Consider the following 72,089-nt stretch of genomic DNA (forward strand, 5'->3'; position numbering starts at 1 on the left):
CCAATAGCATAGCTCAAATCTAGCCTGGTGATCGTCATGTAGATCAAGCTTCCTACTATGCGCCTATACATGGTAGGATCCTCCAAAATCTCTCCTAAATTTGCACTCGTCGACTTGCCATTCTGATCCAATGACACTGAGATAGGCTTACAACCTATCATACCATACTTGGACAACATGTCCAAGCCATACTGTCTCTGTAGTAATCCAATACCATGTGGTGAATCTAATCACCTCAATGCCCAAGAAAGAAATATCTGAGCTCCCCCAGATCCTTCATCTCAAACTTTTGTCCAAGCAAGATCTTTACATCAAAGATCTCTGCATCATGGTCCCCCGTTAATGATCAGGTCATCTACATAGATGACAACAAGCACAACCCCTCTATCACTGTGTCTCACATACAGCAAGAAATCTGGATTGGCTACATGAAATCCAATAGTGACAAGATATTCAAAAATCTTGTCAGACCATGCTCTTGGTGCTTGTTTTAAGCCATACAAGGCTTTCTTCAACAACCTGCAAACATGCTCGGGGTGACTCACATCCTCATAACCAGGTGGCTGCAACATATACACCTCTTCCTGCAAATCCTCATGCAAGAATGCATTCTTTACATCCATCTGATGTAAAGACCATTGCTTTGATGCAGCCACTGCTATCACAACTCTCAGTGTTGCCATCTTGGCAACTGGGCTGAAAGTTTCCTCATAATCAATGCTATGTGTCTGCGCATATCCTTTGGCTACCAATCTAGCCTTGTACTTGCTTATGCTTCCATCACTGTTATGTTTTACTTTATACACCCACTTGCATCCAATGTCTTTCTTGCCTTCAGGCAATTGCACTAAATCCCAAGTCTCATTTCCATATAGTGCATCCATCTCCTCATCCATAGCTTTCTCCCAACACACATTTCCAACAGCCTCATCAATGCATGTGGGCTCTACAACCTGTACAACTTTTGCCATGTATGCATAGTGATGTGCCATCATAGGTAAACCTCTACACAGGATTCTTCACTCTCCCAGATCTTTGCAACTTTGCATTCATGGCTTCCATAGCCTTCTTTACACCAAGTGTTCTCATAGTAGCTGGTATCCCAAGATCCATCAGGGTTAAACCGAACCTGCAAACCCTGCTCAATCATCTGGCTAACTGAAACCAGATTCTTTGTTATGTTCGGAACATGAAGTACATCTGCAAGTACTTCACTTTGCCATCCTGCATAAACAATGGCACATCTCTAACATGGGCAATTGGATGAGCAGTGTCATCCCCTGTTTCCACAAAACCTAGTCTTTCAAGGTTTTTCATCTCCTTGAACCACTCCCCATGACTTGTCATGTGGTTCGAAGCACCTGAATCAACGTACCATACATCATCTTTATAAGCTGCTTCAACATTTTCAGACATGGCATTAACAACGTGCTGCATAACAAACAACCTTTCATTATCCTCATTGTTTCTGCTCGAGGATGTATAGTTGTTTTGCTACAATTTCTCATTCTGCATGTCAGCCTGCTTCTTATAACAATCTGCCTCTGCACATGTCCAGGCTTACCACCACAATAAAAACATCCACGTGTATCATTATACTGCCTTTGACATTTTCCACGACCTCTTTGACTCCCCCTGCCTCTGAATTGGCCTCTTCCACCTGTGTGTTGTTGTTGTTGTGAATTCTGGGGCTGTTGTTGTTGCTACTGCTACTGGCCATAATTCTGATTACCTATTCGGCCACCTCCTTGGCCGCATCCACGGCCTCCTCTACCTCGTCCTCTTCCTGAACTTGTGTAGAAGGCCTGTTGCCCTAAATTGTTTTTGTTTTGTGAAGACTGTTAGTCTTCACCCAAGCTCTTCTCTTCTATAATCAACATAGACACCAAATCTGTGAAATTGGGAATGTTTTCCCGAGTCTGAATACACATCTTGAACGCCTTGTATTGTGGCCCGAGACCACGTAGACAGACTTCCACCTTATCATCATCATTTACTAAAATGCATTTACTAAAATGCCAATAGATGCAAGGGATTCCACAATACCCTTGATCTTCAATGCATAGTCATTCCATAGACATACTCTTTTTCTCCACAGTATGAAGTTCATTCTCAACTGTATCTTTCGTGCCTTGGTAGTCGTTTCATAGAGTTTTACCAAGGTGTCCCACACCTCCTTGGGAGACTTGGCATCCTGTATGTGCCCAATCATGGTGTCTTGTATACTGGATAGAGAGCCAATACATTACTTTTTTGGCTCCTTGGTTCCAATCCTTGAAGTCTTTCACATCTACAGTAGCAGACGGATTGATCTCCGGTATCTCCGGTGCCTCTTCATGCTGCTCACCTTCTTCATGCTGCTCACTTTCTATGTAGTAACCCTTTCCCATCTGGAAATTTGTCAACCTGAACCTCCAAGCATGGAAGTTGTTCTTATCAAGCTTCTCAGCAACAATCTGGTTTATGCCATCATTTGACATCTTGCTAGACACACAAATTTACCAGAAATAGCACTTTGGTTTGTCCTGCACAAACTGCTGTATTTTCTGCAGCGGTACTGTACTACACTCAAATGTCACAACCAGTGACCTCAATGTGCATACATACACCCAATGGAAACTATTGACCTCCTTGCAGCACATACAATGTCTACACAACCAATCTGTCTTCCTGCAGTTCTTAAAACAGAGTTCTGCATAGAAACGATGACTTACCCGCCGCAGTGCTCAAAATTGCCTGCTTTCTGAAAAACAAATGTCCTAATGCGCCCGAAACGCATTTTCGGCCCGACAAACTTTGTCCAATAGGATGTCTGATAGGACATTATAGTTGCCTTATAGCTTTACCCCCGTGAAGAAAGCTCCTCAATCAGAGATCGACAAGGGTGTAGGCGCGCCAACACAAATAGGGAAGAGTAGTTGAAGCTCTTACCCTCGTACCGCTTCCTGTGCTTCTCTTACTTGCAGCTCAGCCCTTAGCATGAACCAGGCTCTGATACCATGAAAAGATGCAGAGGGGAAGAGATCTTGAGCTCTTGCAAGCACACACACTCACAAAACCCTAAAAGAGAACACACAAGGTGAGAGGCTAAAAATCTTCTTCTTCTTCACACAACACTCAACACACCATATACAAAGATAAGAGTACACACAATATGAAAAGGTACTCAACCAAATACATACTAGGGTTCTCTATAGTGTGAATCCAACTAAATGAGCTAGCGCTATAACTATGCCAGTCTCTAGAATGCCTGTCATCTCACTGGCCGCATATCACCCATGATATCACCAACCATGCCAGTGGTGTAAGTGTTGGGCCTATCCCCCAGGTGGGTCATCAGTGTCCACCGCCTCACTAGATGAGCTTGATATCTCAAAAAGAATGTGCATGGTGGAATGGTCCTAGGGCCATTATTGCAAGAAAAATGTGCTTTACAATGGTCCTAGGTCCATTCTACCATGCACAATGTGGTTGAAAGATTGGCCATTCTTCCAAGCACATTGTGCAGGTAGAATGACTCTAGGGCCATTTTTTCAAGCACATTGTGTAGGAGAATAGTCATAGGAGCCATTCTAGAGCACATTATGCTTGCAATATGTGCCTTAGGGCCATTCTACTTACACAATGTGCTTGAAAGAATCTCCCTAGGGCCATTCTACTTACATAATGTGCTTGAAAGAATCTCCCTAGGGCCATTCTTTCAAGCACATTGTGCATGGTAGAATGGCCTTAGGGCCATTATAAAGCACATTGTACCTGCAAGAACGGTAATAGTGCCATTCTTCACTCCCTTTCTGTCAACTATTGTTGGTAAATTTTAGAATGGTCCTTGGGCCAATCTTTACACGTGCATGCATAAAATATTAAAATATTAAGACTTTCAAGAATAGTCCTAGGGCCATTCTGCACTGCCTTCTATCAAATATTGGTGGTAAATTCTAGAATGGTCCTTGGGTCAATTTCTACATATGCATGCCAATCCCTAGGGGTATTCTCTACTCCCTTATGTCAACTATTGGTGAATTTCATAATGTTACAAGGGTCAATTTGTACATGTGAATGCATAAAACATCAAGAATATGCATGGTAGAATGGCCCCATGGCCATTCTTGCAAGCACAATGTGTTTTGGAATGGCCCTTGGGCCATTCTACTTGCACAATATGCTTGAAAGAATGGCCATAAGGCCATTCTACCATCCATGATGTGATTTAGAATGGCCCTAGGGCCATTCTCTACCTTCTTGTGCCAATATCTTGTGAATTTTAAAATGGCCCTAGGGCCATTCTTACAAGAACAATGTGCTTTAGAATGGCCCTAGGGGCATTCTTACAAGCACAATGTGCTTTACAATGGCTCTAGGTCCATTCTACCATGCACAATGTGGTTGAAAGAATGACCCTAAGTAGTGCATGCATAAAATTGTGAAGCACATTATGTATGGTTTTTAAAGCACGTTATGGAAGGTTTTCATTTAGAAGTAAGAACGATTGTTTTTTATTGTTAAATCTTGCTCATTTCTTTTGTTTGTGTTATTCCCAAAATGCTCTCAAAGCCTTCCTTTTAGATGTAGAAGCCTCATGGTTACATTCTTCTATAGGTTCTTGAAAAATACCCATATTTGTGGTAACTGCACAGACCGTTGTATCTTGGTGTAGTTGTTGTGATGGAGATGTCTCCATTTCCATGTGCCAATATATATAACCATTTTAAAAAGAGTTAATATTTCCTCTAAGTATCCACAATAACTCCCCAATAATTATGTAATTAAAATTTGCATACCTTTGGGAAGTCATATATATATATATCTACACAGTTCGTATCCATGAGCACCGCTCAATATAAGAGAGGATTATAGCGAAGATCTTCACAAAAGTGATTGCTTGCATACATAGAGAGGCCTACACACATGCATATATGAGGAAAGTGAATCCTAAACACACAAAAAGAGGGAGAAAGGGGAGATTGGGAGGGCGGAAGGAAGTAGTTCCATGGGGCGGGCGGGAAGTCATTACTGCTTACCAGCGTTTGTTAGTTGGCAATTTAAAATGCTAATAATATACTTAAAATTTAAAGCGTTTTTGATAGAAGGCAAGAGAGCTCATTGCATTCTAGAGATTGTACATTGATGTATAGGTAGTATCATAGTTGAGCATGAGCGGGCTGAACTACTATGGCTCATTCATTGATGACTAATCGCACAAAACATGGGTCTATATTTCATGTGTGAAAAGTCCGAAGTCCTCGACAAATTCAAGCAGTTTCACTTGATGGTTGAGAAGGAAACCGATATGCACATTGTAAGGGGTATGCACAATAGTATGGCATAGATTATGAGGAAACATTTAGCTAGTAGTAGCAAAGATGGCTACAATTTCCAGTGTCATTGCATTAGCAATTGTGAATCATTAGAACATGCATCAGATGGATGTTAAGGATAAATTTCTTAATAGAGAGCTAACAAAAGAAGTCTACATGCAACAACCTCCTAGCTATGAGGACGAGAGATACCCTCAACGAGTGTGCAAATTGAAGAAGGCTATTTATGGTTTGAAGTAACACCACGAGCATGGAACAATAGGATCACAATGTATTTACAGCAGTTGGGCTTTAGGAGTAGTCCTACATATCCATTATTGTTTATGGTGCTACTCATTCTATATGTGGATGATGCCATACTCACCAGGGAGTAGCAAGCAATTGATTGCTTGAGCAAAAGCACAGTCACAGGGGGAGTTTGACATGAAAGAGCTGGGAGTATTGAGAAATTTCCTAAGCATTGAAGTTGTCTAGGATGGACATTATACATGGTTAATTCAATGAGAGTACACCCTTAATATCTTGGAAAAGTATGGTATGATTGTGTGCAAGCTGACGTCCACACCATAAGAGCAAAATGCCAAGTTGACAGCAGTTGATATTTGTGAACAAATCGAAGATGTGAATATGTACCGAAAAATGATTGGTAGTCTCATCTATCTAACCATTAATAGGTTGGGGACCTCAGTTATGCAATCAGACTAGTCGGTCAATTCATGCAATCACCTAGGAAATAGAATCTTAATGAATTACGAACATTATGTGGTATGTCAAGCACACAGTTAAATATGGTTTACATTATATGACTGATTCGGAGCCTACTCTTTATGCCTATACCAATGTGGATTGGGTAGGCAGTGCTAATGGCCATAGGTCTACATCAAGATATGTACTCAGTCTCAACAATTGCATGATTTCATGGTCTTTGAAGAAGAAACCTACCCATTAGGGGGAATTTGAGCATAAAAAGGGCCCTGTAAGAATCCCTAATTTTAAGGAATTAAGACTAATTTTGTTGTGGCGTAAGGAGACACAACTCATAAAGAAGCATACTTTCTTGCTAAAAGTAGGGGATCTCTCTAGGCTCCCCCTCTAGGCTCTAGTTTTCCTCTCTAGGATTTTTGTATCTCTTTCTCTTTCCACATCATCAATCTCGTCCATTAGTGGGGCTCGAAAATATGAAAAATCCATTTACTTTCAATTCTACCCTTTCAATCTTATTTACTGCACTTTAATGCCGTATTTGAAATTCCCACAAAATTCCACATCAACCTCAAAAACCGTTTTCATTCATTCTCCCAACTTTCCATGCCTGCAATATGATTCTCTCTCTTTCTCCCATTCCTGCAGTATCTGGCCATCTGTTTGAGTCTCTCCCAAGCTCTCCTTTTCCATGTGAAGATATTTTCTCTCTCTCTCTCTCTCTAGAGCTACCATCGTAGAGTTACTATTTCATCCATACATATTCATAGACCCCCAATTCTTGTTGGTAATGGCACTCAAAGAAGTAACGAACACCTCAGATAATTCATCATGAGTGAGGAAGGTAGACTTGCATGTTCGCATATTGAATGAATATGCACCTATCAAAAAAGAACGTCTTAATGCACAGGACAAGCAAGAAAGAAGACAACAGGGTCGGAGTAATGTGGATCTTTGGGTTGATGGATATTTATATCCTAATGATCCTTCTTCGAGCTGCTCTCCACCTTTCACAGATCTACCATCATTCATTCAATTTGTTGGAGAAGGTGAGAATGGGTTGCTTGGGTACTGTAAACGCTTAAGCATGAGTGATGCATGGAGGATTCAATTCCTCTACTCACAAATACATAGCTTACAAAGCGTTTCAAATAGCCTGCAACAAGCTCTTCAAAATGTGCAAAAAACAATATTTTGGAGCTACAAAAACAAGGCAAAGCAGTTGTTGGTGGTGCTCGCAAGCGAAGAATCCATGCAACACAATTTGTTTTCTTTTCATCTTTTATTGATGTTTCTTTCTTTTTTTAATAATATTGGTAATGTAAGTAATCATCATTTCTTTCTTATAGAACTTTCTTAAAGAAGCATGTGGGGATAATGGTCCTCTCAAGACATTGAGAGATATTTTACATAGTTGTGTCAGGAAATGTGATATTCTTTCCATAGTTCGAGACCCGCGCTACAAGAAGGTGCGTCAGATACTTGCAGATGAAATACTTCAAGACAGCTAATATTTTAGGCATTGAAGAGGTTTAGAATGCTTGCACTGAAGTGGGCATCAGCACGAAAGGATACCAGGCTCTCTATCATTTGCTAAAAGATACACTTCAAAAGCAAGGCATCACACGAAATATTTTCCCTGTTCCAAGAAGACTAAGATTAGTAAAGAGAACATGCAATGAAGATGTGCAACAATAGATAGGACAATACTACTGCATCACTAATGAGTTGACCATTGGGGCATGGGGGAAAAAGTGAGGCACCAATAATAGTAATATTATGTATCCTACAATGAGTTCAATAATATATTTGTTGATCTAAAGCGTCTTCAAAAAGCCATGATCTTATTCTATAGATTGCCTAAAAACTGTATGTATCTTTTTCATCATCTTTAACGTAGTTGAATAATCTATGAAGTGGCAAAACTTAACATGCAAGGTGAAACAGTTAGTTTTGTGTTGAAAATGGATGAGTGTCAGATTGTTAAAGGGAAGATTTTAGAGCGAATGAGTATCACACTCATGAATGAGGCTATGGCATATGCAAAAAGTTCATAGTCATCTTCTTTACGCGAAGACACATTCGAGGAAATTGAAAGTCCAGACTCTCAAACCAGTGACAGGGAGAGGAGGACTTGCAAGTCAAACTATCCATCATTTAGTGTCCAATCTGAGAGAGAGATATGGTGGCTTGGGTCATTTGAAGTACCAAAAGAGACACATGAGGTGCTCGCTTGGATATTTGATACGATACCCTTGATTTCCAATGTCATTAAAGCACAGATTCAGGGAGAAAAACTAGAAGTAGAGGGCAAGGGCACTTATACAATAGATTGGCATTTGGGGGGAGACCTGAAGAAAATAAAGTGTTTGCTTGGGTGTCCACAAGGTGCTAACACCCTAAATCCTTGTCCGTGATGCATGACAGTGGTGAGGGATAAAAAACAAAAGGTGGGCAGGAAGCGAATGCTTGAGAATCAAGACTATAAGAACGAGACAATGGACGATGATGCTATCAATTGGTTGGCGGTGTCTTGTCTGCAAATATGCTAGATGAGCCAAACATGCATTTGAAAGATCCAGATTGGAATCCTATAATTCCATTTAAGCTCAAAAATGTCCACTTTTGTACTTTACATGCATTCCTGCGTGTGTTTGACTGTCTGCTCAAGTGTCACATTGACTATGCATTCACCATGCAGGGCAAACAACAACAAGAAGAGGCTCTTCAAAAAAAGACAAATTTAGGAATTTTGGGAATTATTCAAGTCCCATTTCTTATAGGATTGGTTGGAAACTCGGTATTTTTGTGTAGTTTGAGCTAACATCTATTTGTTGGTACACTCTTTGTGCCATTAGATTATATCTTGACACAACTATTTGGCGTATTTGTTTGTAGTTGTATAGATACATACGTCAATGCAACAATATTGGAAGGACAAGGGAAACATGACACTAAACTTAATTGAGATTATACAACACCTTTCATATGAAGAAGATAATGTTAAATACTATCTCCACTTTGAGACATTGAAGTAAAAACATGGGGTTTATTTAATTTGCCAAAAGAATTCTAAATATCATTAAAAAAGGAACCTTAGAAATGAGAGATCTCTAAAGGGTGTGGTGTTAGAAACAACAAAACAAAAAGTAAATCTCAATAACAGTAACAATGTGCTAAGTTTACGATTGATCCACAGATAAAAACCAATCTTAGACACTATATCAAGATTATAAATCATGATATATATGCTCAAATTTGAGGGACATTGAAGTAAAAACATGGGATGATAATGCTAAAGAACACTTGTTACATTCAATAAGATTGTTACATTCAAGTTTACAATTCATCCGAAGACAAAAACCCTTCGTCAAGATAATAATTGAGTACAAATTGTATCTCAAACATAGCGTTTTCTCATGTATTGCTCCAATACATACAAAGTTTCTCTATCATAAGCTGCTTCATTTACTAAAGTGTTGCAAGTATACTCCCGTTTGTTCTTTGCATAAATCCAACCAAGTAACCATGCGCTGATTGTTGTCTACAAAAAACTTTGAAGATCCTCTATATTTTGATTCCACATCTTTGGAAAAATCAAGTAGGTTCCGGGCATATTCCACATTACATTGTAGAGGGTACCATAAAAAATTAGCGTGTTATTTCCATCCAGGTCATGAAAAATTCTCCATGCTACATCCAAGTTTTTGTGGTATACAAATCGATATCCAATTAGAAGATCCGTCTTTTGACATGCTGCCTGCCCTGCTACGACCTTAAACTTTTGATGGTGCGCCGAGGAAAGCACAACTCAAGAATGCGTCGAGTCCTTTGTAGTCTATTAGTACTCCAGATCCATACCTCAAACCATTGCATACAAAAGCACGGAAAGTGAATGCATCTTTGCGAATCAAATGCCAAACACTTGTATTCTCTTTCACAAGATGCATATGTTTGGCCCAGTCTGGACATACATCACCATGTTGCATCTCAATGGTCTTAAGTAAAACACCATTGAGATCCATACCTCAAACCATTGCATACAAAAGCAAGGAAAGTGAATGCATCTTTGCGAATCAAATGCCAAACACTTGTATTCTCTTCCACAAGATGCATATGTTTGGCCCAGTCTGGACATACATCACCATGTTGCATCTCAATGGTCTTAAGTAAAACACCATTGAGATGCATACCTCAAACCATTGCATACAAAAGCAAGGAAAGTGAATGCATCTTTGCGAATCAAATGCCAAACACTTGTATTCTCTTCCACAAGATGCATATGTTTGGCCCAGTCTGGACATACATCACCATGTTGCATCTCAATGGTCTTAAGTAAAACACCATTGAGTTCAAGTATCAATACTCTTCTTTGTTTCCTTATTGTATCTGGGGGTGGTGGAACTCTTTTGCTTCTAGGTGCATGAGTCACCAATGAAACTTTGTATCCAAACTTAGATTACTCAACTTCGAGTGATGTACCATAATGAATTAGGAACCATAACATAAGAGTCAAACTTGAGTTTGAGCCTCACTTACAAGGGCAACGTAACGATCGCTCAACTTGAGATTGTGCCTTGTGTTGGAAGACATCCCCAAGGTTGGACATAAGTGGAGGTACAGTTGAAACTTAAGTTTGAGCCTCACCGCTACACTAAGATATGGAGTAAGTGTAATTTCTTAATAGTAAGTGTGCGTCATCATTTGTATTAGGCTCAAACTTAATTTTGAGCCTCACTGCTACACTAGGATATGGAGTAATTTCTTAATAGTAAGTGTGCATCATCATTTGTACTAGACGTTGACATGAAATAAAGGATAAATAGAATAGAAATATTCACTTTAATAGAAAAATGTTAAAAGTGAATCCAAAAAAGCCAATGTATTAATCAAAAGACTAATAATTATTCCAACAAATCCACACTTTGAACAAAACCTATGCTAGTATTAGTTGTTGTTGATAAGCTCCTTTCAATGATCACCATTCGTTGTACATTCATAATAAGCACTATCAATGCACTTTTCTACCTTTCTTTGGTTGAGAGCTTGATGGGCTATGAGCATGGAAAGCCTTGTTGACATCTGTATCCCCAATCTTCTCAACGGCCATAGCAACCCCAACATTTGTAGCTTCCATGGCTTTTGCAGTATCCAATATATCATCACCATTCCCACCTTCATCAGATTCATTTTCATGCCTTCCAATATCTTCGAAATTGTCTTCTGCATCCTCATTGAATAGAGCATAATTCCCTTGGTCCTCTTCATTCCTTTGCCCTGCATCTTCAAAGTCTATAGCATCCCCAACTCCTTTATCATCATCTGTGTCATTTTTGTTGTCAATATCATCACCTTCCTCTTCGTCCTCTGTACTTGGTGGGCCGTCAATGTGAAGATTTTGAAGGTTTTCTTTTTTTGCATCATCTAGTGTTTGCTTTTTTGTGCCGCCACTTGCACCACACCACTCTTGCAAGAACGGGTGACCGTCTAAAAGAGCAGAGCACTTTGATTCTAATGCCATCGCTTCCAAATCATCTTTGCATAAAGCAATACATCATCTCTTCTTTAGCAAGCTCTCCTCTAGCACAACTCCACCACAATATATCTCTACAACATAGCTCTGTTCAGGACAAAACCCTATGAGATGAGACCGTCAATAAAGCCTTTCTCGTCGCGATGATTCTCTATTTTGGCCACTAGAGCCTGAGATGAATACATTTTTTGTGAGAACCTTATCAATGGCCTCAAACTTGTCAACCTTGCTGATGAAAAGAATAACAATTGCAATCTCAACTGTTCCAGATGTCCAGGCATCATCTTTTTGTGTGTGGATCACGCCAAATTCATAGTGCACCTTTGTTGACTGGCTAGAAATCCCTTCGATAAGCATTCCAATGGTGATGAAATCAACAAAACACACAAGAATATATTCATATTGTGAGTTTAGTGTATTCAAAGCAAGTGCCAACTTGGAGAAAAATTTTGATGAGAGCTGCTCCTTTGTACCATGTAGGTCCATGATTGCCAGTTGAAATGGTACATGCTCTTCACTACAGAAGGCTATAATCTTTGTCATATCAAAACCCACCCCCCTAATTGTCCAAGGAATAGACTCTTGTTGAGATACAATACCCATAGATGCTCTATATAGGTGATTCAGTAAAGTTACTACACTTTTTGGAAGTGATTGAACGATTGAGAGCATCCCTAACAAAGGACTGGCTGTAGCTCCTCAATTGATTATACTCATACTCCCCTAGCTTATATGTCTCACACACCTGTTTCCAAGTCATCTTTTCCCTTGTCAGATCAAAATAGAAGGCGGTTATTGCATCTTTGAGAACTCGATCTGTTTTTAGCTTCCAAGCCATCTCCTCCATATCCATTCTTTGATGGGTTTGCTTTCCCTTTTTAAGCAATATTCTCTTGTCAAGAAGTGTTGTTTGAATGTCCAAAACTTCACTCTTTTGAAGGCCTAAAATGCACCTAAACAACGTTGGGTCTAGTGTGACTGTTCCTGGTGCCTGCTGAATTTGCCCACTCTTCAAAGTTGGAAGTTTGGGATTTTGATCAAGACCTTTAGTTTGAGTTTCGCCCTTTGTATTTGGTAGCAAGCCTTTTGCATATAGCCTCATGATCTTAACCTAATTCTACCATACATCATCATCACATAGAAGCAAGTGTAAATCATTTTTGACAAAATTCTTATGTAGTGTGTGCTCCGTGGTCTCCACAAAGGCTTGCAAAGTTGCAAAGTAAGAAGTTAGCCCCCTCACTATAGATATCACAAAATATTAGGAGGAATTATGCATCTATGGGTTTTCAATCATTTGGAGCTTATGCTCAAACTTGAGTTTGAGCCTCACTTGCAGTGCTAAACTAGTATATAATGGTGATGCTCGATCTTAGGTTTGAGCGTCACCTCCGTATGCAAATCTAGCACTTGCAAGTGAGGCTCCAACTTAAGTTCGAGCCACAATTAGATATGCAAGTGCTACACCATCACAGAGAGGTGAGGCTTGAAGTTCAATTTCAAACCAAACTATTAAGTTTATGCAGTTTGAGAAGAAGCCTCACATGCATCTTTCTTATGCTACTGCTACACTTAAAACTATAGATCCGTAAAAGATATTATGAAAAGTAAAGAAGAAGTAATGTAGGTCTATGATTTACCAAGATATAGCAAAGAATCAAAAGAGTAACTTCCAAGACTCGTCCATCTTGGGTTGATTGACACCAGGCAACGGTTTACTAGGACGACCGTTTGCATGCCATTGTGCTCAAGCTTGTAGAAGTTGATCGAGGAATGGCTCCTTTTGCATTGACTTTGCAACAGATAAATTTACATCCTTGGAAATGTCACGAGAAATTTTGGGCGGGCATTTTACAATTATCTTTGATCTCCTGAACCTAAATTGCTGACGCAGTTGAGGGGTCACTTTAGCCATATTTAGAGCCTGCAAGCTTTTTGCAGCACTAATGGAGTGTTGACCCCAGAGATAATCCAATATTCAACTTTATGAATATCTTCTTTTGTGAGTTTATCAAGGGGTTGTTTTGTAGCACGATTACAGGGCATCAAAATTGCAAGTATCTCCTCTTGCTTTGGGTCCTCAATAAAGTCTTGGGTCAAAATACGAACCCAATCCTTATTTAACCTTCTATACACATAGTTTGAAGGAGCAGGATAACATTTCATCACATCAATGTTGAAGGCCTCATTTAGACCAAAGGGATAATATCCCTTCTTTATTTCTAATGAGATATGTGAGATCCCTGTTCCCACCGAGCAATAGATTCGGGGTACTAGCAGCGAAAATAGCACTTCTCGGGCGGGACAGGGTCCCACATTCGGGGCCTCGTCCATGGATATCCGGACAAGAGACTAATCCGTCGGTTTTTCCAAAACCGGACTCGGAAAAACTTCCCTTACTCGGAAAGCACGAGCGATTCCACCAAGATAACTTTTTACTCTAACGTAGTCAAGACCATTACTGATCAAGCTGATCCGATTGCACCTATAAAGATACTCGGTCAGATCAAGGAAGAAACTTGCACTTGGATCATTGGGATCAACGCTTTTTTCCCCCATCAAGGAGGCACAGCCGTTGATTCCTATCCATAGAACAATTACTATCCGGGATTTACTTTATCTATCATAATAACAGAAATTGAGTCTCGATTTACGGATCCATCAGTCCAGCCTACAGTCCCATGGGTTAGCCGACCGCCCAACCATTGTAGTGATGGGATCCAATTTAGAATTTGATTTTTGTCCCGGGTACCAGGGAAAAGAGTTCCCAGGCCCCCTAGCTGGATGTTCATGCAAAAATAAAACTAGTCACACCACTTACACACCCAATATGAAATTGCCTTTTCACAGATTCAACCAGTTTTAAAACAATCCTTTAATGAAACCATAGTATCACTGATCACAATCTTCCAAATTATTCGGTTGATTCTTAATTTCCCATCATTTCTTCATCAGAGTATCTATGGCATCATTGGCAACAACCAGAATGCTCACCACCTGTCCACTCATCAGGGGTCTTTTCAATAGTTCTTAGCCCATAATACTCGGCAATATAATCACTTATAAAAAATCAAGATGGACTCTCGTTGAAGATCAGCAAGATCAACCAACAGATCCATATAAAGAGCCATGGACTCATCCATTGAAGACCAGCAAGGTCAATCAACCAGATCCATGTCCGATTTCAGAAAACAACTCTTACTCCTTGTTCCAATATATTCCTCGACGCACGTGTGGGTATCCTAGGTGACCCAGAGCCCGAGCACCGTATGGTCAGCACCCTCTAGGATCCTTCCCAGGTGACCTAGCGCTTCACTCATAAGCCGCTTCCTTGGTCCCTCATCCATCGTACCGGAAGCTCACCATTTTAATCAAACCGAGGCTGGTCAAGACCTCAGCCGACTTTGCTACGCGAGATGTCCTCCATTGACTCTCCGTCTCAGCAGTTGCAACTTTATCAGTTAGGTCTCCACGACCTTAATCACAAGACGGTCAAAATGCTTCCCCAGCATTCTTGACATAAAACAGCCATTTATAAACAGCATTTACAAACAGTTTACAAATACAATTTCTATATTAACTCTCATTTTTTCACATTATCCCTTATCAATCCACATTACTTATTCCACATTCCATTTATATGTGTACTCATCCCATCACATCATTTTCCATCTCATCACTTCAGATTCCTTCACATCACATATCATATATTCACATCCATATATATATCCACATCCACATCCACATTCACATCCATACATCCACATTCACATCCACATTCACATCCATACATCCACATCTACATCCATGCATCTATTTTCACATCCACATCTACATGCACATTCATGCATCTTCATCCATACATCCATATCTACATACACATTCACATCCATACATCCACATCTATATGCGTACATTCACATCTACATGCATAAATCCACATCCACATTCATACATCTACATCTACATGCATACATCCACATCTCCATGCATACATCCACATCCACATTCACATTCACATCCATACATCTACATCTACATGCATACATCCACCTCCACATTCACATCCACATCTATACATCTATATTTACATGCATACATCCACCTCCACATTCACATCCACATCTCTACATCTACATCTACATGCATACATCCACATCTCCATGCATACATCCACATCCACATTCACATTCACATCCATACATCTACATCTCCATGCATACCTCCACATCCACATCCACATTCACATCCATACATCTACATCTACATGCATATATCCACATCTCCATGCATACATCCACATCCACATTCACATTCACATCCATACATCTTTATCTACATGCATACATCCACATCTACATCCGTGCATCTACATCCACATCCTCATTCACATCCATACATCCACCCTATCACAATCCATATACATCTTATCCCATCACATACACTTCTTATCTCATCCCATACACATCCTATCACTTCTTAACTCATCTTATCACATCCTAACTCATCTCATATGCATCTTATCACATCTTATCACTTCCCATATCTTTTATGCATACCTCTATGCATGAAATTCAATTATGCTAAAAGTAACACTTTTATAATAAAATATTCATCTCTTATGCATACCTCTATGCATGAAATTCAATTATGCTAAAAGTGACACTTTTATAATAAAATATTCATCTCTTATGCATACCTCTATGCATGAAATTCAATTATGCTAAAAGTGACATTTTTATAATAAAATATTCATCTCTTATGCATACCTCTATGCATGAAATTCAATTATGCTAAAAGTGACACTTTTATAATAAAATATTCATCTCTTATGCATACCTCTATGCATGAAATTCAATTATGCTAAAAGTGACACTTTTATAATAAAATATTCATCTCTTATGCATACCTCTATGCATGAAATTCAATTATTCTAAAAGTAACTCTGTTATAATAAAATATTCATCTTTTATGGCATACCTCTATGCATGAAATTCAATTATGCTAAAAGTAACACTTTTATAATAAAATATTCATCTTTTATGCATACCTCTATGCATGAAATTCAATTATGCTAAAAGTAACTCTTTTATAATAAAATAAAAGATGAATTTTCTTTTACTAAATTCTAAAAATTTTGCCATAACCTCCTTTGTATGGCTGACTATTTTTCAATTTTCTATGTCTTTAAAACTAATTAAAAGTACACCAATATTGAAATTATCCTAAAGTAAATATTTTTTTTCCACTTAATTGAGATAAACATTATAAAAATTTGACATTAATTACTTAACCATTCACCTAGGATAGAGAATGGTTGGTTTTGTTAGAGAAGAGAGGGGAATGCCTTTTGTAATGAGGCCTAACATTATAGAGAAGACATAAAGCATAAAAACCATTTAAAACCATAAAAATCCATAAAATAATTGAAAGAACGAAGAATCACCAACTTACTAATGACTTTGATAGCTTTGCTTTGGCTTGATGGTTTGAGGGTTCAACTCTTGTTTGGACAAGAGTGGCCACCAATCTTTGGAAGAGGGAAATGTCAAAAACTAATGAATTATTAACAAATTCATAGTTCTTGGCTTGGGTGGAGTAGAGTAACAATGCATTAAACATTGTTAATTTTCAACAAGGGGGAGGCTTTTATTTATAGGAAAATTTGAGCTCCTAACCAAACAAACTAATTCTAGAATTTTCCAAATCAGTTTGGTTGAATTTGGACTAGATTTGGATCTAGTTTGGTTCCTTTTTGATTCGGTTTGGTTCCCTTTTGATTTGGTTTGGTTCAAGAGAGAGGAGAGATAAAAATATCACATTATTTTTTAGTTTAAAACTCATTCAAGCATGTGAAGTATGCACCTCCTTTAAGGGACTCCCCTTCCTTACATATGTGTCAAAATGGAATCATTATATCCAAAATATCTCATTTTTTTAGTAATACTCATAGTTTCTTACTAATAAACCTTGTACATATTCAACTCTTCATCTTATGTGAGCATTTACTCATTTTTGGATACCCAATTTATCTCATTTTTTTGATATTACTCATAGTTTTTTACTAATAAACCTCGTACATATTCAACTCTTCATCTTATGTGAGCATTTACTCATTTTTGGATACTCAATTTATCTCATTTTTTTGATATTACTCATAGTTTTTTACTAATAAACCTTGTACATATTCAACTCTTCATCTTATGTGAGCATTTACTCATTCCATTTCCAATTAATTCCAATTGCACATTGGAAAGTTCTTTTTGAATTTCTGTTTTAGGGAAACTTATTTTAATAAGATGAGATAATTTTCTATCCAAAAATATTAAAAATCTGAATATTCTCTCTCTAGAATGTTTTCTATCTCTATGTCAAAACAGGCAGAGACGAGATCTCTTATAATTCTGAAGAGGGAATTGATTACAGGGAAAGATGCTGGATATCTTGAGAGGCTGGGGAGGAATCTTACATTCTCTCCCACTTGAAAAACGCGAGATGTCCTCATCTCGCAAACTGGGGGTAATTTCACAAGATACACGAATATGAGACTGAGAGAAAAATTAATTAAGATTAACCGCCAAGAAAAGGCTCAAAGAGAGCAAGACTCAAGACAAGAACAAAGATTTCAACTTTATTCATTCTTGGAACATATACAGCAAGATAGAAGAACTTTTTACAATTCCATAAGCCCGTCCATCATATGGTCACAAAAGCAGCACTCACAAGCTGCACACGTATAAGGTAACTCATCTATGGGAATAATTCGGCTGGATATTACAGCACCTACCTCAGTGGTATGAGGTGATCTAACAAAAGGACCTCTAAGAGGCAAGCCAAAAACGGGATAAAGGCATATCTTCTGGTGAGGAAGAAAGGACGCTAGTAAGAAGACCCGCTCATAAAATCCACCATGCCTTAATCTCATCACGCAGTAGTATCGGGGACCCAAACCCAGAAGTGCTGTCGCCCCCCCACGGTGTTACCCTAGTTATATCTCGACAGGTCCGCCATTTGGTCTGAGCTACAGAAGTTTCCAAGTGAGGAAAAAGTGAGCGCTCATACAGTTCTATAAAATCCTTCTTCATAGAATCGCTTGCGTCTTGAAGGTGAGAAATCATCATGGATAAAACCAATTCCTGCTGCCAAGCCATGAAGGAGATTAAGAAAGAAAGGGGATCGATGGAAGTAAGATTACTGTGAGTGATAAGTAAAAGTTATGACTTATATAAAGGAAGGATCTAGCATAACCTAGAAGCCAACGGTATCTTGCCACTGAAGTTTTACCGTCTTTCCATGATTTGGGTTTGACACATATTTCTATAGAAGGCTTACATGAAATACATTATGAACTTTGAGATGAGGAGGTAAAAGAAGCTTGTAAGCTAAGTCACTTTCTTTGAATTCAGATAAGGCTCACAATATCTGGGGGATAACTTCTTATACTCCCCACAAGAGATAAAGAACTTCTTTTGGGCCGTACTCGAATGAAAACCAAAACCTTGGTATCCAAAACACCGATTTTCACTTCTGAACTCATTGTTCTGAATCCTTAAAACAGGCGTGACTCCTGAGAAGTATTCTAAGGAAAGGGTCTTCCTTTTTTAAACAGAATCTTTCTTTTATTTTAGAGAGGGAATAATTATAAGATCAAAAAGGGAGATTCTTACTTCTGTATACCTCGAAGGCTAGGGAGGAATCTCATTCTATCCCACTTAAAAAAGTGCGAGATGTCCTCATCTCGCAAGGTAGAGGACAACTCTTTTTCTTAAGATCCAATTTTATTCAGGGGTTCCTTATATTCTGGTCAACCCAACAGAATACTGGGATAAATATCCCTTATATAGAACTCATCATTAAATAACAATTCATTCAGATCATATCATTCATATCTTTAACATGATAATGGTCCATTAGACCAAAAAATTTCCTTCTGAACATTCCTCCACGGGAATTTCAGTTTCAGAAATCATCATTTTTCAATCAGAATCCAAATCAATTCATCAATTCTCAAACATAATTAAAAATCATATCAACCACATTCGAAATCATCATCTGGATAGCATTAATGTTTATAATTTCAAGTCTTAGATTTACTCGTATATACTGTCAGTAAAGAGCTGCAATTATACTCTCGGTATATACGAGTAGTCACGGCCCTTGGAATTATAAGGTAAATACCATCATGTCTAGGCCTCAAGTAAATCAGGGATTCTATATAATTGCGGTACTTCTCTGAAGACCCAATTACTAAATTACGAATTTCAGTTTGAATATCAAATTGTATGACTTATATCACACAATTACAACCTTTTTGTGTTTCTTGATAAATTGTTGACATATTTGTCTTCTCAGTTGATCTTTATTAGCCAAATCGGCTCTGATACCAACTGTGAGATCCTTGTTCCCACCGAGCAATAGATTCGGGGTACTAGCAGCGGAAGTAGCACTTCTCGCACGGGACAGGGTCCCACATTCGGGGCCTCGTCCCCATGGATATCCAGACAAGAGACTAATCCGTCGGTTTTTCAAAAATCGGACTCGGAAAAACTTCCCTTACCCGGAAAGCACGGGCGATTCCACCCGGATAACTTTTTACTCTAACGTAGTCAAGATGATTACTGATCAAGCTGATCCAATTGCACCTATAAAGATACTCGGTCAGATCAAGGAAGAAACTTACACTTGGATCATTGGGATCAATGCTTTTTTCCCCATCAAGGAGGCACAGCCATTGATCCCTATCCATAGAACAATTACTATCTGGGATTTACTTTATCTATCATAATAACAGAAATTGAGTCTCAATTTACGGATCCATCAGTCCAGCCTAACCCCATCCAGTCCCATGGGTTAGCCAACCGCCCAACCACTGTAGTGATGGGATCCAATTTAGAATTTGATTTTTGTCCCAGGTACCAGGGAAAAGAGTTCCCAGGCCCCCTAGCCGGATGTTCATGCAAAAATAAAACTAGTCATACCACTTACACACCCAATATGAAATTGCCTTTTCACAGATTCAACCAGTTTTCAAACAATCCTTTAATGAAATCATAGTATCACTGATCACAATCTTCCAAATTATCCGGTTGATTCTTAATTTTCCATCATTCCTTTATCAGAGTATCTATGGCATCATTGGCAACAACCAGAACGCTCACCACCTGTCTAGGGGTCTTTTCAATAGTTCCTAGTCCATAATACTCGGCAATATAATCACTTATAAAAAATCAAGATGGACTCTCGTTGAAGATCAGTAAGATCAACCAACAGATCCATATAAAGAGCCATGGACTCATCCATTGAAGACCAGCAAGGTCAATCAACCAAATCCATGCCCGGTTTCAGAAAACAACTCTTACTCCTTGTTCCAATATCTTCCTCGACACACATGTGGGTATCCTAGGCGACCCAGAGCTCGAGCACCGTATGGTCAGCACCCTCTAGGATCCTTCGCAGGTGACCTAGCACTTCACTCATAGGCCGCTTCCTTGGTCCCTCATCCACCGTACCGGAAGCTCACCATAGGCTGGTCAAGACCTCGGCCGACTTTGCTACGCGAGACGTCCTCCATTGACTCTCCGTCAACAGTTGCAACTTTATCAGTTAGGTCTCCACAACCTTAATCACAAGACGGTCAAAATGCTTCCCCAGCATTCTTGACATAAAACAACCATTTACAACAAACAGCATTTACAAACAGTTTACAAATACAGTTTCTATATTAACTCTCATTTTTCCACATTATCCGTCATCATCAATCCACATTACTTATTCCACATTCCATTTATATGTGTACTCATCCCATCACATCATTTTCCATCTCATCACTTCAGATTCCTTCACATCACATATCATATATTCACATCCATACATATATCCACATCCACATCCACATTCACATCCATACATCCACATCTACATCCATGCATCTATTTTCACATCCACATCTACATGCACATTCATGCATCTTCATCCATACATCCACATCTACATACACATTCACATCCATACATCCACATCTATATGCGTACATTCACATCTACATGCATACATCCACATCCACATTCATACATCCACATCTCCATGCATACATCCACATCCACATTCACATTCACATCCATACATCTACATCTACATTCATACATCCACATCTCCATGCATACATCCACATCCACATTCACATTCACATCCATACATCTACATCTACATGCATACATCCACCTCCACATTCACATCCACATCTATATATCTACATCTACATGCATAGATCCACCTTCACATTCACATCCACATCTATACATCTACATCTACATGCATACATCCACATCTACATGCATACATCCACATCCACATTCACATTCACATCCATACATCTATATCTACATGCATACATCCACATCTCCATGCATACCTCCACATCCACATTCACATTCACATCCATACATCTACATCTACATGCATACATCCACATCTCCATGCATACATCCACATCCACATCCACATTCACATCCATACATCTACATCTACATGCATACATCCACATCTACATCCGTGCATCTACATCCACATCCTCATTCATGTAACGTACCCATCTTCACTAATAAAGAAATGTCCATATAATTATGAGTTTTTATAGTATAAATATCAATAATTTTATTATTTGAGTCATTTCCAATTAGAATCTTCAAATTCTGAGCCCAAATTTGGAATCTGCGCGCGATTTTACCCTAATATAGAATTTTACAGCATCCAAAACGGACACCGGATCAAGCCTATACGCTAATTTCAATCATTTTAGTTATAAAACGGCGACCTTTAAACCTTAATAAATGCACGACCGCACGTCCGTTTGACGAACGGTCTGAACCCCTGCGACCAGGAGAACCTCCCGGACAAAAAAATTTTTCGCCCCCCGGGGCGGTCCGGCACGCAAATCGAGGCGGGCGCCCCAAATTTGGGTACCCCGCCCCAAAATTTGGTCCGTACACACTTACTAGGGCGCCCGTACAATGGCCGCCCAAGAACCAAAGGACGGCCGCCCACTGTTTGGTCCACGCGTACCTTTGGGCGGACACCCAGACCGGATAAGGTACATGCGTACCACTCCTTTCCCAGACAGCCAGCACCGTACCTTTCCCGTAGACCCATGCAGACCACTGGTCCAGAGCCTTTGAAGGTACACCGTCCTTTCGTCCCTGCTTTGCGCAGCGCCCGCACCCTCACCCCTCAGCTATATAAACCCCCGGGGTGCTCCTCAGTCGGCACGCACTTCTGTGTAGCGTATGCCCTGTTGTGCTGCTGTCCGTACCGTCGTAGCGTACTTGCTGCAAGTACAGCCGCCCTTGCAGCCACCCCTCTCACAGCCCCTCATTTGGCTCTTTTCAGATAAGCCAATTTTCCTCCATCCTCCTCTTGCCATGGACCAGTGTCCTTAACTCTTCTCCCCCCCCCCCCGTGTGAATAGACTTACAGAGAGGCTTGCAGCCACCCCTCCCAGCCCTCTCCACGTTTTTGCCTTTGGCCTTAAGGACACCCTCACAATTCCCCCCCCCCCCCCCCCCATTTGCGTAGACTTTAGTAAGGGATTTTTTACTCAAGCGAGGGTTCGTGCGCCATTTTCTTTTGCTCATACGGTGAGCAAATGAGCTCGGAATTCAGATCCGACTGAAGCGTTTCGATCGCAGCAGCGAGCTCTACAAGGCGACACCTACGATGGCCTCATCCCGAAGACGGCAAAATATTACCTCAAGAGGCGCACGTAACAACGAGATGGAGGGAGATGCGCCCAACGCGGCTCCAGTCCCTTTTCAAGCCGCTCAAGGAAACGGTGGCCAGGTTAGATTGGTTAATTTTCAAAAGAAGAGATTTTTTTTCTTAAAATTAGTATTAATGAATGGTGTCTTTTCCTCTTAAAATGACGACATAAAAATTATATGAAATTATGAATTATGTGATGTTGTTTTCGATAAATTACGTTGAAATTGCTATCTTCATGAATTGTGAATGCTATACTTAGAAAATTGCATTGAAGTTGTTATCTTTGGAATTCAAGATTTTTTTTGGCTTTAACGCTAACTCCGTTCCGTGCTTGTGTAGCCGGGCGGCGTCGTTAGTAAAGCCCGGTAATGGTCCAAGGTATCCCTCATACCTTTGGAGGAATAAGGATCGCCGATTGAGGCGAGAGATTATGAGGCTGCCTAGTTCTGAGGGCCCAGGCTAGTGCGGTAAATAAGCCCACCCTAGTGCGCAGACATCCCTCTGAGGGGCGGGAGGATCGAGCGATGGAGCCTGAGAGGGCGACAGGCCGGCTTGAGTCCTCGCCAGCGGCCGACGATGAGGTGTATGGTCCCGTAGGGTTTTGCCCAGCATGTAGAGGCTGGAAGGCCGAATTCTAGATCATCGGCAGAATAAGAATAAGAGAGCCGGATTGGCTTGTATGGAAATGGATTCATGTATAAACTTTTTATATAATTGCATCTTGTCTTTGGTATGATTGTATTGTGTAAGAAGGCTGTTATAACGAACCTTGTGAAGAAGGGCCCTAATTAAGGAATATGCTTATTTATGTCAAACAGTGTGGTAGTATTAATTAGAAAACAAATTGATGCGTGAGTAGGGTGGAAAGTGGGAGGATGGAATGCCCTGACGGCACCATCCTACGGATGGGTGGACCCGATTAGTCGGGTAGCTTTCCAACAAATTAAGTGGAAGCCCTACGTTAGATAGTTAGGTTCTTGGGCAACTCTATTCAAGAGACTAGGTCAGCGGCTGTGCCTTGCATAAGATGAGGAAAAAAGCGTTGTCCCTAGAAATCAAGTCTAAGTAGTTGCCCAATTTTTGATCAATTGCCCTATGGGTGATTTGATGTTTAGGAAATCACGCTCCCCCTGCGGGATAAAGCTAGGTCATACCTATGAATCGTATCCTTGAATCTCTACAGGGTCAAGGTGTCGATGAATAGGAAATTTATCCTAAGATAAGACTTAGCGGACTATCTTAAGTGTTTCTCCCATTTTTAGAGGGAGGAACCTTACAATTGGTATCAGAGCAAGTTTGACTCCTAGGAATTGCAGTTTAAGGATTGTTTTGTAATAAACGTTTTACCTAACATAATGCTAATTAGTAAAGACATCCTACTAAAACAAATAAGATTGAAATGATGTTTGAATGCTTGTAGGAAGAGGAAGATGCCTACTCCAAATTTCTAGTTTTCCAATGCATCTTCGAGACTGCTAGTCACTCCTCGAATTTCGAGTTTCGCGACACCATGATGCAGATATTAGAGAAGATATCCCTCCCTCATTTCTCTCGTATTCAGAGAGGATGGGGCAGAGATTTCTGGAGTCGTGGGCCGAGATACTTCTTCATCCGAGCAGATCAGACTGGGAACCTCACCACCGACCTTAAGCGGATTCGTTGGATTGAGAAGCTAAAGATGGTCCGCTTATTTTGGTTCGTCGGTACCCCCAGGGATGACACCTCGGTGACTATAGATGGGGTTCGCATACCTCAGGATCGTTGGGTGTATGACAAAGTGATGCAGGTCTTACCCGCTGATAGAGTAGCAGTGTTAGGACCCACCCCAATCCAGAGTTTACCACCCTTACCATCAGTTTTTAGAGTCTTAGAAACTACAGCGGAACCCCCATATTTCACATATGTGGACCGCTCTACCCTTATGTCACAGTGAAGCCTAGGAATTTCCCTTGATGTCAAATAAGACTAATTATATTAGTCTCAGATCTTTGTAATAAAACTTGTCCTTGTAAATATTTGGAAATAAAATAATTTCAATGTTTTACTCTCCAAAAATTAAGCGTTGTGCAAATATGAATCTTGTAATCTTAAAAATTGTTTTTACGATGATGGCCAGGATGACCACCCTCCTCTTCCCAATGCGCTTTATACCGATACCCAGGAAAAGAAGCTCCTGCTCAAGCAAATGCAACCTCCCTCCTTTAAAGGAGAAGGTTCAAAGGTTGAGAAGGATGCTGAAGTCTGGATTGAGGCGATGGACGATTATTTCTCTGCTGCCGGTACTGGAGTAGCAAATCAGTCTATGCTCGCACGGTTTCGCCTCACTGGAGATGCTAAACTCTGGTGGAAACAGTGGTGCCGTGACAAGGAGGTCACCGAGCATTCTCAAACGTGGGAGGACATCAAGCAGGCAGTGAAGGAAAGATATCTTCCTCCATCCCATGAATCCATAAAGATGAATGAGTTTTTTAGCCTTAGACAGTGCACCTTAACTCTTGAGGATTATTATTCCAAATTTATTACCCTTCGGAAGTATGCCCCAGCTATGACTACTTCCCAGCAAGTGGCTCGTTTCTGCCAAGGGCTAAATGAACCCCTAGATTCCCGCCTTGAAGCAATGAGGCCAACCACTTTACAGGATGCTCTAATACGGGCAAAGCCCCTTGTGAAAGAAATGAAGGCTAACAAACCGAAGAATCAAAAGAGATCTTACCCTGAGGCAAACCTTAGAGATCAACCCTACAAGAAACCTCAACAGAATTTCCCCTACTACAACAGAGGGCGACAAGGCAACTCTTTTGCCCCCCGCTCGTATGCTGCTTCTTCTAGAGAAGGCCCTCTGTGTTTTGAGTGCAATGAGCCGGGACACTTTAGAGCCAACTGTCCCAAGTTGGCAACATCATTCCCCCAAGGTAACAGAGGAAATCAAGGCCGTGGAACCCCTACCCACCAAGGTGCAAGAGGCAGTGGTCGTGGCAGAGGCCGCGGAGGAACAGTTGCTAGAACTGCCTGTGTTATAAGTGAAGAACCAACCTTGGAAGAGGCTGAAGAAGAGCGCGCCACCGTCCATGCGGCGGTAGAACACCAAGGTCCGAATAAACAATTTGGTGTAATCCAAACCCCCGCCACTCATCACGGTAAGCCATTTCAGCTTTTGATTGATTGTGGCAGTACCCATTCATTCCTTTCTCCTAGGTGCTTGCAAAAATTAAACTTGAGTCAAAAATCAGCTAGAAAAATGATTGTAGAGTTAGCCAGTGGGAAAGAAGTAATATCTCGCCACTCTATAGGAAACCTTGATTTTGAGCTGGGTAATGAGCAAACTCACGGTCACTTTAGAGTCTTGCCATTAGGAATTTATGATGGAATCCTTGGGATGGATTGGTTAATTGCAAACAAAGCTAGCATTCATTGTAACCAGGGGAGTATCACTTTTGAAAATGAGCATGGCCAAGTAATATCTGTTCAGGGGATCACAGGAAAACCTAAGTCTAGAGTAGTCAAGGCAAAACATCTTCTCAAGGGAACACGTAAGGGTCAGCAAGTTTTCTTAGTCAAACTCAACAAAGTCATTGAACCTAGTATGGAGACAGAACCCTCTTGGCTCCAAGAATTCTCTGACATCTTCCCTGACGAGCTTACAGGGTTACCGCCTCCTCGAGAAGTCGACCATGAAATCGAGGTGATCCCTGGAGCTCAACCCGTCTCAAAAACTCCCTATAAAATGTCCCTTCCTGAAGCCATTGAACTTAAGGAGCAACTTTCCCAACTCATTGAACAAGGATTTGTACGCCCCAGTAGCTCTCCTTGGGGAGCACCTGTTCTTTTCCAAAAAAAGAAGGACGGGACTCTCCGCCTCTGCATAGATTATCGAGGGCTAAATCAAGTCACTGTCAAGAATAAGTATCCTATCCCTCGCATTGATGAACTTCTTGATAGGCTTCATGGGGCCAAAGTCTTCTCAAAAATAGATTTGAGGTCTGGTTACTATCAGATCAAAGTCAAGGAAGCAGATATACCCAAAACAGCCTTCAATACCCGTTATGGCCACTATGAGTTTACTGTAATGTCATTCGGGTTAACCAATGCTCCTGCAACCTTCAACCGCCTAATGCAAGATATATTCCGCCCGTACTTGGATGAGTTTGTGCTTGTTTTCTTTGATGACATCCTAATCTACTCCAAATCAATGGAAGAGCATGAGGAGCATGTGCGTAGAGTTCTGCAATTGCTGCGCAGACACAAACTCTATGCCAAGAAGAGCAAATGTACCTTCTTTACTCAACAAATTGAGTATCTTGGATTCATCGTCTCCAAGGATGGCATCTCAGTAGACCCCGCCAAGGTCAAGGATATTCTAGAATGGCCACCCCCTAAATCAGTTCGTGAAGTTCGTGGATTCTTGGGAATCACGGGTTGGTATAGGATTTTTATCAAAGATTATGCCTTGGTAGCTGCACCCTTGACAGATCTTCTTAAGAAGGATTGCAAAGTAGTGTGGCTGCCAATCCATCAAAACAGCTTTGATCAGCTGAAAGTCATTATTACTTCTGCCCCAGTCTTAAAGCTTCCTGATTTCTCCAAGGAATTTGAAGTGGTTACCGATGCTAGTAGTCTAGCACTTGGTGGTGTCTTAGGCCAAGAAGGAAGACCAGTCGCTTATACTTCCCGCAAGCTGAAGCAATATGAAGCAAACTATGCCACCCATGATTTGGAACTCTTAGCAGTTGTTCATTGCCTCAAATTATGGAGACATTATCTCTTGGGAGGCAAATTCCAGCTTGTAACTGACCACAAAAGTCTAAAGTGGATCTTCACCCAGCCTAACCTCAACATGCGGCAAAGGAGATGGATTGAAATTCTACAAGAATATGATTTCGACATCAAATTCCACCCTGGGAAAGATAATGTGGTAGCTGATGCACTTAGCCGCAAATCTTTCTTGAATGCAATTTCAATGCCAAATAATCCCATACTGGTCAAGGTGGAAGAAGTCTCATCTCATGACCCAGATTATCAAAGGATGATAAAGTTAGTAGAAGAAGGGGGACATTCAGAGAAAGAGAAGAATCTAATCAAGGGATACTCCACTCATGAAGGAAGCCTCTACTTCAATCACAGGCTATGTATCCCTAAGGATCCTGCTTTAAAGAAACTAATCCTCCATGAAGCTCATGATAGCCCTGCTGCAGGACACCCAGGTTATGCAAAAACATTAAATGCAGTAAGAAGGAGCTTTCATTGGACAGGCTTGAAAAATGATGTGCTTCGGTACTTGAAACAATGTCTCTCATGCCAAAGGATCAAGGTTGAAAGAGTCAAGATGCCTGGAAAGCTTCAACCCTTAGATATTCCCCAAATGAAGTGGGAGTGCATTAGTATGGATTTTGTCACAAGTCTCCCCACTGTTCAAGGAGGATATGACTCCATTCTAGTAGTAGTGGACTTACTTACCAAAGTAGCTCACCTTATACCAGCAAAGAAGACCTTCAAAGCTTCTGATGTTGCTCGTATATTCATCAAGGAAGTCTTCAAACTTCATGGTCTCCCAAAAAGAATAGTAAGTGATCGGGATTCTGACTTCACCTCAAAATTTTGGCAGTCTTTATTTCAAGCTCTGGGGACCCAACTTTGCTTTAGCACAGCTTATCACCCAGAGACCGATGGCCAGACTGAAAGAGTCAATCAAGTAATTGAAGACATTCTCAGAGCATACTGTGGACGGGAACCCAGAAGGTGGATTCAATACCTTCCTCTGGTGGAATTCGCCTACAATGCGTCTTATCATCAAAGCATAGGAATGTCACCATTCAAAGCACTCTATGGGCAAGAATGCTTGTCTCCTCTAAATTTCTCTGATCCGACCATAAGAGTTGAGGCATCCAGGAAAATGCTCGAAGAGATGGAGGAACAAACCAAAGCTATCCAAAGGGATATTAAAGCTGCCCAAGATCGACAAAAGCATTATGCTGACAACAAAAGGTCTGAAAGGATCTTCAAGGAAGGAGACAAAGTTCTTCTACGAGTGCGCCCCAAACGAAGTTCTCTATCACTTGGGAAATATAAGAAGCTCAGCCCTAGGTATTGTGGTCCTTATACAGTTATCAAGTGTCTAGGTAAAAGTGCCTATAAACTCCAACTTCCAGCCCATATCAAAGTCCATAATGTATTTCATGTAAGTCTGTTAAAGCCATATGTCCCAAGTCTCGATCATATTCTTGATGATGAACAAGTTGTAATCCCTACTCAAGGAGTCCTTGAATTACAGCCCAATAGCATCATAGATTCTAGGGAAAGGCAACTCCGAAATAGAACTCTTGTAGAACATCTAATCCAGTGGAAAGATTACCCTGAAGAAGATGCAACTTGGGAAGATGAAGCTACACTCTTAAAGGATTATCCCCAATTCATGACGAGATGAGGACATCTCGATTTCTTTAAGGGGGGAAGGATGTAACGTACCCATCTTCACTAATAAAGAAATGTCCATATAATTATGAGTTTTTATAGTATAAATATCAATAATTTTATTATTTGAGTCATTTCCAATTAGAATCTTCAAATTCTGAGCCCAAATTTGGAATCTGCGCGCGATTTTACCCTAATATAGGATTTTACAGCATCCAAAACGGACACCGGATCAAGCCTATACGCTAATTTCAATCATTTTAGTTATAAAACGGCGACCTTTAAACCTTAATAAATGCACGACCGCACGTCCGTTTGACGAACGGTCTGAACCCCTGCGACCAGGAGAACCTCCCGGACAAAAAAAAATTTCGCCCCCCGGGGCGGTCCGGCACGCAAATCGAGGCGGGCGCCCCAAATTTGGGTACCCCGCCCCAAAATTTGGTCCGTACACACTTACTAGGGCGCCCGTACAATGGCCGCCCAAGAACCAAAGGACGGCCGCCCACTGTTTGGTCCACGCGTACCTTTGGGCGGACACCCAGACCGGATAAGGTACATGCGTACCACTCCTTTCCCAGACAGCCAGCACCGTACCTTTCCCGTAGACCCATGCAGACCACTGGTCCAGAGCCTTTGAAGGTACACCGTCCTTTCGTCCCTGCTTTGCGCAGCGCCCGCACCCTCACCCCTCAGCTATATAAACCCCCGGGGTGCTCCTCAGTCGGCACGCACTTCTGTGTAGCGTATGCCCTGTTGTGCTGCTGTCCGTACCGTCGTAGCGTACTTGCTGCAAGTACAGCCGCCCTTGCAGCCACCCCTCTCACAGCCCCTCATTTGGCTCTTTTCAGATAAGCCAATTTTCCTCCATCCTCCTCTTGCCATGGACCAGTGTCCTTAACTCTTCTCCCCCCCCCCCCCCCCCCCGTGTGAATAGACTTACAGAGAGGCTTGCAGCCACCCCTCCCAGCCCTCTCCACGTTTTTGCCTTTGGCCTTAAGGACACCCTCACAATTCCCCCCCCCCCCCCCCATTTGCGTAGACTTTAGTAAGGGATTTTTTACTCAAGCGAGGGTTCGTGCGCCATTTTCTTTTGCTCATACGGTGAGCAAACGAGCTCGGAATTCAGATCCGACTGAAGCGTTTCGATCGCAGCAGCGAGCTCTACAAGGCGACACCTACGATGGCCTCATCCCGAAGACGGCAAAATATTACCTCAAGAGGCGCACGTAACAACGAGATGGAGGGAGATGCGCCCAACGCGGCTCCAGTCCCTTTTCAAGCCGCTCAAGGAAACGGTGGCCAGGTTAGATTGGTTAATTTTCAAAAGAAGAGATTTTTTTTCTTAAAATTAGTATTAATGAATGGTGTCTTTTCCTCTTAAAATGACGACATAAAAATTATATGAAATTATGAATTATGTGATGTTGTTTTCGATAAATTACGTTGAAATTGCTATCTTCATGAATTGTGAATGCTATACTTAGAAAATTGCATTGAAGTTGTTATCTTTGGAATTCAAGATTTTTTTTGGCTTTAACGCTAACTCCGTTCCGTGCTTGTGTAGCCGGGCGGCGTCGTTAGTAAAGCCCGGTAATGGTCCAAGGTATCCCTCATACCTTTGGAGGAATAAGGATCGCCGATTGAGGCGAGAGATTATGAGGCTGCCTAGTTCTGAGGGCCCAGGCTAGTGCGGTAAATAAGCCCACCCTAGTGCGCAGACATCCCTCTGAGGGGCGGGAGGATCGAGCGATGGAGCCTGAGAGGGCGACAGGCCGGCTTGAGTCCTCGCCAGCGGCCGACGATGAGGTGTATGGTCCCGTAGGGTTTTGCCCAGCATGTAGAGGCTGGAAGGCCGAATTCTAGATCATCGGCAGAATAAGAATAAGAGAGCCGGATTGGCTTGTATGGAAATGGATTCATGTATAAACTTTTTATATAATTGCATCTTGTCTTTGGTATGATTGTATTGTGTAAGAAGGCTGTTATAACGAACCTTGTGAAGAAGGGCCCTAATTAAGGAATATGCTTATTTATGTCAAACAGTGTGGTAGTATTAATTAGAAAACAAATTGATGCGTGAGTAGGGTGGAAAGTGGGAGGATGGAATGCCCTGACGGCACCATCCTACGGATGGGTGGACCCGATTAGTCGGGTAGCTTTCCAACAAATTAAGTGGAAGCCCTACGTTAGATAGTTAGGTTCTTGGGCAACTCTATTCAAGAGACTAGGTCAGCGGCTGTGCCTTGCATAAGATGAGGAAAAAAGCGTTGTCCCTAGAAATCAAGTCTAAGTAGTTGCCCAATTTTTGATCAATTGCCCTATGGGTGATTTGATGTTTAGGAAATCACGCTCCCCCTGCGGGATAGAGCTAGGTCATACCTATGAATCGTATCCTTGAATCTCTACAGGGTCAAGGTGTCGATGAATAGGAAATTTATCCTAAGATAAGACTTAGCGGACTATCTTAAGTGTTTCTCCCATTTTTAGAGGGAGGAACCTTACAATTCACATCCATACATCCACCCTATCACAACCCATATACATCTTATCCCATCACATACACTTCTTACCTCATCCCATACACATCCTATCACTTCTTAACTCATCTTATCACATCCTAACTCATCTCATATGCATCTTATCACATCTTATCACTTCCCATATCTTTTATGCATACCTCTATGCATGAAATTCAATTATGCTAAAAGTAACACCTTTATAATAAAATAATTATCTTTTATGCATACCTCTATGCATGAAATTCAATTATGCTAAAAGTAACACTTTTATAATAAAATATTCATCTCTTATGCATACCTCTATGCATGAAATTCAATTATGCTACAAGTAACACTTTTATAATAAAATATTCATCTCTTATGCATACCTCTATGCATGAAATTCAATTATGCTAAAAGTAACACTTTTATAATAAAATATTAATCTCTTATGCATACCTCTATGCATGAAATTCAATTATGCTAAAAGTAACTCTTTTATAAAAATATTCATCTTTTATGCATACCTCTATGCATGAAATTCAATTATGCTAAAAGTAACTCTTTTATAATAAAATATTCATCCCTTATGCATACCTCTATGCATGAAACTCAATTATGCTAAAAGTAACACTTTTATAATAAAATATTCATCTTTTATGCATACCTCTATGCATGAAATTCAATTATGCTAAAAGTAACACGTTTATAATAAAATATTCATCTTTTATGCATACCTCTATGCATGAAATTCAATTATTCTAAAAGTAACTCTTTTATAATAAAATATTCATCTTGTATGCATACCTCTATGCATGAGATTCAATTATTCTAAAAGTAACACTTTTATAATAAAATAAAAGATGAATTTTCTTTTACTAAATTCTAAAAATTTTGCCATAACCTCCTTTGTATGGCTTACCATTTTTCAATTCTCTACGTCCTTAAAACTAATTAAAAGTACACCAATATTGCAATTATCCTAAAGTAAATATTTTTTTCCACTTAATTGAGATAAACATTATAAAATTTTGACACTTAACCATTCACCTAGGATAGAGAATGGTTGGTTTTGTTAGAGAAGAGAAGGGAATGCCTTTTGTAATGAGGCCTAACATTATAGAGAAGACATAAAGCATAAAAACCATTTAAAACCATAAAAATCCATAAAATAATTGAAAGAATGAAGAATCACCAACTTACTAATGACTTTGATAGCTTTCCTTTGGCTTGATGGTTTGAGGGTTCAACTCTTGTTTGGACAAGAGTGGCCACCAATCTTTGGAAGAGGGAAATGTCAAAAACTAATGAATTATTAACAAATTCATAGTTCTTGGCTTGGGTGGAGTCATTAAACATTGTTAATTTCCAACAAGGAGGAGGCTCCTATTTTTAGGAAAATTTGAGCTCCTAACCAAACAAACTAATTCTAGAATTTTCCAAATCAGTTTGGTTGAATTTGGACTAGATTTGGACCTAGTTTGGTTCCTTTTTGATTCGGTTTGGTTCCCTTTTGATTTGGTTTGGTTCAAGAGAGAGGAGAGATAAAAATATCACATAATTTTTTAGTTTAAAACTCATTCAAGCATGTGAAGTATGCACCTCCTTTAAGGGACTCCCCTTCCTTACATATGTGTCAAAATGGAATCATTATACCCAAAATATCTCATTTGTTTAGTAATACTCATAGTTTCTTACTAATAAACCTTGTACATATTCAACTCTTCATCTTATGTGAGCATTTACTCATTTTTGGGATACCCAATTTATCTCATTTTTTTGATATTACTCATAGTTTTTTACTAATAAACCTTGTACATATTCAACTCTTCATCTTATGTGAGCATTTACTCATTTTTGGATACTCAATTTATCTCATTTTTTTGATATTACTCATAGTTTTTTACTAATAAACCTTGTACATATTCAACTCTTCATCTTATGTGAGCATTTACTCATTTTTGGGTATCTTCTTTTACAAATTGGATTTATCTCCTCCTTACACATGGATTGATGCTATTGGCCCATAGGAACCTTAATTGGACCATAATCCAAAAATTTCTGAAAATCTAGACCCTTAGGCTAAGGTCCTTTATACCCATTTCCAATTAATTCCAATTGCACATTGGAAAGTTCTTTTTGAATTTCTATTTGAGGAGAACTTATTTCAATAAGATGAGATAATTTTCTATCCAAAAATATTAAAAATCTAAATATTCTCTCTCTAGAATATTTTCTCTCTCTATGTCAAAACAGGCAGAGACAAGATCTCTTATAATTCTGAAGAGGGAATTGATTACAGGAAAAGATGATGGATATCTTGAGAGGCTGGGGAGGAATCTTACAAGATAATTGCTTTGCTGCCCTTGTTTAGAGTCTCAACCTCGAGATCTCCTCCGCAGCAATGTGAAGTTTACCTTATCCGCCATGGATGCGAATAATCTTGAGAAGCCCATATCTGAAGAGGAATGCAAGACGGCCCTACATTCAATGGGGAGGAAAGATAAATCCCCAGGGTGGGATGGATTGACAGCAGAGTTTTTTAAGGAATTCTAGAAAGACCTCCGCACACCAATTGCCACCGTAATGGTTAACAGAGCTTTTAGTGAGGGGGACCTAGAAACCAGTGTAAAGAAAGGGCTAAATATTAAGCCAATACCTAAACTAACATGCTGCTCACTTCTTAAGTTGTACTGGCGCCCCATCTCAATGATGTCAATGGCGTACAAGATCATAGCCAAAGTGATAGCACAAAGGCTGGCCCTAGTCCTCGATAAGGTGATCACCCCGCACCAACATGGTTTCATCAAAGGAAGGTCAATTTATGATAATATCCTTGCAGCATTGGTTGGCATTGAATATGCAAACTTCGCCAACCAGGAATGAATTCTGCTCTCATTCTGCTATAGCTTGATCTTGACAAAGCCTATGACAGAATCTCTTGGAACTACATAGAGAGAGTTATGCAAGCAATTGGCTTCGGACGCTGTATGTGTTAAAACAATCTACACACTAGGAGTGAACAGCTCATCAGAGCCACTATTCAATAATAGAGTAGGAGGCTCTTTTGAAGTTAAGAGATCTGTCAAGCAGGGGTGCCCTCTTGCCCCCCTCCTATTTTCAATTGGCTCACATCCGCTAGTTGTCGCCCTTGAGGGAGCTGCGAACAAAGGAGAAATCCAAGGACTATCCCTGCCCACGGGCAAACAACTCCTTATGAAGCTATTTGCAGATGACTCTCTGCTATTTTGTCAAAGCCCAAGCAGACATGCTCAGGAAGGTGCTTAAGATCGTACAGACATTATCCACTGCTTGAGGTTCTAAATGCAACATCGAGAAATCAAGATTGATTTCTCTAACTGAAAATGATTTGATTATGTATGTTTTTTCTCATTGTATGCCACGATACTCTCTCTCTCTCTCTCTCTCTCTCTCTCTCTCTCTCTCTCTCTCTCTCTTGTGCATTGGAAAAGCATGTAGTTATCTCGAGGCAAATAACACAAAGGCTTGAATGTCCGCCTCTCTATTTGTGCAACAGGGGTGGAGTATGCACGCTTGGAATTCATGGTTTATGTCTTAGCTGTGTGTGTGCCAATGCACTCATGAAGGAGTTACAGAGAGACGAGGTCAGGGAGGTGCTAGGGGGATCTTAGGAAGGAAGTGAGGGAGGCTTGGAAACATAGTGAAGGATGTGAGGTAGCAGTGGTTAGGTTGTGTTGCCATGTGTAAATACCTCATTCAATGGAGGGAAGCTTGGCAACACAATAGAGGAGGTGAGCTAGCAGTGGTTGAGTGGAGGATGTGAGGCAGTAGTGGTTGGGTTGCATTTCCATGTGTACATACCTTATTTAATGGAGGGAGGCTTGGTAACACAATAGAGGAGGTGAGGCAACAATGGTTGAGTTGCATTGCCACGTGCACATAGCTTATTCAATCGAGACTGCAAAGGTTGGAACCTTAGTAAGGCTTAAGGTTTGACCTTAGAATTACGGCCCTTGATAGTCAGCATTAATTAATGCACAAATATAGCTTCAAGTGGATAAGGAACCCAAATTGAACACATTTCATACTAATGTCAAAAGGGGTAAGTATTGGCCTAAATTTTTGGCGAGAATTAAACTACTGTACGAGTCCTTGAAAAAAACCATTTTGATATGTCTTTGCAAAAGGAATGCCTTAGGGCCACATTTCAATTTTTGCAGAGGGGTCCATGGTTTTGTAGGATGGTTGGTTTGAAAACTGACATCTTTGAAGAAGAGTACTATTTTTACTTTAGCCTTCCATTGAAGGGCTAATGCAAAAGTTGCTAGTATTAAGTATTTTGAAAATAAAAATTAAGGCTACGTCATGGACATGGGTACATGTGCACTCAATTTTTCTGTTGATGATTAGATTAGCATTTTAAAAGGATCCGAGGTCAATGTAGATTGATTTTTGTGATTTTGTGACCCATCTATAAAAGCATGCATAAAGTAGAAGCTTTAATCTTGTATAGAGGAGATATTAGAGAGACTAGAGTAGGAAGTATAGTGTCACTTTGATACGATCTTGGCCAAACAATCAACCTGTTGGGTTACAAACAAATCCCCTCTAGTAAACACACACACACACACAAAATATTTATATAATTTCTAATGGTGCCTACCTCCTCCTTCCCCAACCACCATGCCCCCTCTCCCCAAAACCCCCCTCCTCATTCTCTCCCACCCTTGTCCTCCTCTTGGTGGTCTTTTGTGGATATGTGGGCTGTAGATATTGACGGGAAACTATTTTTATTGATTTTAGCACCTAATGCTTCCAATTCTTCTGATGTGGTTCTTTATCTTTTCTCCCTTAGTCATGGGGGGAGTAAAGGAGGGAGGGGAAAGGATAGGTGATAGTTTGTATCTCAGATAATTTTTCTCATTTTTAGATATGATGACAAAGAGAATTGCCTAGATATGGACCTCCTTTGATTTTAGCCCTATACTCAATCCTTAGGAATCATTTTATATGTTACCTTTAGGATAAGTAATTAGTGGTAAATCTGGGCATTTAAGGGGATAAAGGAATATTAATATTATTTACAATGGATACAAATTTTAAGGAATTTACTTTAAATTATTAGCCTCTTTACACTAGCTTATATTAACACATGGAGAACTTAGCAAATATTTCTTATAAAATGTATTAAAAAAGATGAATTACTTTTGTGGGATTGTCATGATCTCCCTTTTTTGGCAAATGCAAAGCTTAGTTATCGAGTTGTCTAGGAACACTTTAAGAGCTAACCACTCACATAAAACTTACACAAAAGCTTCCAAATCCTTTGGTTTTTTGCTGGCTCCAACATTTGATACTAACCATATCTTGTTCCTATATCCAGCCCTATCATTCATGTCCAATATTTTGGACATCTACCATGAACATCAAAACAAGCCACAAGATGTCATCATACTCTTGTGATAGAGTCCCCAACTAGCATGTATTGGGGTGAATAAAAATATTTAAAAAAGGTAATTTTACACATGTCATTCACCCAATATATAGAAACAAAAGGAAGGAAAAATAGATTTCATGAGAACCTAAATGTAGATTGAGAAAACGATACATTCCAATTTAGAGAGTTTCATGATGGTAAAAAATAAGACCAAAGAAACTTTAAATCATTAAAGAAATCCTTATAAGAATCTAAAAATAAGGCCAAAGAATATTTAAATCATAAAAAATTAAGACCAAACTTTAAATCATGAAAAAATTACCCTAAGATTTCTTTGTTAGTTTATAGAAAATGATGTTCTTTTCCCCTACTTCTTAGTTAGGGGAAGAAGGGAGGGAATAGCTTGTCTCTTTTTGGTACATCAAAGAAAATTAGGAGGGATTGCCATCACCAACACACCTATTTGTTGTTCTTATGATGGGAGGGAGTAATTAGAGAAGCATGTGAGTTGTGCATCATCCACTACATGGAAACTTCCGTAATATTCATTGTTGTGCACATATAAGACAAAGCATGATAAACACTAGGGAGAAGAAAACACCCCTTTGTTCAATATTAATGCTCATATTGTCTGGGGGGAGGGGGGTTTTGAGTTTTGACCTTTCTCCTTGCACCTATAATTTCCTTATTTTCTATTGGTTACATAAATGAAGCATTGGTTTACACCAGTATCTCGCTTGAAAAGATAGGACATCATTATTTTGATTATTGTGCAAGGAATAAGTGTGCATGATTGATCATCCATTTTATAGACTCATTCATGGAATGTACTATGAAAGATATGTTATGTGGATTTGTAGTAAGAGGAGTCTCTTTTTTCCTATGTGTGATGGGGCAACTATAGAGGTTAAGTTTCTATTGTAGTAAGAGTAGCTGTGTCTTTTTACCTCTATGTGGTGATAGTGATTATAGAGTTTAAGTTTGTGTGTATCATGAGAACTTTTTTGGCTACTTATAATCAACAATTTCTACCCCAAAATTGGATAAGGGAAAATCCAATTGATTGTAAATGGGTCCCCTCTTGTTGTGGCCATGTTCAAGCTAGCATAACCCTAGGAATTGTTGTTCTTAGCATTAAGGCTAGCCAGTTACATATAGAGAACTTATGCAAATTAAATTGATTGATTATTTTTTATAAAATAGTTTTTTATGCGAGGGTTTTTTAAAATATTTCTTGAATGCATGCAATTTATAGAATGGTTTTCATATCATGAACTACATAAGCATAGGCCCTCCTATACTAATGCTATCCATTCATGATTTGAGTTTGTGGAACCTAATGTTTTAAGTAAATATAATAATCTTATTGATGAGTACCTATAAATGTTTCTTTTATTGTGGCATGCTTTATACATCAAATCAATCGTGGTTTTATCTTGATTATTTACTCTATAGGTAGTAGCTACATCTCTTCATGATTATTTACTCTATAGGTAGTAGCTACATCTCTTCATGATTACAAAGTTTGCACACACATTGTGAGAAATTTAGTATCTTAATCATTGACACACAAATTCATGAGGTGCTGGATCAAGTTGCTCAACGGTATTATAATCCTTGTGCGGTGTGAATATAATTTTTATAAGACTATTACCTAGTATTGTGTCTCACCCATCTTTAAATATGTATAGATTTACTTTGGTTTTAATTTCTCTATGAAAAAAATCAGATATATATAGGGTAGAATTTTGAAGAAAGTTACGAAAGGTATTTAGTGCATTATGGTATGATAGAGGAAATTAAAAGTGCAATTGTTGTGACACATATACATAGGACGCACTTTTAATCTAAAGTGCTGGTTGCAAACAACTTTTGTTGTGTTACAAAAAGTTTGACAATGTATTATTATGATTAACTACACATGGCATCATGGAGAATACATAATTTCTATTAGTTGTAACGTACCCATCTTCACTAATAAAGAAATGTCCATATAATTATGAGTTTTTATAGTATAAATATCAATAATTTTATTATTTGAGTCATTTCCAATTAGAATCTTCAAATTCTGAGCCCAAATTTGGAATCTGCGCGCGATTTTACCCTAATATAGGATTTTACAGCATCCAAAACGGACACCGGATCAAGCCTATACGTAATTTCAATCATTTTAGTTATAAAACGGCGACCTTTAAACCTTAATAAATGCACGACCGCACGTCCGTTTGACGAACGGTCTGAACCCCTGCGACCAGGAGAACCTCCCGGACAAAAAAATTTTTCGCCCCCCGGGGCGGTCCGGCACGCAAATCGAGGCGGGCGCCCCAAATTTGGGTACCCCGCCCCAAAATTTGGTCCGTACACACTTACTAGGGCGCCCGTACAATGGCCGCCCAAGAACCAAAGGACGGCCGCCCACTGTTTGGTCCACGCGTACCTTTGGGCGGACACCCAGACCGGATAAGGTACATGCGTACCACTCCTTTCCCAGACAGCCAGCACCGTACCTTTCCCGTAGACCCATGCAGACCACTGGTCCAGAGCCTTTGAAGGTACACCGTCCTTTCGTCCCTGCTTTGCGCAGCGCCCGCACCCTCACCCCTCAGCTATATAAACCCCCGGGGTGCTCCTCAGTCGGCACGCACTTCTGTGTAGCGTATGCCCTGTTGTGCTGCTGTCCGTACCGTCGTAGCGTACTTGCTGCAAGTACAGCCGCCCTTGCAGCCACCCCTCTCACAGCCCCTCATTTGGCTCTTTTCAGATAAGCCAATTTTCCTCCATCCTCCTCTTGCCATGGACCAGTGTCCTTAACTCTTCTCCCCCCCCCCCCCCCCCCCCCGTGTGAATAGACTTACAGAGAGGCTTGCAGCCACCCCTCCTAGCCCTCTCCACGTTTTTGCCTTTGGCCTTAAGGACACCCTCACAATTCCCCCCCCCCCCATTTGCGTAGACTTTAGTAAGGGATTTTTTACTCAAGCGAGGGTTCGTGCGCCATTTTCTTTTGCTCATACGGTGAGCAAACGAGCTCGGAATTCAGATCCGACTGAAGCGTTTCGATCGCAGCAGCGAGCTCTACAAGGCGACACCTACGATGGCCTCATCCCGAAGACGGCAAAATATTACCTCAAGAGGCGCACGTAACAACGAGATGGAGGGAGATGCGCCCAACGCGGCTCCAGTCCCTTTTCAAGCCGCTCAAGGAAACGGTGGCCAGGTTAGATTGGTTAATTTTCAAAAGAAGAGATTTTTTTTCTTAAAATTAGTATTAATGAATGGTGTCTTTTCCTCTTAAAATGACGACATAAAAATTATATGAAATTATGAATTATGTGATGTTGTTTTCGATAAATTACGTTGAAATTGCTATCTTCATGAATTGTGAATGCTATACTTAGAAAATTGCATTGAAGTTGTTATCTTTGGAATTCAAGATTTTTTTTGGCTTTAACGCTAACTCCGTTCCGTGCTTGTGTAGCCGGGCGGCGTCGTTAGTAAAGCCCGGTAATGGTCCAAGGTATCCCTCATACCTTTGGAGGAATAAGGATCGCCGATTGAGGCGAGAGATTATGAGGCTGCCTAGTTCTGAGGGCCCAGGCTAGTGCGGTAAATAAGCCCACCCTAGTGCGCAGACATCCCTCTGAGGGGCGGGAGGATCGAGCGATGGAGCCTGAGAGGGCGACAGGCCGGCTTGAGTCCTCGCCAGCGGCCGACGATGAGGTGTATGGTCCCGTAGGGTTTTGCCCAGCATGTAGAGGCTGGAAGGCCGAATTCTAGATCATCGGCAGAATAAGAATAAGAGAGCCGGATTGGCTTGTATGGAAATGGATTCATGTATAAACTTTTTATATAATTGCATCTTGTCTTTGGTATGATTGTATTGTGTAAGAAGGCTGTTATAACGAACCTTGTGAAGAAGGGCCCTAATTAAGGAATATGCTTATTTATGTCAAACAGTGTGGTAGTATTAATTAGAAAACAAATTGATGCGTGAGTAGGGTGGAAAGTGGGAGGATGGAATGCCCTGACGGCACCATCCTACGGATGGGTGGACCCGATTAGTCGGGTAGCTTTCCAACAAATTAAGTGGAAGCCCTACGTTAGATAGTTAGGTTCTTGGGCAACTCTATTCAAGAGACTAGGTCAGCGGCTGTGCCTTGCATAAGATGAGGAAAAAAGCGTTGTCCCTAGAAATCAAGTCTAAGTAGTTGCCCAATTTTTGATCAATTGCCCTATGGGTGATTTGATGTTTAGGAAATCACGCTCCCCCTGCGGGATAGAGCTAGGTCATACCTATGAATCGTATCCTTGAATCTCTACAGGGTCAAGGTGTCGATGAATAGGAAATTTATCCTAAGATAAGACTTAGCGGACTATCTTAAGTGTTTCTCCCATTTTTAGAGGGAGGAACCTTACAATTGGTATCAGAGCAAGTTTGACTCCTAGGAATTGCAGTTTAAGGATTGTTTTGTAATAAACGTTTTACCTAACATAATGCTAATTAGTAAAGACATCCTACTAAAACAAATAAGATTGAAATGATGTTTGAATGCTTGTAGGAAGAGGAAGATGCCTACTCCAAATTTCTAGTTTTCCAATGCATCTTCGAGACTGCTAGTCACTCCTCGAATTTCGAGTTTCGCGACACCATGATGCAGATATTAGAGAAGATATCCCTCCCTCATTTCTCTCGTATTCAGAGAGGATGGGGCAGAGATTTCTGGAGTCGTGGGCCGAGATACTTCTTCATCCGAGCAGATCAGACTGGGAACCTCACCACTGACCTTAAGCGGATTCGTTGGATTGAGAAGCTAAAGATGGTCCGCTTATTTTGGTTCGTCGGTACCCCCAGGGATGACACCTCGGTGACTATAGATGGGGTTCGCATACCTCAGGATCGTTGGGTGTATGACAAAGTGATGCAGGTCTTACCCGCTGATAGAGTAGCAGTGTTAGGACCCACCCCAATCCAGAGTTTACCACCCTTACCATCAGTTTTTAGAGTCTTAGAAACTACAGCGGAACCCCCATATTTCACATATGTGGACCGCTCTACCCTTATGTCACAGTGAAGCCTAGGAATTTCCCTTGATGTCAAATAAGACTAATTATATTAGTCTCAGATCTTTGTAATAAAACTTGTCCTTGTAAATATTTGGAAATAAAATAATTTCAATGTTTTACTCTCCAAAAATTAAGCGTTGTGCAAATATGAATCTTGTAATCTTAAAAATTGTTTTTACGATGATGGCCAGGATGACCACCCTCCTCTTCCCAATGCGCTTTATACCGATACCCAGGAAAAGAAGCTCCTGCTCAAGCAAATGCAACCTCCCTCCTTTAAAGGAGAAGGTTCAAAGGTTGAGAAGGATGCTGAAGTCTGGATTGAGGCGATGGACGATTATTTCTCTGCTGCCGGTACTGGAGTAGCAAATCAGTCTATGCTCGCACGGTTTCGCCTCACTGGAGATGCTAAACTCTGGTGGAAACAGTGGTGCCGTGACAAGGAGGTCACCGAGCATTCTCAAACGTGGGAGGACATCAAGCAGGCAGTGAAGGAAAGATATCTTCCTCCATCCCATGAATCCATAAAGATGAATGAGTTTTTTAGCCTTAGACAGTGCACCTTAACTCTTGAGGATTATTATTCCAAATTTATTACCCTTCGGAAGTATGCCCCAGCTATGACTACTTCCCAGCAAGTGGCTCGTTTCTGCCAAGGGCTAAATGAACCCCTAGATTCCCGCCTTGAAGCAATGAGGCCAACCACTTTACAGGATGCTCTAATACGGGCAAAGCCCCTTGTGAAAGAAATGAAGGCTAACAAACCGAAGAATCAAAAGAGATCTTACCCTGAGGCAAACCTTAGAGATCAACCCTACAAGAAACCTCAACAGAATTTCCCCTACTACAACAGAGGGCGACAAGGCAACTCTTTTGCCCCCCGCTCGTATGCTGCTTCTTCTAGAGAAGGCCCTCTGTGTTTTGAGTGCAATGAGCCGGGACACTTTAGAGCCAACTGTCCCAAGTTGGCAACATCATTCCCCCAAGGTAACAGAGGAAATCAAGGCCGTGGAACCCCTACCCACCAAGGTGCAAGAGGCAGTGGTCGTGGCAGAGGCCGCGGAGGAACAGTTGCTAGAACTGCCTGTGTTATAAGTGAAGAACCAACCTTGGAAGAGGCTGAAGAAGAGCGCGCCACCGTCCATGCGGCGGTAGAACACCAAGGTCCGAATAAACAATTTGGTGTAATCCAAACCCCCGCCACTCATCACGGTAAGCCATTTCAGCTTTTGATTGATTGTGGCAGTACCCATTCATTCCTTTCTCCTAGGTGCTTGCAAAAATTAAACTTGAGTCAAAAATCAGCTAGAAAAATGATTGTAGAGTTAGCCAGTGGGAAAGAAGTAATATCTCGCCACTCTATAGGAAACCTTGATTTTGAGCTGGGTAATGAGCAAACTCACGGTCACTTTAGAGTCTTGCCATTAGGAATTTATGATGGAATCCTTGGGATGGATTGGTTAATTGCAAACAAAGCTAGCATTCATTGTAACCAGGGGAGTATCACTTTTGAAAATGAGCATGGCCAAGTAATATCTGTTCAGGGGATCACAGGAAAACCTAAGTCTAGAGTAGTCAAGGCAAAACATCTTCTCAAGGGAACACGTAAGGGTCAGCAAGTTTTCTTAGTCAAACTCAACAAAGTCATTGAACCTAGTATGGAGACAGAACCCTCTTGGCTCCAAGAATTCTCTGACATCTTCCCTGACGAGCTTACAGGGTTACCGCCTCCTCGAGAAGTCGACCATGAAATCGAGGTGATCCCTGGAGCTCAACCCGTCTCAAAAACTCCCTATAAAATGTCCCTTCCTGAAGCCATTGAACTTAAGGAGCAACTTTCCCAACTCATTGAACAAGGATTTGTACGCCCCAGTAGCTCTCCTTGGGGAGCACCTGTTCTTTTCCAAAAAAAGAAGGACGGGACTCTCCGCCTCTACATAGATTATCGAGGGCTAAATCAAGTCACTGTCAAGAATAAGTATCCTATCCCTCGCATTGATGAACTTCTTGATAGGCTTCATGGGGCCAAAGTCTTCTCAAAAATAGATTTGAGGTCTGGTTACTATCAGATCAAAGTCAAGGAAGCAGATATACCCAAAACAGCCTTCAATACCCGTTATGGCCACTATGAGTTTACTGTAATGTCATTCGGGTTAACCAATGCTCCTGCAACCTTCAACCGCCTAATGCAAGATATATTCCGCCCGTACTTGGATGAGTTTGTGCTTGTTTTCTTTGATGACATCCTAATCTACTCCAAATCAATGGAAGAGCATGAGGAGCATGTGCGTAGAGTTCTGCAATTGCTGCGCAGACACAAACTCTATGCCAAGAAGAGCAAATGTACCTTCTTTACTCAACAAATTGAGTATCTTGGATTCATCGTCTCCAAGGATGGCATCTCAGTAGACCCCGCCAAGGTCAAGGATATTCTAGAATGGCCACCCCCTAAATCAGTTCGTGAAGTTCGTGGATTCTTGGGAATCACGGGTTGGTATAGGATTTTTATCAAAGATTATGCCTTGGTAGCTGCACCCTTGACAGATCTTCTTAAGAAGGATTGCAAAGTAGTGTGGCTGCCAATCCATCAAAACAGCTTTGATCAGCTGAAAGTCATTATTACTTCTGTCCCAGTCTTAAAGCTTCCTGATTTCTCCAAGGAATTTGAAGTGGTTACCGATGCTAGTAGTCTAGCACTTGGTGGTGTCTTAGGCCAAGAAGGAAGACCAGTCGCTTATACTTCCCGCAAGCTGAAGCAATATGAAGCAAACTATGCCACCCATGATTTGGAACTCTTAGCAGTTGTTCATTGCCTCAAATTATGGAGACATTATCTCTTGGGAGGCAAATTCCAGCTTGTAACTGACCACAAAAGTCTAAAGTGGATCTTCACCCAGCCTAACCTCAACATGCGGCAAAGGAGATGGATTGAAATTCTACAAGAATATGATTTCGACATCAAATTCCACCCTGGGAAAGATAATGTGGTAGCTGATGCACTTAGCCGCAAATCTTTCTTGAATGCAATTTCAATGCCAAATAATCCCATACTGGTCAAGGTGGAAGAAGTCTCATCTCATGACCCAGATTATCAAAGGATGATAAAGTTAGTAGAAGAAGGGGGACATTCAGAGAAAGAGAAGAATCTAATCAAGGGATACTCCACTCATGAAGGAAGCCTCTACTTCAATCACAGGCTATGTATCCCTAAGGATCCTGCTTTAAAGAAACTAATCCTCCATGAAGCTCATGATAGCCCTGCTGCAGGACACCCAGGTTATGCAAAAACATTAAATGCAGTAAGAAGGAGCTTTCATTGGGCAGGCTTGAAAAATGATGTGCTTCGGTACTTGAAACAATGTCTCTCATGCCAAAGGATCAAGGTTGAAAGAGTCAAGATGCCTGGAAAGCTTCAACCCTTAGATATTCCCCAAATGAAGTGGGAGTGCATTAGTATGGATTTTGTCACAAGTCTCCCCACTGTTCAAGGAGGATATGACTCCATTCTAGTAGTAGTGGACTTACTTACCAAAGTAGCTCACCTTATACCAGCAAAGAAGACCTTCAAAGCTTCTGATGTTGCTCGTATATTCATCAAGGAAGTCTTCAAACTTCATGGTCTCCCAAAAAGAATAGTAAGTGATCGGGATTCTGACTTCACCTCAAAATTTTGGCAGTCTTTATTTCAAGCTCTGGGGACCCAACTTTGCTTTAGCACAGCTTATCACCCAGAGACCGATGGCCAGACTGAAAGAGTCAATCAAGTAATTGAAGACATTCTCAGAGCATACTGTGGACGGGAACCCAGAAGGTGGATTCAATACCTTCCTCTGGTGGAATTCGCCTACAATGCGTCTTATCATCAAAGCATAGGAATGTCACCATTCAAAGCACTCTATGGGCAAGAATGCTTGTCTCCTCTAAATTTCTCTGATCCGACCATAAGAGTTGAGGCATCCAGGAAAATGCTCGAAGAGATGGAGGAACAAACCAAAGCTATCCAAAGGGATATTAAAGCTGCCCAAGATCGACAAAAGCATTATGCTGACAACAAAAGGTCTGAAAGGATCTTCAAGGAAGGAGACAAAGTTCTTCTACGAGTGCGCCCCAAACGAAGTTCTCTATCACTTGGGAAATATAAGAAGCTCAGCCCTAGGTATTGTGGTCCTTATACAGTTATCAAGTGTCTAGGTAAAAGTGCCTATAAACTCCAACTTCCAGCCCATATCAAAGTCCATAATGTATTTCATGTAAGTCTGTTAAAGCCATATGTCCCAAGTCTCGATCATATTCTTGATGATGAACAAGTTGTAATCCCTACTCAAGGAGTCCTTGAATTACAGCCCAATAGCATCATAGATTCTAGGGAAAGGCAACTCCGAAATAGAACTCTTGTAGAACATCTAATCCAGTGGAAAGATTACCCTGAAGAAGATGCAACTTGGGAAGATGAAGCTACACTCTTAAAGGATTATCCCCAATTCATGACGAGATGAGGACATCTCGATTTCTTTAAGGGGGGAAGGATGTAACGTACCCATCTTCACTAATAAAGAAATGTCCATATAATTATGAGTTTTTATAGTATAAATATCAATAATTTTATTATTTGAGTCATTTCCAATTAGAATCTTCAAATTCTGAGCCCAAATTTGGAATCTGCGCGCGATTTTACCCTAATATAGGATTTTACAGCATCCAAAACGGACACCGGATCAAGCCTATACGCTAATTTCAATCATTTTAGTTATAAAACGGCGACCTTTAAACCTTAATAAATGCACGACCGCACGTCCGTTTGACGAACGGTCTGAACCCCTGCGACCAGGAGAACCTCCCGGACAAAAAAATTTTTCGCCCCCCGGGGCGGTCCGGCACGCAAATCGAGGCGGGCGCCCCAAATTTGGGTACCCCGCCCCAAAATTTGGTCCGTACACACTTACTAGGGCACCCGCACAATGGCCGCCCAAGAACCAAAGGACGGCCGCCCACTGTTTGGTCCACGCGTACCTTTGGGCGGACACCCAGACCGGATAAGGTACATGCGTACCACTCCTTTCCCAGACAGCCAGCACCGTACCTTTCCCGTAGACCCATGCAGACCACTGGTCCAGAGCCTTTGAAGGTACACCGTCCTTTCGTCCCTGCTTTGCGCAGCGCCCGCACCCTCACCCCTCAGCTATATAAACCCCCGGGGTGCTCCTCAGTCGGCACGCACTTCTGTGTAGCGTATGCCCTGTTGTGCTGCTGTCCGTACCGTCGTAGCGTACTTGCTGCAAGTACAGCCGCCCTTGCAGCCACCCCTCTCACAGCCCCTCATTTGGCTCTTTTCAGATAAGCCAATTTTCCTCCATCCTCCTCTTGCCATGGACCAGTGTCCTTAACTCTTCTCCCCCCCCCCCCCCCCCCCCCCCCCCCCCCCGTGTGAATAGACTTACAGAGAGGCTTGCAGCCACCCCTCCCAGCCCTCTCCACGTTTTTGCCTTTGGCCTTAAGGACACCCTCACAATTCCCCCCCCCCCCATTTGCGTAGACTTTAGTAAGGGATTTTTTACTCAAGCGAGGGTTCGTGCGCCATTTTCTTTTGCTCATACGGTGAGCAAACGAGCTCGGAATTCAGATCCGACTGAAGCGTTTCGATCGCAGCAGCGAGCTCTACAAGGCGACACCTACGATGGCCTCATCCCGAAGACGGCAAAATATTACCTCAAGAGGCGCACGTAACAACGAGATGGAGGGAGATGCGCCCAACGCGGCTCCAGTCCCTTTTCAAGCCGCTCAAGGAAACGGTGGCCAGGTTAGATTGGTTAATTTTCAAAAGAAGAGATTTTTTTTCTTAAAATTAGTATTAATGAATGGTGTCTTTTCCTCTTAAAATGACGACATAAAAATTATATGAAATTATGAATTATGTGATGTTGTTTTCGATAAATTACGTTGAAATTGCTATCTTCATGAATTGTGAATGCTATACTTAGAAAATTGCATTGAAGTTGTTATCTTTGGAATTCAAGATTTTTTTTGGCTTTAACGCTAACTCCGTTCCGTGCTTGTGTAGCCGGGCGGCGTCGTTAGTAAAGCCCGGTAATGGTCCAAGGTATCCCTCATACCTTTGGAGGAATAAGGATCGCCGATTGAGGCGAGAGATTATGAGGCTGCCTAGTTCTGAGGGCCCAGGCTAGTGCGGTAAATAAGCCCACCCTAGTGCGCAGACATCCCTCTGAGGGGCGGGAGGATCGAGCGATGGAGCCTGAGAGGGCGACAGGCCGGCTTGAGTCCTCGCCAGCGGCCGACGATGAGGTGTATGGTCCCGTAGGGTTTTGCCCAGCATGTAGAGGCTGGAAGGCCGAATTCTAGATCATCGGCAGAATAAGAATAAGAGAGCCGGATTGGCTTGTATGGAAATGGATTCATGTATAAACTTTTTATATAATTGCATCTTGTCTTTGGTATGATTGTATTGTGTAAGAAGGCTGTTATAACGAACCTTGTGAAGAAGGGCCCTAATTAAGGAATATGCTTATTTATGTCAAACAGTGTGGTAGTATTAATTAGAAAACAAATTGATGCGTGAGTAGGGTGGAAAGTGGGAGGATGGAATGCCCTGACGGCACCATCCTACGGATGGGTGGACCCGATTAGTCGGGTAGCTTTCCAACAAATTAAGTGGAAGCCCTACGTTAGATAGTTAGGTTCTTGGGCAACTCTATTCAAGAGACTAGGTCAGCGGCTGTGCCTTGCATAAGATGAGGAAAAAAGCGTTGTCCCTAGAAATCAAGTCTAAGTAGTTGCCCAATTTTTGATCAATTGCCCTATGGGTGATTTGATGTTTAGGAAATCACGCTCCCCCTGCGGGATAGAGCTAGGTCATACCTATGAATCGTATCCTTGAATCTCTACAGGGTCAAGGTGTCGATGAATAGGAAATTTATCCTAAGATAAGACTTAGCGGACTATCTTAAGTGTTTCTCCCATTTTTAGAGGGAGGAACCTTACATTAGTTGGCCAAAGCTTGAGTGCACTTAGCAAGTCAAAATCAATACATCATGCACTAGTCAAGACTACAAGAGCTCAATCACTACAATTGAATGGCCTATTTATGGCACTTATTTGCAATGAGTTATGGAGCACTACTATTCGTAGTGGAAATTTAGACTCAAATTGGGCCCTTTAAGGATTGTTATGCATTCTCTCTCTACAAAAAATGGGCACAGGGTGAAATTTTTACAAATCAACTCAGAAGTGAGCGGAGTTTGGATATTTGGGGACTTCTTGAATATGCAAAATTTCTCATCATGCTATATATCTCTCACTTCTAAGTTGATTTGTAAAACATTTAGTGTACGCCCATTTTTGTAGAGAGAGAATGTGCATAAATTCTTAAAGGGCCTAATTTAAGTCTGAATTTACCCTAATCAACAGTGAGCGATGTTAGTGATTACGAAAAATCTATATTTTATAAGAATTGGTATAAGTTTCTATAGAATAAATAATATAAGCATTAAATTTTAACAGTTGAACAAATGCATGGCACTATAGTGTTGTAGAAAATATGTAAGTCATGGGCAACAATTATTTATGGGATTTTTTGAAGCTAATTTGTTAAACATGTATTTTGGCCTTTCAAACCCAATCTTATTTCTCTTCCAACCTCTAAGTAAAAGAAGAGGTAATATCCTATTAATTCCTTCATATTGGATTTTCCTTCTCAACCTCTTTCTTCTCATTTGTTTAGTCTTCTCTAGTATTATAAATTTTATCTTTCTTTGGTTAGTTTCGGGTGTGTTCTTGTTTTATAGATATATCCAATTGGTAAATTTATATATTCTTATTTTGTGTATCTAGTAATGTTTAAACTCACTTATTATTGATCAAATATATGGGTGATTTGAAATTTTCTTTTTTAATGTTTGGTCTTCTTATCTTTCATGTATATTAAAAAAAACATGAATAAGGAGTTAAAGAAGCAGTGAAATGATTTTTTTCATGTACTTTTCGTTTTAATAGTGCTCTATTTTATGACTTCTTCTCCTCTAGATCTCCTCAACATAAAACTGTGAAGTCATGTCACATCCTTGTGATTTAGAGGAGGAATGAGCTCTACTTCTTCTTTATAGAAGCAATAAGGTACACCTTCTACGACTTCTACTTATTCCTCTTCATATGTATATGAAGAAGAAGAAGAAGAAGAAGAATCACACCTCTACTACTACTATTGCTTCTTCTTCTTCTTCTTCTTGTGATTCTTCTTCTTCTTCTTCTTCTTCTTCTTGCATATGAGAAGAATCTTGATGACGAAGAATAATAACAGTAGTAGAAGGTTTACCTTCTTCTTCTTCTTCTTGCATGTGAAGAAGAAGAAGGAAAACAAGAAGAAGAAGAGTATGAAGAAGGTGTACCTAATCCTTAGTTCTTCTTTTTTCTGCTACTACAAAAACATGTAAATAGGATTGATAGTTCATTCCATGTTCCTTATATCCCTTTCCTTGTTCTTCACATTTACAAAGTGTAAGAAAAAATGGGAAAAAAGTCTTTCTTGTTGCTGCTTCTTTTAGAGCACATTTGTTATTACGTTTTCTTCTTTATCCTGGCCTTCCTCTAGCTCTTTATTTCATACATGTAAAGAAGAATGAAAAAAAACAAGAGAATACATGCACTCTTCTTCTTCATCACATGTGAAGAAGAAGTGGGCACACCAATCTCTTCTTCTTCTTCAAATGTGAAGACAAAGATAAGGAGGAAGAAGAAGCTAGAGTGAGAATGCCTTCTTCCTCTTCTTCTCTTCTTCTTCTTATTCTTATGCATATGAAATAAAGAGAAATATGATGAAGAATAAGAAAAATGTATGCCTCTGTTCATTCTTCATTCTTCTTCTTCTAGTGTACATTCCTTCTTGCTTATTCATCTTCCCCCTCCTCTTCAAATTCTTCTTCTTCACATGCACATGAAGAAGAAGAAGAAGAACAAGAAGGAATTCACTCTTCTTATTATTATTCCTCTATAAATGCATATGCATGTGAACATGAAGAAGAGGAAGAAGGAGGCATACTCTTCTTCTCTTCCTCTTTCTCTTCTATGAATACATGTTAAGAAGAAGAAGAAGCTTGCCTCCTTCTTCCCCCTCTTCCTCTCTTCTTCTAGTTAATATTTATTCTTCCAAATAGGTTTGATTGAGATTCATAATTTTTATAATGGACATTTATTTCTCCCCCAAACTCAAATTATCAAGATCAAATATTTTTTACATCTTGATCATGCTGATGGATGATGGATGACAAGCCTAGTAGAATGTATACAATTAGGCCACACTACCCTAGACATTCTTTATCTTGACATAGTGCTCACCTTCTGGTATATGCACATGGTTTCTCTACTTTGGAAATATGAATGTGATCCAAAACTCATCACTAGTAAAGATTAGCATTATGTCCAATTTATACATTTTTTTAGTTCTTTTCATTTTATCATCTTCATTGTCTGTTGACTTACACTTAATACTTGGGAAAATGGTTTCATAAAGATTTAATCACGCCATCATTTTAGAGCACGTGTAGTAGTGCTTATATCAACACTAAAGCCTTGTAAGCACTTTCCAATTTTTTTCATTAAAAGGCTTAAGCATTAACACTGGCATGTTTACACATGTGAGACTACTTGAATATTTATACTCATAGAAACTCGCCTTGAGAAGATCCTTTAGGGAGGAATGCTAGCGGATGTGAGTGAACAACTTTGTGGTTTTGAAGACCATGAGAGTGATCTACTTTGTGTAGACGTCTCTCGTGAAGCATGGATGGTAGAGATTCTAACAAAGATTTTATTTTCCTTACTTAGTGGAGAACCAAATGAAGAGTATTGGATCAATACTGCATCAATGTTAAAGATACTTTAGTGGATATGGATTTTTGTTTTTACAAGAGATCTAGAGGATATAATGATATGATAATAGTGTTCTCTAAAACATGTATATGAGTTCAATACTATGAGATTAGGGTCAGATGGCCATAAAACATTTAGCACAAAGTGCTCATAATGACCCTCCCCATGCCCATGAGTGGTCATACTAATCAATTCCACCTGTAGTTTGCCATGCCGAATCCGTATAGGCTTTGGTACCTTATATGTAGTCTAGGAATGGTTGTCTTTTTTTGATCCATCTTGGTGTGGATGATGCACAAATATTTGTTTAGTTGTGTTTCTGAAGACACACACCATCCATAGTCTGAGACTCTACAACTTTGTTGTTAATTCATGTGAGTGTTCCTTTCCTCCCTAATCCTTGCTCTTTTTTATAGACTTGGCTTGGCTCCCATTCGAGCCTTGAGTGAACTACACAAGCTGCACTTGGAGAACTCACTTGTCTTTGTCAAGGCCATGTGTGGGAAGTCTTTATTCCAAATTCTCCCAAGAGAAGACTTGGATAGCTTTTTGTCATATCCCAATTGATCAAGTGTTGTGTTCATCTCATCTAATATGTAAACTTGCTAATATGTTTCTATTATCTTTAACTGAGTCTCCCTTGAACCATCCAGCATAGTTCTACTCTTATTAGGCATCCGCTCTCTCAGTTCATGTCCACAAAGTCTTAAACTAGTGCTCGAGCCATACCAGTATGCTCTAGGCTTCTTCTTATTATTCATGTGTTTCCATGCACATATTGATGCACACCAGCCTCAAACTTTTCTCTATATAGTAGTAGAAGGTTGTGTTTGGGATTCCATGCACTTCTTACTATGCTCAATCATCTCATTTAGTTGAAATTCATATTTAATTTTCTTAGTTTTTGAGTCTTGAAGCCAAGATATAGAGAGCACATCATATAAATAGTTTGTACGGGTTTCTTGAGACTTTCTCCAAAACTCGTGGTTCAGACGCATCTATCTCCTTTGAACTACTTGCTGGTTTTGACCTTTGCCTCTTTGAAGAGATTTCTTGAACCTTTGTAGAGTGCTTGCTCCTCTTCTTGCACCTGACAGCCTGCCATGTCTCTTTGAAGAGATTTCTTGAACCTTTGTAGAGTGCTTTGCCTTTCTCTTCTTTGCAAGTGCTTGCTCCTCTTCGTGCACCTGACAGCCTGCTATTGTGCTTACATCAAGGACTTTTATTTTGTCACCCTCCTTTTTATGTTTTGAAGAAGTTGCACCAACATTTGTAGATGCTTCAAGTACACTCTTTACTATGGCCCTGCCTTTTTTCTCCACAATTTTCCTAACTTGAGTGGTTGTTGTCTCCTTTTCAGGTATGGACTTTTTTCGTGAATCCAAAGCCTTCTTTGCATGCCTCACCGCTTTCCCACAGGTCCTCCACATTATCCACCCCTGAGTCTTCTTGATTGGAAAAGTCAATGATCTTCAATCCTAGCTTTATAATAGAATTGTCCTTTCCTAGTTTACTGCCAGTCATGTCTGCTGGGTGAAAAGTGTCCAATGATAAGCAAAACTTATTTGCTTTTGTAGTTTCTCCTTCTGGCAATACAGTGCATGTGAAGCATGGGTTTTTCTCTTATAATTAGTGCCTACCACAAGCCCCATATCTCCATATGATGTATCACCTTGAGACAAAAACAAATCCCACCTTAATTCTAGGAGTGACACTTTTAGCTTGAGTTGTTGTTTTGAGAGCATCCAAAGAGTAAAGATTAGTGCACCATGCGAGGTAGCGGGCACTCTGCTAGCTTCCATTCCTGTGAAGCACAAAAAAAGTTTCAAAACCTTAGAAAAAAATGGATTTAAATGCTACATATCAAATCAAAACCTATCAAACTTAAGAAACTTAATGCATGCTACAAAAAGTTTTCTTGAATAGTAGGGGCCTCACTTGCATATACAGAAGCTCGACTTAAGGTGGAGCCTAGATCCAAGTTGTGCACTCATATGGTAGGGATACGCTAGCATAGAGAGGCAAGGCTCAAACTCAAGTTTGAGCCTTAAGGCGAAGTTCCATGTATGGGAGGCTTGAACTTAAGTTGGAGTCTAGATCCAAAATGTGCACTCATATGCTAGGGGTACACTAGTATATTGGAGCCTTAAGGCCAAGTTCTATATATAGGGGAAACCCGAACTTAAGCTAGAGCCTAGATCCAAGTTGTGCACTCATATGACAAGGATACACCAGCATATAGAGACAAGGCTCAAGCTCAAGTTTAAGCCTTAAGGCCAAGTTTTATGTAGGAGAGGCTCGAACTTAAGCTGGAGCCTAAATCCAAGTTGTGCACTCATATGCTAGGGATGCGCTAGCATAGATAGGCAAGGCTCGAACTCAAGTTGGAGCCTTAAGGCCAAGTTCCATGTAAAGTTAAGCATGGAGAATGAGCCTTAACACATAAGTTACATGTAGAGGAGATTCGATCTTAAGGTGGGGTCTATATCCAAGTTGTGCACTCAGATGCTAGGGGTGCACTAGCATGGAGAGCAAAGGCTCAAACTCAAGCTCAGGCCTTGAGGCCGGAGTACACTAGCATGGAGAACAAAGGCTCAATCTGAAGTTCAAGCCTTAAGGCTGGTGTACACTAGCATCGAGAGCCAAGGCTCCAACTCAAGTTCGAGCCTTAAGGCCAGTGTACACTAGCATGGAGAACAAAGGCTCCAACTGAAGTTCGAGCCTTAAGGCAGGTGTACACTAGCATGAAGAACAAAGGCTCAATCTGAAGGTCGAGCCTTAACACCAGGGTGTACTAGCATGGAAAGCCAAGGCTCCAACTCAAGTTCGAGCCTTAAGGCCCCGGTGTACACTAGCATGGAGAACGAAGGTGAAAATCTGAAGTTCGAGCCTTAAGGCCGAGGTGCACTAGCATGGAGAGCAAAGGCTCAAACTTAAGTTCGAGCCTCAAGGGGCCGGGGTACACTAGCATGGAGAGCAAAGGCTCAAACTTCCCTCCCCCCCCCAAACCCAAACCCAAACCCAAACCCAAGCCCAGGCCCAGGTCCCAGGTCCTTTGATTATAGTTACTTTCACTTTTGGTTATATACCCATCTTCACCCACACCTCACTTGTTCTATGGGATTATCCTAGCTTCCCTCTCTATTCCTACTTACTTGTGTAATAGACAAGGCTCAAACTCAAGTTTGAGCCTTGAGCTTGACCTTGAGCTTGACCTTGAGCTTGAGATTTCTTCTTTTCTTCCCTCTTTCCCCATACACCCAAATATACTTATAAACTATGCGATTAAAAATTCAACTAAAATCTATATAATGCACAATGGCTCAAACTTGAGTTTGAGTCTCACGAAGGAGAAGAGTCTCAAATCCAATGTCCATTTGCTCATTTCCATGTCACATTCTCTTCACTAGCATATTGTTTCTCTCTATTGCTTTCTCTTTGCCTTTGCTGCTGTTGTAACCACTCACCTTTGCCTTTTGTAGCTATGAAACATTGATGGCTAACTGACACCATATCTTGACTCAATATCCAAATGAAATGGTGTGGCTAGGTGCTGCAGAGGGTGATGAAGCCTACCTCTTGGGAAACTAGCATATACATGAGGTGAGGATTATCACTTCAATTGGGACCTCTTAATAGCAAACTAGCATATGAAGGTGAGGATTATCACTTCAATTGGGACCTCTTAATAGCAAACTAGCAGATGAAGAAGAGGCTCAAACTTTGGTTGAAGCCTCCAAGCAAAATAGTTCCTGTGGGTGAGGTTCAAACTTTACTTTCAGCTTCCTAGAAGCGAACTAGCATCCGCGGGTGAGGCTTAAACTTTTGTTGGAGGAGCCTACCATTCTAGCTAACATATGCAAACTAATATATGATGCAAGTGAGGATGATAACTTTAACTGGAGCCTCCTAGCAAACTAACATATGATGGTGAGCCTCATGGAGCCTCCTACTAACAAGCTAGCATATGCAGGCAGAGGCTCAAGCTTTAGATGGAGCCTAGCCTCCTAGCAACCTAGCATTGATAGGTGAGATTCAAACTTTGGTTGGAGCCTGAACTCATGTTGAGATTGAATTACATTTATAGTTTTGTGTACTACCGCAAAAACATCGCTTCAATCTTTCTTATTGAGATTTTGATTTTCTCAGGGATTGCAGGGTCTAAAACAAGGTGCTTCAGTGTTTCTCATTGATGGTTCTGCAAGGAAGGCACGCGGGGTTATTCATTCCATTGATGCATCTCAAACATGTGGTTTTCAATTCATTGGTGAGACATGTGCAGCAATACATGTCCAACAAAGCTTTGATGACACATTTCTCATTCCATTTGCCACAATGGATGCAAGAACAATGTCTCAAGCAGTTGGTAGCATCATCAAATGGCCATTGGTCAACCTTGTTATGGACAGAGACATTACCAATGCCAAAGAGGATAATTTTGTGGAACTTCTTGTTGATCAAGAAGATCACTTTATAAGATAGGGAGAGTTGGAAAGAGAAAAGTGTCATCCTCTGGGATGACAACAGATCTACAAAACTTGGCAATGGAGTAGTATTGCTGGTCCACCCATACGAGGCTATAAATTGTAGAGAACTAGGGGAGAGTAGCTTGGGTGTCATTATAGAAGGATCTTTGCATCCAAGTTCAACTTGTGTTTCAGGTTTGAATTTGGTTAGTTGGCCGATCAGGCAACTCACATTTGAGAATGGTGAACCATTAGTGAAGGACACAGAATCTTCTTCTATTGATGAGGGTATTCAAGATCACTTCATGCAAAAAAATATTGACAGCCTAAACAATTTAAGTGATGAAAAAGAGGATGATGATGTAGAGGGCAATGATGGCGATAGTTTTGATGACAGACACCATGATGCCATGATCACTGACTATGATATCATTGAAGGGATAAATAGGAAAAGGAGCTATGTCCATAGGGTAAGGGTAATGAAAAATTATGATAAAACCCATGGAGCTAGCAAAAAATGTGATGTTGTAAATATTCACAACGTCGCAACCATTGATTGTTGCGAGAATCGATGTTGTCAAATTGGAGATAGATCCAAAATCATGCAAAAGCTAGGATACACTTTTGGGGACAGAGCTATAGTACACGATACACATTTGTACTAGATTGCATGGGCATGGCCTATAGACAAGGTCAAGATGACGAGTGCTTTGAGTTCACATTTGATGGGAAGAAGGTTTATAGTAAAGCATGGTATGTAATGCATATCATCGGTAAGTCAACGTTCTATAGACTCAGAAAGAAGTTCTTGAATGGTGCATGTAATGTCAGTCATGGCAACAGTGGGATAATACGGAAGGGCATGACACATGTTGAGATGGCAAAATTAATCATACAGGGCTTCATAGATAATAATGCTGATCAAATGCTACATAGGTCAAGGACAACTATGCATGGAGCCCACGAGACCCAACGTGTTCTACCAGCAATGTACAAACAGGTGGACATATTGCGTGAAGTGAATGACACACTTGTCTCATTCGAATACCGGCCACTGTCACAACCATCATTCTCAAGATTGTGGAACACAGAGTTCAAGACAGTTAGTTTATCAAAAACCAGCACCTTCTCAAAATGCGACATTTGTACGGCAATCAAGGTCAAGTTGGAATCAACAAAAAATCAAGAGGAGCATGCCATATACATGGCACAAAGAAGGGCACACATGTTGCAACAAATGAGTTGTAGAAATCTATACCATGCTTGGAGGAGCTCTTTCGAAATGAACCCAAATGGGTATTTGTGTATTATACATGATAAGATGGACCAGAGCAAGACTGCCATACCACAAATTAAACCAGTTCCTAAATCTCTCAATGGGGTTGAGAGGCAGTATCCTTAACAAGAATGCTCACTCATGGACATGGACAAACAGCTTATGGTCACTTTGCCTTGGGGTTATGGCCAAGTGATCCCAACTTCACAATTTCATCTCTCTCAAAATGTTTAAGAAACTTAGAAAGAGGAGAGCAACACATGTATGGTGACTTGAGCTCACAAAACTCAGATGCTGAACCACGAACAGATCTTTTTTATTGTGATTTATCTACTATGGCCTTGTATCAGCATATGGAAGTGCTGAAGGAGAGAAATGCATATTGCAAGAGCAGAGCATTGAGGATGCAAATGCAGAGACAAAAACAAATGTGGATACAGAGGGAAATTGTTCTTCACATATGCAGTCAGTCTTTCATACTAACACACATGTGCAGGATAGGGGCAATGGAAATGCCTCAAGTTTAATGCCATCAAATTCAAGGACATTTTTTAAGAGATTTCCAAGGACGTTGTTGTTGCAACTTGACAACTGTGGTTCTGAAAAAAAGAACCGTTATGTATTTGCCTATCTATCCCTATTGGTTGCACGAGGAGTGTTTGACATGGTGCAGCTTGGTTTTCTTATGGTTGGTCATACTCATGAAGATATTGATGCATTGTTTAGTCGCTTCTCTGGGAAGTTGAGAAAACAAACCATTTTCACATTTCCACATTTGATGAAGATCTTTAATGAGTGTGTTAGCATGCATGTAGCACCCTTTCTCCTACAAAAGGTGGTAGACTTCAAAGGCTTTGTCAAGGGATGCTTACATAATGGAGCCGATAGCTTGATTAGACATTCAAAGCCATTGCAATTTAGGTTTTATATGAGTGATGGAATACCTTTGATGCAATACAAAGTACACCCCAAAAATGTTGATTGGTTACCAAAAAGAGGTATAGAGTTATGGAAGAGAAATGACCAGGAAGGACCCAAGCTTCCTGAAGGTTTTCCAAAAGTATTTCCACCCTTTGAGTATGTTAAGGAAAATGAGAAGGTTGTGGAGGGCTTAAAAAAACATATCAATTGGTGGAAAGAGCACTTGCAAGAGAAAGGAGACCAAAGTGATTATGCTAAGTGGATCAATCCGGTCCTTGCCTATTGGGAGAATCTTATGCTAAACATGCAAACCCCTAGTGCAAGGGAAGACATTGGATTTCATGACTTTTGGCCAAGGAGTGTATGCGAAAAAGCTGAGCCTCTTAACCTTCAAGTGGAGGATAATGTAGATGAAGGGTTTGATGTAAATGAGGACCATTATTGTGGTCCAATGCGCAACAGACCTGCTGAAGAGTTCAACCCGACTCTTGATGTGTCTAAAGGAGATTTTGTGCTTGTACAACCTTGTGATACAAATTACCCAATATGGTTGGGAGTGACAACAAGTGATGTTGATCAAAACAACAACTCGATAAACTACCTACTACAAGTTCAGATACAATATTGGGCACCAATTTCAAAGAAGAAGAATGCAAGTGATGTGGAGGTTTATAAGGATTGCTAGAACAAGTATTGGCGAGAGAACAGAAATGATCCTCAGCGCTGGGAAGACACACTAGCTGCATCATTTGGGCATGGAAGCCCAAGGGTGGACGACTTCCAGAGAAAATCCAGATTCCAAAGGCTATAATACTCAAGGCCAAACAGAATCAATTGAATCAACATGTCAGTGCAGTTGAGCAAGAATGATTTGTTAGCACATGGGCAACTAGCTTCATAATCTTTTAGCAATGTTGTATGAAGCTACCAAACTCATAGTTCAATCATTATTCAGATTGTAAGGCTTTCTTAAGCTTTTAGATTTATGGTTCACCCACCATTGTTTAAGAATTTTGATTCAATACAGATGGTGATCTTTTTAATTCTATCACCTAGACTTTCTTACAACTTAAAGTTACATTGAATATCCTTTCTTTGTTAAAGTTTTTGTGTTTGATGGTCAACTGGAGGCTATGTGATATAAACAAGCTTAATTCTTGGTGTGCATGTGTGTGTGTACGTGCAGGCAAATTTACATCCCACCAACATCATATATACTTGTTACAAATGTACAATAGTATATAAATCATATCGCATTATTCAAATGCTTGTTGAGAACATCCAATAATAAATCTTGCATATCGCACAGTAAACATTGTATTGGATCTAACAAAGAATTGTCCCAAAATTGTGCATATTTTCCAAAATTCCTAAATTTGAGTTAAAAGTGGAACAGCTACTAAACTCAATTGGCTGCCATGGCGGTAATGTGCAGATTACTATTAAGAAAAAGATATATAGTACGAATCATGAGATTGCACAGCAGGTGTCCATGAGTGGATATAAAGCAAGACGTTTTTTGGAGAGGCTAGAAGAGGCAAAGGACTTATCAAAGCCTTGGGACTTGTGAAAGGATTTGTGTAATTGTATAACATTTGACTGCACTAACCCAAGCCTTGAAGTTCTACGTGAGAAGGTTTGGTCAAACTTTAACAAGATGATAAAATTATTGACTAAAAATAGAACAACTGCAGTGGATCGACAAAAATTTAAAGAAGATCTTTTTTCTTTTACCAAGTCCATGGTCAATACATGGGGTGATAACAACATTATAACACATTACAAGTTCTTTATTAATGTATCCTTCACAATGGAAGATGATTACCTGTAGATCGCTCCTGAGAGAAGAAAAGCCTCTACATCAAAGAAGAAAAGAATGCCTACGCATTCACCTTTTAAGCATTTTATCTTTAAGCAAGAGGAACCCGCGAGAAGGTTGGAAAAAAGGTTACTCCGAAGAAGAAGCTTCGATTCGTAGCAGGCAAGAAGACTTCTACAGAAGAGACCCAGGCAAAGCATGTGGATGCAGGGCCAGAGACAAAGAATCTTGAGGGCATGGCGCCCCAACAGCCCTAGCCTGCAGATATTTATTAGTACATTTCATTTTGTAAAGATTCTTCTCGATACAAGCTTTTTTCTCATATCTTTGTTTTTTTAAATATCCAAAATTCTTATTGAACCCCTCATTATTCTAGCAATTTAAGACAGCTTTAAAAATAATTTACAAAAAAATAGAGAGAGAGAGAGAGAGAGAGAGAGAGAGAGAGAAGTATAATACGAGTACACAGATAAATTGAAATGTCACAAGATATTTTCCATGAAAGTAACATTGAGATACAAATTGTTTTGAGCCCAAGTCCTCAATACAAAACATTCCTGAAATTCCTAATCATCCTGCTGAGTAGGCTTTTCTTTAATTGGCTTGTTTTGGGTCTTTTTTTGAAGGATCGTTTGATACACGGCTTTGGCTTTAGCTATCAATTTTTCTGCATCTTCAAGGTCTTTCTGTCTGTTTTCAGAGTGCACGACAGATTTATCATTTGTATCCCCTGTTGCGTGACGCTGTTGCGTGACGAGTGGTGATCAAGGCAAGGATGCAACACAAAGATGGAAGCAAGAAAACAAGAGACTTGACATTCTTATTTAGGGCTCTTGTAGAGAGTTCCAAGTTATAGGTGACAAGAGTTCCAAGTTGTAGGTGAGTGTGGGAGTGGGCTTGAGAATAATCCCACATGGGAAGTTTTAGGAGTTTTAGGAGTTTTAGTATAAATAGTGTCTCATTTAAGAGCTCACACACACATTGGGCTAAACTCATGCTTGAGCTCTCTTGAGACTAGCTCTCCCTCTTGTTCATAGAGGTGCAAGCTCTTCTCTCTCCCCATCTACCCTATTGTATGAGCAATGATCTTCTAATTCAATGCAATGAGATGATGTTTTTCTCTCTTTTCATCTCTATTCTCTAGTGTGTATGCGTCTTTGTTGATGCTTGTGGATTCTCTATTAGGCTTTGTGTGGTAGTGGATTCAAGCTTAAGCTTCTCCATAGCTTGTAGCTTATCCATGGGCAAGGCATTGCTTGAGTAGTGAATGAGAATGCATGTTTATTTCAAGTTCCATTAAGCTTCAAGGTTTGTGTGCATGCTAGGGAAGTAGGTGCTTGAGAATGAAGTATGCTTTGAGCTTGTGTATGCATTAGCTTAGCTTTCTTCTTCTTGTATTGGATGCATGAATGAGTGGGTTGATGAGTGAATGAGCTATGGCAAGATTGAGCTTGTGTGTAAAGTCTATGTCAAGGTAGTGGTGTTCATAGCATTTTCTCCATTCTTGGATAAGCTTCCGTGCACTGGTACGGGTTGAATCCCTAGCTCCAAAAGGGATGCAAATCCCATTGGATTGAGCTACACACGGATCATGCTACTCTTGCTACAAGTGTAGAGAGTCTTTCGTCTCTCCATTGGCGCCGCTGCCGGGGAGAAGACTCAAAATCGGTTGAGAAGCTTGCATTAATACCACTAATTCTTTTTGTTTTTAGGTTTAGGGTTAGCACGAGTGTGGAATCTCAGAGCTAGTGATTAGAAGAGAAAAAGTAGATTACAAAGAGAGGAGGGGCCGGATAAGGCCGTAGGGGGTTTTTTTTGTTTTATTTTTTTTAATCTCAATCGGCACATGATTTTCCATTCAAAGAAGTACAAAAGCGATAGAGCTTACACGACGATAAAGAAGGCTAATAAGACAGCACTAACTAGTAGTTCAACTACAGTAGTCAACGTAGAGAGCAAGGAGGTGAAGGGAGTCGACCTCGTTTGTGGTAAACTGGGCACAGGCGAAGGAGGCGAAGGTTGTGGAGGCGAAGGTGACTGCAGCTGAGGCGGCGGCTGTAGCTGAGGCGGCGAAGAGAAGGCAACTGGCAGCAAAGGCGTCAGGTGAAGGCGAAGAAGGTGGCCGCAGTAGAGGTGGTGAAGGTGGTTGCGGCAAAGGAGACAAGGGCAGCAGCACAGCAGAGGGTAAGGAGCCGACGATGAAGGGCTAGGAGGAGAAGTGTCGGCTGTAGCAGAAAGAGAAGAGGGAGGCGGAGCTGAAAGAGAAGGCGTCGGCGAAGGCGGCACAACTGAGAGAGCAAGCGAGGCAGAGGAGGGCGCCTGGCCGCTGAAGGCAGCAGAGAGTGAAGGCGAAGGGGAGGCTGGCAGCAGAGGAACGAGGAGGTGAAAGCAGTCGCAGCAGACGAGGAGAAGCGAAGGCGAAGATAAGGTGCCGGCGCAGGATTCGCGAGGATAAGGTTAGTATTTTATTTTTTATTTTTTTATTATTTTTTAATTTTTCAAAATTTACATACCAATTTTCATGTTTTTTGCATTTTTAAAAAAAAAATAATAATAATAAAAAGTAAAAAAAATAAAACAATAAAAATAATTAAAAATAATTAAAAAAATTTAAAAAAATTTAAAAAAACTTTCTGTAAATTATGTGTTTTCTTAGGAGTCCACATTTTTTGTATATTCTGTATTTTTTTCCCTTAAATTTTTGTAATTTTTTGCATAATTAGTGTAATTTGCATAATTAGTATTTTTAGCATAATTAGTATTTTTATGTAATTAGTAAAAAATAATAAAAATAAAAAATAAAAAAATATATATATTTACACACATATTCATGTTAGTTACATTTAGTGGTTAGGTAGGATTTATATATATATATATATATATATATATAATTAAAAAAATCAAAAACTGGACACTGCTCTACGAGCTAAAAATAGCGTATGCATCTACGCTCGGGAACAATACTAGGGGGACATAACACTAGTTCACCATCTAGGGTAACCACTCAAGGGAGCAGCACTCAATCGGTTGTTGGCAACTTGGAGAGAATTCTCGAGACATCTTCGGAGTCTCAAACAGAGAGCCTCTCAAGAACCGAGAGTGATATTTCAATGGACATAAACGAGTCATTTGGCATGAATAGACCGTCCACACCCATTGGTATGGCAGATTCTGCTAATCCATTTGAAATCCCAGATGGGGAGTTGATTGACAACATGAGACTCCATTTCTTGTATACAAACGCGCATGGCGGTGAGATCTACAAAGATCCAATGAGTCGGTTTGTTGTTAAAATTACAGACATTCATTCTGCATTTGAACCAACACCATGGGTAAACTACCAAGACGATATGTACATGGGTAGAAATGGAGTACGCTACGAGGTCACCAAAAATCCTAAACAAGTGGATGCTTTGGGTGTACTTCAACCTAGCGCACAAGCAAAGCAGAAAAAGGAGCTTCCATCGGACCCAAATGTGCCAAGAACATCGCGCAGACCTGGTATGCCCATTTCTTTACTTGAAGAATTGTTTTCTGATAGGAATTGGGAGGATAGAGAAAGAACGGGAAAAGAAAAAGAGACCAAGAAAACCCATGGGACATAGTAAAAGAAATTCCAGTAGTTAAAATCTATCAAGACGACCCAATTAAAGAGGTGCATAGGGATGTGGTAGAAACCTACTATGCAACCACTAAGCACCCGAGCTTAGAACTTCGAGTCATGCATACAATAACTGTAGAGCATCTAGAAGGTTTCACTAAGCATGTTCATGATAGATGGGGGAACGACTTTAGAACCCTTAAATGGCCAAAGGTTAGGAAAGTGACATGGAAAGGAAGGCCCCTTTTCACTGAGGTGTCTACCTTAGACATGGCACGTCCAGATGAATCTGCCTTTCGAGGAGAAACACTAGCACCACCATGGGCTAGAACCCCAAGTGTGGCTCGACCAGCACCTTCCATGCGAACAACTGCTAAAGGACCAGTCTTTCCAACGATTGATCCTACGAGGAGACCTGGGGCTATTAGAGAACTTAGGGGAGAAGAAAGACCACGAGCAAGTGGATATGTACCTCCAAGAGAACCCCATAGACCAAGTGAACTGACATTTGAAGAGCCTAGAGTTAGAGGCCGAGACTCATATAGGAGACATGATGATGAATATTCTAGAAAAGTGAGACCATCTGCACTACAAAAGCTTGTCAAGAAGTATGACGGATCCGGTGACCCATATGACCATATAGCAGCTTTTAAGCAAGCTATACATGCGGAGCAAGTCACGGATACGCATACGCAAATCGAGGGATTTGGCTTGACGCTAGAGAGTAAGTCTTTATCATGGTTTCAGACTTTGGAGCCTGAGGCAAAGCGATCTTTCAATGGGCTGGAAAAGAGCTTTATAGCTGGATTTTCAAAAATGGGAATTAAGCACAATGCGGTAGCTCAAATTTACGCTTTTAAGCAAAAAGATCAAGAATCGGTGCGAGAGGGAGGTAGCCATAAAACCGAGCAGTGCCCAACCTTCTCACCATTGGTTGGCAATCAACCAACAAAGAAGTGGTGCCAGCTTTGTAAATGGAACTACACACATGTGACTTCGGACTGCAATCACATTGCAAGGATACAAAGGGAACAAGCAGCCAACTCTGCACCTAGACAGCAAGTTGTGAACCATGAGAGAACCTTAGTTGCTCAAGAGCAAGCACGGCCGGTGCTAGGATCTCAACCTCCTCCACCTGGCACAGCTTCCTTTAGATATGTGGAATATGAGAATCCTGAATTAGGTATGGAGATGGTTAGCTCTCAACCATACTACATCGAAATGGAGCATCCTCTTGTCGTACCCTACTTTGAGAACCCAACCGTACCAAGCCTAGTTCATGACTTTAATGGAGACCCAAGCTCTTTGATGCTTATAGGATCTCAGCCAACCAAGACTCAAGGTTATCCAGGACCATATCCTACAATGAGACTATACCCCGCGCTACAAACAGGACCATGCTACGAATGTGGTGGACCACATTGGGCGAGAGACTGTCCAAACAAGAAACGACCCCTCTTAGCTAACATAGGCAGAACATCTACATTTCCACCTATAGAGAGGTTTTGCCAAGGGTGTAGCATTGACCATCTACCAAAGGATTGCTTGTTGAAGCCTGTGGATCTGGCAACACAAAAAGCTAAAGCACCCCTCAATTATGTTGAACTGATTCCATCACCTCAACTATGTTGAAGTGATTCCATCACCCACGACATCTGAGGAGGAGAACGAACTAGGGTCGCTAAGAGTAGTGACTAGAGCCCAAGCACAAAAGAATGTCAAAGAGGTTGTTGAGAAACCCTCTGAGATTAAGGTTCTATCCAAAGATGGAAAAGAGAGAAAGAAATCAACTCGATGAAAACCACGCAGCAAGAGGAGTAAGAAGTCGAAGGAGCAGAAGAGCTCTGATGGAGGAAATTCTATCCCAAAAGAGGTAGAAGGAATGTTGAAAACAAAACAAATAGGAGAGAAAACTCAAACTGAGCAAAAGGGAAAAGCATCCGAGTCTGAGGAAAGCTCAGGAGGATCAGTCCTTGTGGACAAGGTGTACGAGCCTTTAGATGCAGCACTTCAAGCATATAATAGTAGGATCACAGCTCTGACCGAGCTGCCTAAGAAGCTACAAGAATATCCCAACCCTCGTGAAGAGACAATCAACTTGGCTATCCATAAGCAGTTGATTAGGGATACTCAGACTCTAATAGACGGCCCACCACCTATGTACGCAAGAGGACCTGCTTCTCTGAAGCCTAACTTAGAGATGATACCAGAAGCCACACCAAGCATGGAAAAGGGAAGTGAAGTTGTATCTCTACATTTCCCAGAAATGCCTTATACCAATGCAGATGAGTCAAAACCATTGACTACCGCAGATTTTGGAGATGAAATTCTTGAAATAGAGGAAGCAGTAGCAAGGGAGATGTGGGAAGCGATGCAAAAACAAGTTGAGGATCTAGCATCTTCTGACAAGTCACCACCGTTCTCTATAGTAGAATTCTCGAATCAAAGGGTTCAAGAATTAGATGCTTTATCTCTACCAGATGATGCTCAGACTGTTGTCTCAGCTCGGAGCAACAAGCTCACATGCAAGACACTGCCCTCATATTAAGGACTGTACGAAGCACATAGCCAAATCATGCGAGTACCATCAATGACACGACAACCTCATCAGGAACGAGACATAGGGAGCTTGCAAGCTTTAATGTCGGCACCAGTTTCGTGTACCATTCCACTCGCAGAGTTCTTAAAGCTTAGGCCAAGATTGTGGGGAGAAGTGGCTACACAATTAACTGAGCAAGGTTTGTGGAACCAGAACATCCAGGTTAAGGAGTTGTTGAAGGCAAAGACTTCTGAGCTAATGCTTAAGCAAACAATTCCGGTTCCTGTGAACAAAGTTGGCAAGCATTGTGAGGACGATGAAGGAAATACTATGCTTCCTGTGGAGATCAACAAGATTGAATCTATAGCTATTCTAGATAGCAGAGCAGGGGTGAGTATAGCAACAAAAACTGTATGAAAAATGTGGGGAAAACCTGCAATTAGAAGTACAAGGATGAGTTTGCAATTGGTGGCAGATGGAAATCTAGAGAGTCCCATAGGATTGCTTGAGAACGTTATAGTCAAGTCATGTGGCATTGAGTATAGACATACCTTTGCTATCGTAGAATTTGGCAAGAACACAAATTACGAAGTGATCCTAGGAAGGCCATTCATGCGCCAATTCAAAATGATTCAAGACTGGGGTTACAATTACTTGTACCTCAGACATGAGAATGTAACCACGAGGGTGAATCTGAAAAACCATGCTTATCGAGATGTGACGCACTCTCCTGTGGATGAGTTTGATTCCGCTTCTTCAGAAGCATCGGGAGCAACTGTCTGAAGGAAGAGCTGATCTATGGATCTGTGGACTTGCAACTTGGAAATGTTACCATAGATAGAAGTGTGACGAATGAGGCGTATATCCCAATACCTTACTTGATAGATCCCTTAGAATGGAACCATGTTTTAGCTACCATAGACACTTGTGCATTGCCAAGGCAAACACAGTTCTGTGATCCAGATGGGTATGACATTATTCCCGTAAGAATGCTAAGACCGATCTATGCAGAGGAACCTCAAAAAGCCCCTAGGTATGAAGCAAACAAATCATTATTGCTAGGAGATATGGTATCTGTAGAGGAAGTATCCCCTCTTGAGTACAGCTCAGCGAAGGAGATGAGGATAGATGCTTAGAATCCTCTGATGGGAAGGATTCTGATGACGATGCCATAGTCCCTGAATCAGAGTTAGAGAAGATAAGATTGTTGTTAAAGGGCAGAGAGGTCTTGCTGAGTATTCCTAGTGACAAACCGAAATGTAAGTTTTGCAAGAGTCACCGGAAGTTTCGCAAACAGAAAGTCAAGGAAAAGAGACAACAACAACAAAAAGAAAGCGAAGATGTGGATAAAGAAGACTTTATTCCACCTCCAACCTTTGTAGGTAAGAATGAGTACTTGTACTACTTGGGAGCTGATGATTGCATCAAAGACGAGATGAAATGGAGATACGGCTTTCAATTAGTGCAAAAGCTAAACGAGAAGGAGATTGACAACCCAAAGAAGAGGAGGAAACGGAAACCGAAGCTAAAATCTAAGGCTTCAGTGCATTCAGTGCATTCAGTCAAGACTGAACAAAGCACCATGATGAGAGTGATGCGTAAAACTCTAGTGCAAGAACGGAAGAGAATGCTAAAAGCAGCATGGTCTTCCATGAGTGATGACTCAAAGGAAGAAGAGGATACCACAAATATCCCCTCAAACTTCAAGAAATTCACCATACAAGATCGGAAAATAGTCTTGCAACAACCTATTCGACAGAAACCTGAGAAACCAGGAGTTTCCTATGATGGCCCTGAGGACACCAAGAAAATAGACCTGGCAGAACCAAGCGAAGAGCCACGTAACATGTGGATTGCCACAGACTTAACCCAAGCGGAGGAAGAATTGCTAATCTCTACTCTGAGAGAGTATCGAGATATATTTGCTTGGAGTTACAAAGACCTTAAGGGGGTAGATCCAAAGATCTGCCAGCATACAATTCCCCTGCGAGAGGATGCCAAGCCATCCAAGCAGCGTCCTTATATGTATAACGATAATTTTACCAAAAAGATCAAAGAAGAGATTGACAAGCTGTTAGCGGCGACTGAATTTATTTATGAGATTGAACATACAGAATGGGTTTCACCGATTGTGGTAGTACCTAAGAAGAATGGAAAACTACGAGTATGTGTTAATCTAAAGAAAGTAAATGCTGCTACTGACCACTATCCGCTTCCACTCACTGATCATGTGGAGAGGGTAGCTGGTAAGAAGGCATACAGTTTTCTTGATGGATTTTCGGGCTACAACCAGGTATCTATTGATCCCAAGGATCAACATAAAATCGCATTTGCTACAGAATGGGGAGTGTTTGCATATAGAGTCATGCCTTTTGGTTTGACTAACGCTCCAGCCACCTTTCAGAGGTTGATGAGCCATGCGTTCAAAGAATACATGCGATTATTTCTTGAAATATTCATGGATGATTTGTGTGTGCATTCCATAAACAGAGAAGAACACATAGAGCATCTCAAAAAAATCTTTGAGAAATGCAGACTGTATCGCATATGCCTTAACCCCTGATAAATGCAAGTTTATGGTTAGGCAAGGGAAGATTTTAGGCCACATTGTGTCTAGGAATGGTATATCCACGGATGCGGAAAAGATAGCTATTATTGTTGAGCTACCTAGACCTTACAATGCAAAAGGGGTACAAGTTTTCATGGGTCATTGCGGCTACTATTGTAGATTTATCTACATGTACGTTGAAATAGCACGGGCATTGTACGCACTCCTTGTTATATTTGAATGGACAGAGGATTGTGAAGAAGCCTTTGAAAAGCTGAAGAAAGCATTAGTGAGACGGCACCTATTCTCAAGTCGTCGGATTGGGATAATTTATTCCACGTACATATAGATGCTTCGGCTTTTGTAATTGGCTGTATTTTAGCTCAACCAGGCGAGAACAAAATGGACTTTCCAGTCTCATATGCTAGCTGCCAGTTGAATAGTGCTGAATACCTTTTGACCAACAAATTTACATTCTTTGTAGATCATCAAGCTTTGCTTTACCTTGTGAACAAGCCATGTGCAACCGCCGAAAGGATTGTACGCTGGTTTGTTATTCTACTTGAATTTGAATTTGAAGTAGCGGTAAAGAAAGGAAAAATGCATCAGCTGGCTGATCATCTTTCCAGGATAACTTCAGGAGAAGCACCCATTGGTATAGATGATGATATTCCTGACGCTACTCTATTCTTGGTTGAGACAACACCAAGATGGGCAGAACCCATCATTCAAGTTTTAACGACAGGATTTGTTAACTCCATTAGTCCCACCAATGAAAAGATAATGACCTTAGAGCATTGTGCTCCTTATAAGCTTCTTTTTGGACGATTGTATAAATTAGGAAAAGATGGAATACTTCGTCTATGCCCTGACCCTGATCAATATGATGAGATTATCTCATATGTCCACGTGAGCTTAGGAGGCAGACATGTCTCTGGAAAGGATACGGTTAAAAGAGTTTTGTGGGAAGGATATTAGTGGCCAACACTTCATGCTGATACAGAAGAGTACGTACGGAATTGTAAAATTTGTCAACAAAGGAAACCCATTCCTCATGTGACTCTATTTTATACTTCAACAACACCCAATTGGAGTTTGTACATTGTGAAGTATTTGACGCAGGGTCATACGGAAGATAAGATACCTAGGCATAGAAAGAGAGCCATAGAGGTAGAAGCAGCGAGTTTTCAGATAATTGAAGACCAGCTGTACAAAAGGGGCAAAGATGGAAACCTACGGACTTGTGTTTGTGAGAGTGACTACCTTAGCGTATTGACTCATGCACATTCAGGAGTTGGGGGTGGACATTTCTGTGGAGAAACAACTACCAAACTTATACTATGGTCAGGACTATGGTGGCCTACGCTTTTTCATGATGCAATAGAGTATGTCAAACGATGTGATCAATGTCAAAGAGCCAAACCTCCTACCAAGTATGAGGACATGCCATTGAGACCAATTATGGGGGTTAGAGCTTTTGCCAAATGGGGAATTGATTTTGTGGGACCGATTAAACCACCAGCACATCATACACATGGTGAGTATATCATTGTAGCCACAGATTATCTTACGAAGTGGGTAGAAGAAAAAGCCACAGTAAAAAACGATGCTAGGACCACTGCAAAGTTTTTATACGAACATGTGTTTACACGCTACGGTTTACCTATTGAGATTGTGAGTGACCAAGGTGTGCATTTTATCAATGAAGTCATTACCTTTCTTTTGGAAGACTTTATGGTCATCCATAAGAGGTCAGCGCCTTATCACCCGCAAGCAAATGGTCAAAAGTCAATATTAGATAAAATGGAAAAAATCCCTCAAAATGGGAATGTATTTAAAAAATGTATTTTATCAATGAAGTCATTACCTTTCTTTTGGAAGACTTTATGGTCATCCATAAGAGGTCAGCGCCTTATCACCCACAAGCAAATGGTCAAAAGTCAATATTAGATAAAATGGAAAAAATCCCTCAAAATGGGAATGTATTTAAAAAATTTGTTTTGGCCATAACTTGAACATGCAAACTCCAAACTTGTTGGACAAAGTAGATCTAGATTCTACTTTTCAAGCTCTTTCCAATGATATGTCACATGAATATGTTTTGACAAACTTTTGGATAAGTTTACCATACCCCCACTTTTTTCATGGGAATGGGATTTTTTTCACTTTATCTAATATTGACTTTCAAGCTGAGAGCACAAACAAGACTCTTTGCACTGCGCTTACAAAGATTGTTGAGGGACATAGAACAGATTGGGAACAGAAACTTCACTGAGTTCTATGGGCTTACCGAATTGCTTACAAAACGTCCATAGGCACGACACCTTCTTTCAATCTAGTT

The sequence above is a fragment of the Cibotium barometz genome, chromosome 65, assembly GCF_041138505.1.
Source record: "Cibotium barometz isolate CiBa-2024 chromosome 65, ASM4113850v1, whole genome shotgun sequence".
NCBI classification, from domain to species: domain Eukaryota; kingdom Viridiplantae; phylum Streptophyta; class Polypodiopsida; order Cyatheales; family Cibotiaceae; genus Cibotium; species Cibotium barometz.